General features: G+C 37.3%; 7 protein-coding genes across 13 annotated transcripts in view; 1 reads left to right on the top strand and 6 right to left on the bottom strand.

The window, feature by feature from the left end:
* Positions 1-556: 556 nt before the first annotated feature.
* LOC149009338 (protein ALTERED PHOSPHATE STARVATION RESPONSE 1-like) lies at positions 557-10726 on the bottom strand. 3 transcript variants are annotated; one of them, XM_089161754.1, is made up of 5 exons: positions 10371-10726; positions 8721-10099; positions 7549-7757; positions 4347-4570; positions 557-2121 (listed from the first exon to the last, which is right to left on the bottom strand). In XM_089161754.1, the coding sequence occupies exons 2-5, from the start codon at positions 10045-10047 to the stop codon at positions 1320-1322; spliced, it is 2562 nt and encodes an 853-aa protein (XP_089017880.1). In that variant the 5' UTR covers positions 10048-10099; positions 10371-10726; the 3' UTR covers positions 557-1319. The 3 variants fall into 3 exon arrangements, with proteins under 3 accessions (XP_089017880.1, XP_089017882.1, XP_089017881.1); XM_089161756.1 differs by having other exon boundaries at positions 8721-10199; XM_089161755.1 differs by having other exon boundaries at positions 8721-10726.
* A 9303-nt stretch (positions 10727-20029) lies between these two features.
* On the bottom strand, positions 20030-32426 carry LOC149009339 (putative methionine--tRNA ligase). 2 transcript variants are annotated; one of them, XM_089161900.1, is made up of 17 exons: positions 32187-32426; positions 31940-32084; positions 31533-31686; positions 31291-31446; positions 30887-31117; positions 30569-30712; positions 26482-26572; positions 26175-26281; positions 25950-26064; positions 25388-25506; positions 25209-25274; positions 24663-24791; positions 24400-24540; positions 24160-24277; positions 22354-22589; positions 22144-22245; positions 20030-20344 (listed from the first exon to the last, which is right to left on the bottom strand). In XM_089161900.1, the coding sequence occupies exons 1-17, from the start codon at positions 32293-32295 to the stop codon at positions 20114-20116; spliced, it is 2394 nt and encodes a 797-aa protein (XP_089018026.1). In that variant the 5' UTR covers positions 32296-32426; the 3' UTR covers positions 20030-20113. The 2 variants fall into 2 exon arrangements, with proteins under 2 accessions (XP_089018026.1, XP_089018025.1); XM_089161899.1 differs by having other exon boundaries at positions 22354-22592.
* A 1825-nt stretch (positions 32427-34251) lies between these two features.
* Positions 34252-42104, bottom strand: LOC149009340 (putative L-ascorbate peroxidase 7, chloroplastic). Of its 2 annotated transcripts, none has more exons than XM_089160397.1 (11): positions 41342-42104; positions 40519-40668; positions 40052-40172; positions 39881-39981; positions 39701-39788; positions 38739-38806; positions 38550-38636; positions 36775-36849; positions 36609-36686; positions 36407-36511; positions 34252-34833 (listed from the first exon to the last, which is right to left on the bottom strand). In XM_089160397.1, the coding sequence occupies exons 2-11, from the start codon at positions 40615-40617 to the stop codon at positions 34816-34818; spliced, it is 840 nt and encodes a 279-aa protein (XP_089016523.1). In that variant the 5' UTR covers positions 40618-40668; positions 41342-42104; the 3' UTR covers positions 34252-34815. The 2 variants fall into 2 exon arrangements, with proteins under 2 accessions (XP_089016523.1, XP_089016522.1); XM_089160396.1 differs by lacking the exon at positions 41342-42104 and adding an exon at positions 40744-41335.
* A 1010-nt stretch (positions 42105-43114) lies between these two features.
* On the bottom strand, positions 43115-52082 carry LOC149009341 (putative L-ascorbate peroxidase 6, chloroplastic/mitochondrial). The gene is made up of 12 exons (XM_089160398.1): positions 51426-52082; positions 51195-51344; positions 49571-49691; positions 49400-49500; positions 49220-49307; positions 48478-48545; positions 48293-48379; positions 45661-45735; positions 45495-45572; positions 45293-45397; positions 43565-43627; positions 43115-43442 (listed from the first exon to the last, which is right to left on the bottom strand). Exons 1-11 carry the CDS (start codon positions 51594-51596, stop codon positions 43610-43612), a joined length of 1062 nt encoding a protein of 353 aa, XP_089016524.1. The 5' UTR covers positions 51597-52082; the 3' UTR covers positions 43115-43442; positions 43565-43609.
* A 1733-nt stretch (positions 52083-53815) lies between these two features.
* On the bottom strand, positions 53816-57343 carry LOC149009342 (NADH dehydrogenase [ubiquinone] 1 beta subcomplex subunit 10-B-like). The gene is made up of 3 exons (XM_089163940.1): positions 57000-57343; positions 56839-56878; positions 53816-53911 (listed from the first exon to the last, which is right to left on the bottom strand). The coding sequence occupies exons 1-2, from the start codon at positions 57283-57285 to the stop codon at positions 56856-56858; spliced, it is 309 nt and encodes a 102-aa protein (XP_089020066.1). The 5' UTR covers positions 57286-57343; the 3' UTR covers positions 53816-53911; positions 56839-56855.
* A 1053-nt stretch (positions 57344-58396) lies between these two features.
* On the bottom strand, positions 58397-63186 carry LOC149009343 (topoisomerase I damage affected-like protein). Of its 2 annotated transcripts, none has more exons than XM_089164323.1 (2): positions 62097-63186; positions 58397-59156 (listed from the first exon to the last, which is right to left on the bottom strand). In XM_089164323.1, exon 1 carries the CDS (start codon positions 63025-63027, stop codon positions 62101-62103), a length of 927 nt encoding a protein of 308 aa, XP_089020449.1. In that variant the 5' UTR covers positions 63028-63186; the 3' UTR covers positions 58397-59156; positions 62097-62100. The 2 variants fall into 2 exon arrangements, with proteins under 2 accessions (XP_089020449.1, XP_089020448.1); XM_089164322.1 differs by having other exon boundaries at positions 58398-59160.
* A 2992-nt stretch (positions 63187-66178) lies between these two features.
* The window catches only part of LOC149009344 (aldehyde dehydrogenase family 3 member H1-like), a 7775-nt gene continuing 4389 nt past the window's right edge, over positions 66179-69564 (top strand). The window contains exons 1-4 of one of the 2 annotated variants that reach the window (XM_089161860.1): positions 66179-66397; positions 67770-67898; positions 68067-68337; positions 69508-69564. The exon at positions 69508-69564 is cut by the window's right edge and continues 12 nt beyond it. In XM_089161860.1, coding sequence (XP_089017986.1) covers positions 66354-66397; positions 67770-67898; positions 68067-68337; positions 69508-69564 — 501 coding nt within the window. In that variant the 5' untranslated portion in view covers positions 66179-66353. The remainder of the gene's footprint in view (positions 66398-67769; positions 67899-68066; positions 68338-69507) is intronic. The other variant, XM_089161859.1, reaches the window with a different exon arrangement.

The raw sequence follows: 69564 nt of genomic DNA on the forward strand, positions 1-69564 counted from the left end.
CCGGTCCACATCGAGGTTAGAATTCCAATCTAATTTGGCTTGAATCGGTTCAGGAATTGAGAATGTATATACCCCAAGGAAAATTGGATTCAAGAAGAAAAGCAACCCAACTCAAGACGGATCAGACAAATGGGAGTTTCAACTTCAGTGATATGCATGCGAACTGTGCTGCAAAAGGTCGAGATCTCGATCTCAAACCGAGATTTCATTATTGACCATCCGTTTTTTCAAAATGCACTTTTCGAAAAATCTCGCTGCAAGTGCTGCACACTAAGAGATTGCTTGAAACTTGGGCTCTTATTGGATTTTGGTAAAAAAAAACTCAGGCTCTCATGGAAGTGTGAATCATCTCCCTTGATGGAGAGTGCTTTCCTGACAACTTTACAAACACAAACTATGCCAAGCCACAAGTAAAAAATAATAAAATATTTTTTTTGAAAAAAAAATCCATCACCTTAATCTTGTGGACCTCTAAAATTTGCGTTCAGTAGCAATCGAAAGAAATGATTCAGACTCAAAGGAACCATAAAGGGTTCCTTTTCCCGTTGATTTTTGGAGAAGGGTTATAGCAGAGTAGGAAGGAGAGAGGCTGAATTATTTAGCTAGTGGTTATCCTAATCAAATAAAGTACCTCTTAACCTTGAAAGCAAGTTTGATTTCTACTAAAGATAGAAGTAACATTTAGAAAGAAATGCACAGCCTAACGGTTAAAAGACTAAGGCTTCAGAATGAAGAGAATTATCAAACAGATTCCAAGAAAATAAACTAATAAATAATTCAGCAAATCAAATTATGCAGTTTTAATTTCTTTTTCTCTGTTATCTAACAATGCTATTTCTGGACAAGCACCAAACTAGACAGATAATTCAAAATTTCTGAACTCTACATTCTGTATATCAATCATTTTCTCCTACTCTATTCAAGAACCACCACATTATCTGACTAAATCAGGGCCAATCAACCAATAAATGAATTTCTGTACAAGTCTCGCCAAATCACTCATCCTGACATGCGGGAGCAAAAAGTGCAAACGAAGAGGTTTTCATGCCTCTAGATGCAACACATTATTTGCTGCCTTCTCTTTGTCAGCCACTCTGTTCCATGGCTAGCAGATGAGAATTATCTGGAACCACAACAATGGGGTGATTTCTATGTATAATTGTCTAATGGTCCCAAGATCTCTAGCATTGACTGGTTTAAATCTTCCATGAGGAACCATTCTTTACAGTGTGGCCACGTCATGCAAGCAGGGGGTTCCATTCTCCAAGAACCTCACTCATGGCATTTAGAGTTAGAAACCAGAAGTGATAGTCCCATTGTCATGTACCATCTCCAGCATTTTCGGTTCTGATTTGTTCATAACCCTTCAATGACTCTGCAACAAAGTTCCCCAAAGCCTCAAAGATCGGAATAAGACCTGCTTGTAAACTACTTGAAGCAGCAACATGGACTTCTTTAATGGTTTCCTCATGCCTAGCCCTCTCTTCTTCCAATCGTTTTCTCATGGAATCAAGATCCACCTTTAGATCATCAAATGGTAAAACTCCACTCTCAGTGGGTACCACAGATACATTAGTCTTCTCTGACAATGCAGCACCTTGACTCTGACGCAGTCTTATTTCCTCCTTGCGTAGTGTTCTCAGTCGTTTCTCAAAATCCTTGGTGAGATACTCAGCTTTGAGTCTCTGGCGTTGCTCCTCGTCTTGTCGTTCCCAAAGCCTGTGCAGGCTCAAAGCAAAACCATGTATGGCATCTGCTACCCCTGCCTCTGAAACCCTCTCCATTGTATGGAACCAATCATTGCCGGTAATGAAAGCAAGAGGAGCTCCTGCCCTGCCTGGGGAGAATGGAATGACTCCATCTACGGTTTCTTCTGGTTTATGGTCCAGGCTATTCATAAGCCATCCATTAAAGGACTCAACATATGCTTTCTGAGTGTTGACCCATGTATTAAAATGAGTGCACCAATTCAGAAGCTGCAGTTCCAGTTCCATAGTAGCCCTCAAGCTCGAATCTCTTCGTACACTTGTGTTTGCAGTAAGGTTACGACTTTTGCTCTCTATGATGGCTTGAAACTGCTTCTGGTGGCACGTAAGCATGGATCTCCACATTCCAGTCAACCTGCACAAATAATAATGACCTCCTGAGAATGGGAACTCCAAATCAGCATTTATGGACTGCTTATTCAGGACAATGTAACAAGCATAATAGAGAAAGAGAGAAATTGCCAGGTGAAAAGAGACCCAGAGGCCCATCATTCATGATAGTTTCCATGCCTTTAAAAGAACATAACAAGTAAATGTAAATCATCGACATGCCATAAACATATTAACATCATGTATTAAGCACATTATCATAAAGCAATATAAATTACCTGAAGCCAAAGGATATGTGAATGCATAAAAATGATTAGAAATATCAAGGATTGAGACAACTCTTGAGGAATATTAGACCAGCAAGAGCAATGGCTACCAAAGGCAGTCTCAAAGCAAACTTCCAATTCCAGCATTGAGTAATTACTCTAAAGCAACTTTTGGACAAGAGTACCTAGTTTTCAGAAATGACTAAGGAACTAATGTTGGACTGAAGAAAGAGAAATGTGTACTAAGGATAGGCTTTCCAATCTGACTGCAAAGATACAGGTTCGAAGAAATGGAACTGTATAAAAGAAGAAACATGCTCAAGAGAGAATAAAAGTCCATGGGAATGGAAAAGATTATGAAAGTCATTATCTTTTGCTATTAGATTACAAATTAGACATAGATATCACAAACTATTAGCAACCAAGGTCAAAACCCAGTACGGGTGTTAAAAATGGTGACTTAATACCTAAGAGAGACAAAAGCCCTACCCAGGAATCTAGCACAGAAGCATCAGAAGAGACCCAATTTAAGTAAAAGAAGACCTAGGGTATGGAAGGAGGATGACAACATCAGTATTCTAAGGATTATTGATTAACTCAAATACTGATAAATGATAAGCATTACTATTCATAGTTCCAGTCGCATAATTAATAAAGTTGAACCAGGCTAGTACCACATAGGATAAGAGGGTGGAAAGGCATCCCAAAATGATTACTTGCATTTGAAATGCCATTTTTTTTTTTTGGGGGGGGGGGTGTTGTTGTTCACTTGTTCTATTAATGCATCAATATTTTCTAATCTTCATCCTAATAAGTTTGCATGTATATGTGCTATGTTATATAGCTTGTCTATTTCATATTGTAGGTCACTTAACCACCTCAGTCGAAAAGATACAGGCAAGCCACGGAGCAATGGTTAAGTTGTGGTATTGCAACCTGTTTGTTGCAGGTTCAAACTTGGAAGAGCCTCCACTACAAAAACAGGGGTGAGGCTGCATACATTTGTCCCTCCCAGATCCTGCAGTAGCAGGAAGCCTCATTTACTAGGGCACACCTCTCCTCTTTTTTTTCATTTTTTCAATGGGGTAATTAAGATGCAGCATTGCACACCACAAGTGAGTGCACACTCCCATGCCTCATCCCTTGGACCTAGCACGTGACTCAGGCCTACATCTATCCTACTGCTTTATAATACACACCAATGCACAGCTGTGGTGGGGTTACTCCATGCAAGCAAAGCAAGCATTTTAGGCTAGCATTATAGGGCTCTGGTAAATAAAGCATGCTCTATAAAAAGGTGAAACCAAAGCCCCCCCCCCCAAGTTTTCTACACGGTCTTACCCCCCAACAATTTTTACTGATAGGCTGTTTCAATGCCTTTACCTCATGCTACAACTGTGGTCCACCAACCATTGCGCCTAAGCTCGCCCCTAAGTGAAAAAAACATGCTCTATAACATCATAAACTGATTTGGTTATAGTCCATGGCCTTGTTACATTACACAACTATAAGCCAAAGAATATAGGATTTGTTTGGTTAAGCAATTGTTTTTGGTTACTTGTAATCTTGTCTCAAGGCATGATGTTATGTTCATACTGTGTAAATTGTTATAACTTATTTTGTGAATTTGCTAAATTCACATTCATGTGCATTCTGTGTCTTTGCTTGGTGCCTATAACGTGTAACTTTTAAATTCATGGTTCACATCAGTGTTTGTCTGCATCTCACATGGCATCTCGATTTCAGTGAGGGTAACTGATGTGCAAACCAATTGTGCATCCAGAAACCGAAATTCAAGTAAACTACAATAATGAGACCAAGTAATGATCTACAATTTATATACAAATGATATCAATTCAAAGGAAATATATAAATGAGTTTAAGGAACAAACTCAGCCATTCTCACTCCAAGAGTCATATTAAGCTTTTGTGAATGCAAAAGATCTAAACATACAAGCATAGAACAAAACAGAAAGTTACATACCCATGAATCAATTGAGTGAGTTGGGGTTGCAACTCCTCATCTCTTAATTTGTGTATCCGGTAGGATATAGCATCAATAGCTCTAATAGCAACATCAATTTTGGTGAGCAACTTTCTAATTGAAGCCTGAGTGGCATTAATTTTATGGGTCTCTGCACCACTCTCGTCCAAGACTTTCAATCTCTTACACTTCTTTTCGTATATAACTCGAAGCCTTTCTTCATCCTAAAATCATTCCAACCAGACTGAAACAAATTAAGCAAGAGTTCGACCAGAACTGGAGTAAAATCAGAGCACCTGAATCATAAACAAAACAACGTAAAAAGGAGAAAGAAATTGCAAATTTCAAGCTCATTTGAGCATTACCATATCTGCAATCAGTAACCACAACTGATATCCCCAAAGAAAACAAAACAAAGGAATGGAGTGCATGCAACTGCAAAAAGAGCTCAAGCTTATCAAGTTTTGGCCATGACCTGATTTGGGTTCCACTTTTGTTCCAACTTACAAGTTAGAACCCCTTGACATGTACAATTTCACTGATTGAATCAGTAGATCGTTAACAGTGTGTCTGCTTGTAGTAGTGACAGTTCAAAACTTCAAATAGAGCTAATTTGTGGTTTTCTAAACCTAAAAGATCATCTAGCATACTTATGTCCATGTTAGCGTGAAAGATGGAGAAGTGGAACAAACAATTCCCTCAGAAAACGAAGTTTTGGGGCACATGATGTACATGATCTAAGAAATCATTCACGTCTTACACCCAAGTGAATAGGTGGATAACATGACCAAAAGAAAAGGGTAACCAGATCAATGGCTAAGGCAAAAATTTAAAGTACCCAACTTACTTAAATGCATTACCATTATTAGGAATTGATCATGCTAACTTATTCAATTTTAAATATGTACAATGTGTTAACACATTGTCCAACAAAAAGATGGGAAAAGTAACTATTAATGCACAAAGACTTTCAGTTAGCACCATCAATTCCTAAGAGGACCACAACTCCCTTCAAGCATTTTAAGTCAACAACATGGTCTGAAATTTTGGTCAAAATGACCAATATTCCATGGAATCTTTCAGTTCCATGAAGAGTCAAAATGAAACCAGTGTCAAGTAATTCACTCAAAAAACAAGGTGTAAACTCGCTAAATATTGAAAGTTTTAACCAAGATTTCAGTATCAGTTGGGACATTTCTATACCAAGTAATATGAATTTAACAAGCCAACACAAAAATGGTCTGAAAAATTGACCTGTTTTTCCTTTTCTTGCATTTCAACAGTAAGAAGTGGAGGATCCATGAAAACTACAAGCCTTTATTTATTTACTTATTTAATTTGGGGTGGGGGAGGGACCAAATCACCTACATTTGTTGGTGGAAAGCAGTATTAGGCATCAATACAACACTTCTACATTGACAATTTTGCCAGATTTTTTCAAGATCCCAATTTGGAGGGTACAATAGATTTCTTCAAGATTCCTTGCACAAATAAATTCATAAATGCTTAACTGGGATTCCTCTGAAGCTTCTGGCCAGCTATATATGGCCACACCATTGAAACAATCAAAATGTGCAGCAGAAAAATGCAAAATTTTCAGTTGGAATGAAATCCAAAATATTTTGGTTAAAAATTCACCTAAAATGAAAACTCCTGAACTACAAACATATTATAGTCCAAAATTTTATATTTATATTATAATATTATCTTAAAAAATTCCTAGAAGCCATCTCCTTTTTTTCTCTACATTAGTCTTCAAGTGAGGACAAACTCTGGATTTTTTAAAATTATTTACTCCATGAATGGTGAATTTACAAAGTGATTTAAATCTTTCTTAGTTAACTCACAACCTAACATGTAATCAAAAAGGAGCAAATGAGAGAGGAGAATAGAGGCCAGTACATATTATGGTGCCTTGAGGGGGGAAAAACAACTAACTGAGATGAGCCTCTACAAATTACTGACCACCATCCCATTAAGGAACTAAAGAAATTTATGAAGGAAAAAAGGAGGTAAATAGTCAAACCAAGGATATGCCAATGAAAGCATGATGCCCCACATTAAACATAAACAACATGAAATACAGACCATAACACGATAAAACTTTAGAAAGAAGAAGAGAGGGAGGGAGCTTTCCAACTTAGTCAAACGATAAAGTTTTCTTAACCCATATAGCACAAAAGATATTAGGGAGGGGGGGGGGAAAGCATCGAAAACATGAATGAAGCTATTCGTTTCAAATGAGTGATATAAGTGAAAAACAAAAAATTAGTATTTTTGTTTTCATATAATTACAAAGACCAAATTGCATAATTCCCAATACAGTTTTTTAAAATAGGAAGTTGAAATACGAAGATATGATTCTCGAGTCTATAGTCACAAGTCATGCCATGATTATGAAATATTTGCAGCATTTCCTGGTTTAAAAGTGAATGCAAGAACAACGTAATAGAGAAACTCAATTTTTTTAGGTTCCGGAAATTGCCCAGATTCTGGGAGTAGGGCAAGTGTAATAAGGGAAAAAAGAAAACACAACTGCAAAGGATAACCATTGGTTCATCTATAAAGCCCTTCTTCTATAGAATATGGATATTACACCATACTTGGTTCATCATTGCTTACCCACTGCTTTATATTTAATCTCCTAAGCCTTTCCTATAAAACACTCCTAAAGTCAAATCCTTAGCAGGTCATTGTGCTTAAATAATGGGATCTCTTGCAACAACTCAACATTATCCTAGCTACATGGGTTCAGAATGCAATCTCATTTATAATTTCTAAATTAATGGCCTTCTTTTAAATAACTGGTTCCTCTTTTCTTTGAGAAAAATAAAAAGTTTCTTTAGACAAACATCAAATCATCAAATCAATAAACACTAAGACAACAGTACAGCACCACAAATGGCCAAAGAAAACTTGTCTGTAGACCTTTTCTGTCTTCAGAAAAATATTACTTGCTAACTTCAAACTTTTCTAAGAAACCAACTATATACAATAGAGTTTCATTTAAATACAGTAAAACATTATGGACCAGGTGAAGGCAAAGGCCCTTAACTTGAACCTGATGGGAGTATCTGTTTAGTGGACGTAAACAGTTCTATACAGTTCACATTCATTTATCATCAGATTCCAGATCCAATCAATTGCACAGTACAATAACTAAATTTTTGTTCTTTTTTTTAAAGTACAATCTATTACATACCTTAACTTCCTTGTAAAGTTTCTTCTCCCACACATAAAGTTGCTCCAAAGTTGATGAAAGCTTCATCATGCTATCAATCTCGAGATCCCCATTCAGAGCCGTTGGAATTTTTATTTTGCTATCTGCTGCCTGCCTTGACCGACGTGATGGAGGGTGTGAAATTGTGAACGTGGGAGTAGTTATGAAATCCAGAATCCTGGATGAGACCACTGCAAGAAGACAATAAGGTTCACAATGTGGTAATTAGACAGCTGAACAAAGAGAAGATTTTCTATCAACCATGTTCTAATCAGCAATTTAAAAAGAGCAATATTTTTTTATGATCAACCAGACTTCAGAGAAATGGAAATGTATGTGTTAGTTTTTGTTAGTTTTTGTTAGTTTTTGCTCCCCAGCTATTCTTATAAAGGACACAAAGTGGTGATCCCACAAATGGCTCTCTTTAAATACACCACAATAGCATTTCAATCATTTGCATGCACTACTTTTAGATCTTCTATTTTGCCTTTCATTTTATCTTCAAGACCTCATTACCTTTAATGCTAATATCTGGACTCCTTTTTATGTCCTTTATAATACCAAATATACAGCTGATATGCTGCCCTGTAGGACTACTGGGATCAGAAGGCCTTATGTTTTGTTTGGCTATCAAATGGTAGTCCAAGTTCATTTTAAGGCTAGAAACTGCGACGTTCTTCCTTGAGTGTCAAGCAGCAAGCAACGTCCTCCGGTAGTATCCAAGTATGCATGAAAACACAAACACTAACATTGGGATTTTCAGCTCCAGATATCAAAAGTGTCTAAGATGCTCTCTCTAAAATGGCTGTATTTTCCCTTTGAAAGATAACACTAAAAGGTAATCACAATAACAACATCAGATCCTCTCATGTGGTCATATAGACCGAGAGTCAAAGCAATAACAAAAACACTTCTAGTGGAACATCCTTCACAATCTCTAGAGAGAGTTGACTAATAGACCGATGGATAAGTAATTCGACTCCAGATCATGGATGTTTGGAATCCATATGACCAAAGGAGACATTGCTTTTATTAATTTCGAGGGTCATATCAAATCGGTCTAGTTTTGGCGTCATATACATAGTAAAACAGCAAAACACCGGACATATAGCAGGAAAGATGAGAGAACAATAACAGCGGTCTTCTGTTCTCACCTTTTAGTATGGTACGTCTTGATCGATAAGGCAGCTTGCCCACCTCAAGCAACAGCGCGACCTCTTTTCCATACTCAGACGCGTTCACAAACTCGTCCCTTATCTCCTTTACAACTTCCCGGAGGTCCCGTGCGCCATGAGAAGCCAATGTGGTCAAGCTACTCGCTTTGGAGGATTCAACATGTCCACCAAGCTCACCATCTTGAGTTGAAGCCTCATTTATCTCAAAGCTCACACCTTTCCTCTTGGGATTCTCTTCTTCTTCAATGCTTTTTGTAGCAACAGTTTCGGGGCTACTCCTGATTTCTTTCTCCTGAACTGGTGACAGACTATCGTCACTCTGCAATGGTGCTGCAGCCCGAGAAGTGCCCTCACCCGAGTCCCCTTTTACATATTCGTCCACTTTCTTACCCTTGCTATGTTCTGCTTGCTTTAATGGCTTCGGATCATTCTCATCTTCCAAATCTGGAATTCCTTCTCTTTCCCTCACTTCATTTGAATCAGGACTACCAGTGTTCGACCTAATTCCGTAACTCCCACGAGAATAATAACCGGGGAAACCACCGTCAGCAGAAGTGAAGGGATCCAGGAAGTCCCAAGCAGAGACCGCCGGAGGTGGCGGAGGCGGAGGAGTTGCCGGGGGAGGACTTGGTGGCCTATTATAGTAAGGATCACGAGGCGGCGAATGCATCGGAATTCCGAAATAACCCCCCATCCCATACTGTGAATTCGTGGAGTATGAATATTCCGGCCACTGAGCTGCAGCTCGAGACGTTCTTGGCTCCTCATAAACGACTGAAGGAACAGCCATCGACGACCTTTTCATGTAGTACGCCGAGTATGAGTAAGGATACGGAACCCCTCCTGAATCAATGGGCGGCCAAGACGCCGAAACTTCAGGTTGAGGGCCGCCAGGACTGCCGTGACCGTGAAGTTTTAACGATTCCGACGAATCCACCTCCGTATCCGACTCCGAGTCGATATGAATATGTGAGTCCTCTTCTGGTGAATGATGGTGCGAAAAAGAGAGGGAATGCGAGAGAGAAGTCGAAGAAGACGAATCCTTATTGTTTTTTTTCTTCTTTCCTTCGTCTGATGGCAGAGTGAGTACTGGAGAAGATGGAGGGGAAGATCCAACACCGATGATTAGTTCCTCTTCAACGAATCGACATAGAGCTTCACCAACGTCTTTCAGTGACCCGAAGTAGGAGACGTGACTTGAGGCGAGGGCGTAGCGCTGATCGGCGGCAGCTTTGATATACTCCTTCCTCTTTTTGCAGAGAGTCACCAGAGGCAAATCGTCTACTTTGGATCCTCCGCAGCCCATATCAAATCCAGAAAACCTAACCTGAACTCTTCTCCGGTTATCATCTCCATGCCTGAACGCACAAACGCAACACAGCAGCAGAAAACACGGCGAGAATAAGATCGCAGGGGACACCGGATCCGAAAATGATCTCCATTACACAAAAAGGAAAACTGAAAATGATGCCAAGATAATAAACAAGAGCAACAGAAACCCTAATAAAGAGACTGTGGAGACAGTATAAATGAGAGTGAAGAACAATGAATCAGAACCAAATTTGGTAACAAAGCGGAATTAAAAATTAGAAGATTTTATGGAATAATCGAATTAATTGAAAATCTGACCGTTGATATCTCTGAGCTCCGCTCGTTTCCGTCCATGCGACAGAAAGACAGACAGCAAACAGATTTTGGATTTCTTGAATCCGAAATTGAGAAATTTGGCCTCTGCTTGAGAATTGATGAAATTTTCGTTTCTGAGTCCAATTTTTTTATTGGACTGTTGAAATTTTTACTAATTTCATTCCTCAGGATGTATCATCGGGTTCCGTGTTCGTATAGAGAAAGCAAGAGACAGAAGAGCAGACGTACACAGAGCAGAGAGCTCGAAGTGTCCGTCTTTCGAAACGGACGCCATTATCATAGCATTAGCGACACTCATCTGTCATGAAGCTCTGTAATGTAATATACCCATTTCTCGCTCTCCAAATGTCAAAATTGAAAAGTTTTCAGTTTCAGACCTGCAAGATTTATCTGCAGCCACGCGGGAAGGTCCTACGTGGCATCCGGAATATTTAATTTAATATTACTTTTTCGTTGATATATTAAAAGACTAATTTAACCTTGCGGAAAAAGGCCTTTTAGAAGGATCGACGTGGGAAAGCGATGTTGTTTGTTGCTATTGGCGACTGTCGTCGTGGTGCAAGTGTGTAACGGAAGGGGGTAAAAGGTGGTGGGAGTCGTTAGAAAGTTACGTTTGAACCTGCTTTTTTGACCGTTTGATTGGCACCTGATCTTTTCAGATAGAAAATCTCGTACCTGATTTGATCTGTTACCTTGGAAAGGTAGCTTTTGGTGGGTTTGATGGAATCTGATAGAGGAATAGGTGGCCAATCTCAACCAACCAATTCCTTAACCCATGTTGGTATGGCCCACTTCACTTTCCTATTTCGTCACTCTTACAAATGTTTCATTTTTATTGTAAGATAGAAAAGTATTAAGGGAGCATAGATCTCTACTCTCGCAAGTAGAGAATCTAAACTCACCCTATGTATGCTTTTCGAGTGTTATTTTATTAAGAGATTCAAAATACAATTTATTTAAGTGATTGGACGGGCGGTAATATACAAAAGTCTACAAGCCCGGAAATGGATCACACTTCTTGTGACTGGTTTGATGATGACCGATAAAAAAATATTGCTCGTAACGGATTCGTTACAAAAAAATTGACATCAAATGACTTGTGGTCAAGTTTAAGTATGTTTTAAAATATAGTTAAATTTATATAATTACTTGTGAGGTAAGTTGATGGTTGAATCATGTATTTGTTATGAATGAATATAATGATACATTTATAACTTTTGTAACTTGTAGAAGACAAGTCATGCTTATAAGATTTCTAAATTGAGTAGTTTAGGGTTGGTGTCAGTTATCAACTTATCATTTACCTTTTCTAATATTTTTCATTTTTTTAATGCGTTTGGTATCATCACAGTTTTGTTTAGAATAATTAAAAGAAAAAAAAAAAAAACCTCTACAGTATATTATGAATTTTTAGTCAAAAATTTATTCTATCCAGTTTTGCTCATGTCACTTAAAATCTAGATGCTAAATATACATTATTTTTATGAGAACTTTATAATTTCTCTTTTTTTTCCATTCCTAAACATCTTAACAATATGTTCTCAATTTGTGTAATCATTTCTTATCTGGTTTTTTTTTCATTTTGACACACCAAGCTTCTTTTTTTCATTCTATAATTTATGCAGAATCAAACTTACTAAACTATTTTTTTCAAAAATAGGTTCTTACATTCATTCCTGGAGGCAAAATAAAGAATGAAAATTGACATCCAAAGGTCCCTTGATCACATATGTTTGTATTACTGAATGTGCTTGCAATGCTATAAGTGAATTCGATATTTAGCAAAATAAAACTAGCACGGAAACCAAATTTTATAAAATTCGTCAGAATATCGCCGGCAAAGTTCTAAATTTTATGACAAACCGACAAAATACTAGCGAATATTGTTGAAAGTTGGCGAATTCACTCAAACCCAAGGTGTGAAATCTGGTTTCAAAATGATTAGAAATTATGGTTTAAGAAGGTGTGAATTTTGGTTTCACAAATACTAGAATAAAGAGTTAAGGTTGAGGAGAAGCAGTATAAAAATGATGCCTTGAAATTGAAACCCTTCCAAGCATTTTATGATATTATTCTCTTAGCTCTAAATCTTTGTTCAACGGGCAGAGCCCATGGCCAGCGGTGCCCATGGTTAGACGAGGAGACCATCGCTAGCAAACTCCCCACACTAAACAATTCCACCAACAGAGACACCCACAACCAGAGACCTGACACCACCGCCTCTCCTAATATTTGTTCATCCTATTTTTACTCTTTTTTAAACCACATTGAGGAAGAGAATAAATTATATTTTCTTTTGAAAGTGGGGTTGCAGCCCTAGAAATGTCGGCAAAATCTTTGTTTCGACAACCAGCGAAAGGCGAAATCTCATATCTTGATCCCAAGTATTATTCACCTGCCTTTTGTTTTAATCAAAAGGAAGAGAAAAAAAGAGAGGTAGCAACAATTTGGATTTTCAATCATACTCTTGTAACTGATTAATGTTTCTATTTGCCAATAGCAATGAGAGAGAGACTGTAAATTACATAGAATTCAAGAAAAATAAAAAGTCTGGTGGACCTGTTGGTAGTGTAGATCGTCATCTTTACAACAAGCAAAATAATCTTCTCAAATGATCACGAAAAATTATAATTTTCTTAAATTGATATCATATTCAACGAAATGTCGCTGGAAAAGTACAAAAAGTTGGTTTTAATCAAACCCTAAATTGATTCAATACGAAAATAAAATAGTGAAACGATAGATTACATACCTCAATCTTTCATTTGTAGTTGATCCATACGATGTTTTGATGTGAATCTTGGAATCTTCCATAGCTTCTTACTCTCCTGGAACTCTTCTTTTGATTGTTGAAGAAAAAAAATTAGGTATAAATATAATATTTTATTTATAATATAAAACCCTAACCCTAATACTGGGAGTAAATATAAATTTAATAATAAACTGGTGTCAGTTAAACCTATAAACCAACACTTATATCTAAAAATAACTTTGAGAAATAAATGTAGTAGGGTATTTATACTTTCTTAGTTCTTAATAAAAAAGTTATTAATTGTTAAATAGGAGGCGTGAAGGGGAACAGAAAAAAAAAAAAAAAAAAACAATTTATAATTTTTGAACTTAATTGAATATTGATTTCAATTAAGCAAACTACTTCATGCTTGGCTTAACCAACTAATACCTCAATATTAAAATTAACCACAACCCCTTGGAAAAGAAGAAGAAAAAAATGGCAATAAAAGTTACAGCAGTGTGAACCATGCATGACAGTTTATGGCTTGTTTTGTCACATGAATCTAGGGATTTGAAATGAAATGAGATTTTAAATCTATGGATTCATGATTTTAAAAATTAATTGTTTGATTAATCTCAAATCTATTGAAGAATGTAGAGTTATGTCGAGTTACTCGCGTAAATCCACAAATTTCTTCCATTTTATAACAAATAATGGCTTAATTCAAGTTTTTAGGCAAAAAAAGTGTATTAATGACTAAAATGGTCATTTTATATCTTTCGGTCTTAATCCATGGTTGTACAATCCAACCAGGTTCGTTACCTGATAAGGTTCAACCAGGCGATTCATAGTAGGACCGACCATAACAACAAGCACATTCGCTTAACAAGTTTAGAGAACCTGACAAATGTAGACTCCTACCATCCATGAACTTGATGGAAAGATAAGTTAGGTAAAGAACTCTGTGTAGAGTTAATTTCCTAGAGCAACTCATCTTAGAGTTACATCCCAAGTATAACTCTATTAGCTTACACTATATAAACACCTCAGGTAAACATTATGGGGTAAGCATTCATATTTTTGTGCGATCAATTATTTGAATTATCTATTGAGTAGTTGAGATTATATCATTGGTATTGACTTGCTCGTCGGAGACGTATTTCGACCATACAAAGTTAAGCACGTATTTTGCAGGTTCGTGACAGGGAAGGACGAGCGAGATTCCGTATCAACAAAATAAAATTGAGATAATTCATAATCCACAGATGTGTTAGATTCAATTACTAATAAAACCCCAATTCATGAATCTATCTGTAGCCCCTTCCTTATAACGGTGTTAAGTTGCCGTTAAATTTGAATATGTAATGTCTAATTTGCCTTTCATTAAAATTAAGAAATCAAAAGACGATGCTACCTCATTTATAAAACTAAATTAAATGTCAATTTTACCCTAAACTTCATTTATTTTGAATTAATGAAATGGGCAAAATCCAAATACGATTTGATTTCCCACCCACTAAACTTCATTATTTTGAATTAAAGAAAGAATAAAATCAAACCAAGGTCCCACCTCACTAAACTTCATATTTAAAAATTTAGGTGATATTCGGTTTCCAATTTGAATGAATTTGATTTCCTCCCTCATTCTATTTGAGTTTTATTCAATCAACTCTTTATTTTTATCTTTGTTTTCTTTTTCTTTTTCTTTCTTTCTTTCTTTTTTTTTTATTATTTTTTTTAGAATAAAATGGATTATAGTTTTTGCCCAGTTAATTAAGGGACCAGAACGACAAAGAGGAACAAGTAAAGAGATAAGTATAAGGGTATTTTGGGGTTTTTGAGAAAATATAAAGATGCCACATCATCAGGTAACTAACGGAACTTAATGGTAGGGGGGCAATAGTAATTATAGACAAAGTTGAAGGTTGGATTAGTAATTTTGAAAAGTATAGGGGATACCGTAGTAATAAAATCAAAGTACAAGGGGTCAATAGTAATTATCCCAATAAAATTCCTATATTTCATAATCCATAGATGTTTTACAATCAAACAGGTATAAATCTCCAATTCATGAATCTATCTCTAGATTCAAATAACCAAACAAGTCCTTACAAAATCTAAGGTTTGTCTCATTTCTTATGATGTGTAATTAATAATAATATAACAATTAATTATCATCTCAATTTAATGGAGTTCTTTACAGGGAAATTTACACCGGCCCACCACATGAATTTTTACCATTCAATGTATTCTATTTGATGCATTGTGGTAACAAAATCTAAATTAGATGACATAATTCCCATAGCATTAACAAATTCAATTTGCATCTATTGCATAAAATATTATTTATAACGCTTATCACAATATATTTTAAATTACAATTATTGTATTTTTATGAAACATTTCTTAATGTTTGGGGTGTCATGATCCTCTCCGTTTTTTTTAAATTTGTTCACACTATATTTTCAAAATTTTGAACTTTTTTCTAAAATAGGTGATTTTATATATTGGGATGGAGGTATTACATTATATTCACTTTTCAACTGCAATATTAAACGAGACCTATAAATAAAAAATTTTAAAAAATTAAAAAAATTGAAACTTATAGTGATATACTATGGCCCATTGTGCAATCGTGGTCACTGTGACCCACAATGCAGTAATGGTCACTGTGGCCCACAATATAGTCGTGGTCAGCAAGTGGCCAGGGAGCATAAAGTACTACCCATCCACCAAGATAAAGAATTCAAACCTTGCCAGTGTCTTGGGTCACCAAGAGAAAGTCTTGGCCTCGAGAGTGACTGCAACTTATGGGGGTTGGTGTGAATTTTGGTAGTAAGCACAGAGAAGCTTCGTTCACAACCGAACAAAAAGTCATGGCCAACTTATAATTAAAAGTTGTAGTTAATTTTAAGGGTAATATTGGGCTTGACCCATCCATTACTCTGGATGACCCTGTCTATTGCATGTATGACAGTTTGATCACTTTTCGCTCCTTGGTTCGGTATTAACCTTGTGTTTTCATGCATCTGTGTGTCTGTATTTTTCTTTCTTTAATGAATAAAGTACTGTTTGTAAAAAAAAACAAAAAAATAATGAAGAGCACGATTCCTTTTGATCCTCTTATGGGACATGGGATGTGCCGCCCTATGAAATATACTATTAAATAAATGTAAGATGGGACGATGGGGGCTGGGGGGCGGGGTGCGCGCCCCGGGGGGGGGGAGCGGCCCCCCCCCCCCCCCCCCCCCCCCCCCCACCCCGCGCGCCCCCGAAAAAAAAAAATAAAAAAAAAAAAATTTTTGTGGTCTAGCCCATCTGCATGCAATTATTCCACGTGTCCAAAACAAGGGTAAGAGAGTCTAATAAATGTGGTCCCACCCATGAGGCCATGACCCAACTTCCCAATTTGAAAAGAAATTGAGGGAAAGCTGGAAGTTCCAAAGCTATGGTCTGTAATCGGGAAGGGTGTTTGACAAAAAAATGAAAAAATTTACGGGAGGGCTTCCAAAATTCCAAACTCCCAAACGGGTTCAAATTCCGAAGTCTTCCTGAGACCCAAACTACGAGCAACTCAAAACTTATCTGTTGTTGACGTATGAACCAAACAACCGAGGCACGTGGCCTTCTGAAAGCCGTTTCGTGTGTTTGGAATCAGAGAATATTGACAACGAAACTTAAACACAACGCTTCACCCTTGTACGGATACCTTCCAACTTCGAAGCATCTGGAGATTCTGGACAACAACTACGTTACGGCGAGTTAAGATACGGTGTATAACAGTTTACGCTTGTAGCCTGTAGATTTATCGCATCCACCGTTCGATCGAAGATTGAGAGTCCAGATCTATCGGTGCTCTCTTTATATTTCTCCAAGTAAGGTCCATATAAATACATTAAGATACCGCCCTTAAAGGGTCTATGTGGTTACATGAATCTGAAAATTTCAAATATTTAGAGATTTCAAATATATGTAATCATAATTCATAAAATTAAGTGTTACATTAAAATATGTGGAATGAAATCTACGTGATTTTTGTGAATGTATAAATATTTAGTGCTTTAATAGTAGGAGTGATCTACGTTTTTACTATAAAAAGATGAACTCCTAGATTTCCTGATTCCAAGAATTCACACAACCAAACAAACTGGTATAAAATTTTCATTTATGAATCCAAAATTTTTTGAAATTATTTAACCAAATAAATTGTTAGTTCTCATAGGTAGGTCCCACCCTTATTTTGAATCACACCATCGGGTCTTCATGTTTGAAAATGCCATTTTAGTTTTACTATTTTTGTTGTTGAATTACTATTTTCTGAAAATTCAAGATTGGAAGGAGAAAGAGGCGTAAATCCCCTTTACTTGTTTTATGAGTTGAAAAGTAAAAGTGGGTATGGGTTAGGTTTGTGATTCCCTAAACATGGTATGAAAGAGAGAATTTTCAAATCAAAATTGTGTAAAAAGGAAATACCAATGGAGATCAAAGAGTCAATGTAACAACCAACATGACCAATGATGTTTAATTTGAACGTTAGCTTATCTCTTTCAACTTCCATTTTTGAATTGAATTTGTCAAGAAAGTCAATTGCATGGAAGACCACATTTCCAGAACAGTTGAAGATGATCAAACTCTTGACCAGTTCCATTTCCAAAGTGGGAATGAGGAGGATTTTTAAAATTGTAATGTAGTTCTTATAAATTCTCTTCCACACTTGGAAAGATTCCCATAGAGAATGGATCATATTTCACTTTAAATGATGGCCCAAGATGCAAAATGAGTACTGAGTCATAGAGAAAGGTTCCTGCAAAAAGGAAGGAAATTGTCATAGAGAAAGGTTTGACAGGCATAAAGATAAACTTTAAACATAGAAGAAGGAGAAGAAAGTGCAGGGGTCATGAGAAGGGCTCTCATGTGTGTTCAGCCATGATTCCTCCACTTGAGTAACAAGCTTCCTTTTGTCTCCTTTTGGTCAATATCATTCAAACCCTCCCCAACCCACAACTTCATTTCAATGGAAATAGATAAAAGTCATGTAAGATCTGAGCCAAATTAGAGACCACCTTTAGGCACTGTATTCACAAAAACCACCTTGATAATGTTCTTGTGCTGTAAATGATGGATCTTCCTTCGGTTCTACGCATTGTGGTCTGTCCAAATTGATCTCGACTATTGAAATTCAATAGTCGAGATTGAAATCTCGATTGAGATTTTGGATCTGATTGATTGAAATCTCGCTTGACTGTCATGCGCATTAACTGAAGCAATATAGCCCATAAAGGTTTCTTTCTCAGTCAGGTCTGCCTCTAGTTAATGGGTTAAAAAAATTAAAGATCCAGTTTGCTGCTAGCCCTAAGGAAGTGTGTTAGGGTTTAGGCTTCCATAATGGAACCCTAGTTGATTTCACGACCTCATCTCCTCAATATTAGTTCTTTTAAATGCTGAGAAGAGTCATGGGACATGAAAATATTGTTATTGTATTAAAACTATAAACAACTCTAACAGTACTAGTCAAGCATAGGAAACCGAGATGGAATTCTTCAATCAATGACGAAAAGTAATTGGGTTTTGGAGACGCGCAAATGCAGTTCTCATTTGAGAAAACATGGAGGTCCACCCATTAAATTTAATTTGAATACATACAGGTTCTATTCAATTTTAACTTTGTTTAAAAAGTTAATAGGGATGAGATGAAGAGTGCAATAAAATAATGAAATGCAGGAACTGCAGAGGGTCATGCTATTAAATTATTTTAGTTGCAGGAACTGTGCTTTGATTTCACATGACAGAGATGGAAGCTCCTTTGTTTGTTGAAACTTGATTATCAGTACAGTGTACGTGGAGCTTGGGCAGAGCTTTAGAAGATGGAAACAGAAACAAGGGCATGTATGGTGGAAACCATTCATCATCTGGTTTCTTGATCATATCTGTCAGGGATCATCAACTAAGACCAAGGTTTTTCATGGAATCGAATAACTCCACAATGGAAACTGCAGCAAAGGTCTGGCCCATTACCAGTTTTGGTTGAAAAATCACTCTCGTTTGATGCAACTATGATTTTGAACTGGATCAGTAGGGTTGGCCAAGGCAGTAAGGTGGGGTGGGTGCAGCTATCTGCAGAAGAAGAAATCAGGAACTGGATACGATCTTTACAATGAAAGTAAAATATTGAAACTAGGAAACACAATGCTGTCATAGAATCCAAAACAGAAATCACCAATCTGATATTGGAAAAAGTATGTAGTTCGACCTAACAGATTTATCTGCACTTCCAAGTTCCAACAGTGGTAGCTGCATTCAAATCTTCTGCTTTTATTAGCCTCTGAAAGATCTCTCAGCTATTCAAATGAGAAAAAATATTGAATTTTATCCCCTTATGCATCACGTTTGACTTCCCAGTTTCAGTATTGGCTGCCAATTCATCTTCCTTAATCTTCCATCCAACTAACTATAAAGTCTCACAAGAATGACATTGCCTATAGCACATAGCATGCAATTATAAAGTAGGAATCCTCTATCTGTCAGGATAGAGATCTCTCCTCCCCTCACACCTCTCCCCCACAATTCTTTGAATTCTAACAAGATGAATCAGAGGTTTTATATGTAATAAACAATGTATATAGTTTTCCACATTCAGCAACGCGTGAAAGAGCACCATATAAATCAGCATTTCCTAGTAAATCAAAGCAAAAACCAGCAATGACTTACTAAGGACATGTTACCAAACAAGGACGAACTAAGGAACAAGGTTCACTATAGATGAATTAACGTGTAAAGGACACAGTATTGAAAAAAGGCTAGCAACATAAATTAATTTGGAAACACCATGCTTCAAATTGCCATTTACATAATTCCATTTTTGGGGGAGGAGGGGTATTCTTTAAATAACAGAACCCCCCCCCCCCCCCCCCCCAAAAAAAAAAAAAAAGTTTCTGATAATTAATTAAATTACTCTTCTTGAAAAATTTTGTAGCCTTCGAATACAAGGGCACTACCTAATGCTGCCTTCGGAGATGGATTTGACCTTACAAACACCTGCCGAAGTCATGAGGGGGATGTCCTTATAGCGGGCGACCAAAGCTGAATCTGTGTTGAGATCAACTTGCAGTGTTTCCCAAACCTTCTTCTTGGGATTCAGAACGCTGTCAGGCTCACCAACATATCCAGGAAATGTAACTCTCTCTCCAACAGGAGCAGACTCAGGTGGGTCAACCAATTCAACCTGAAGAAAACATAGCAGATAGGATCAGTTTTATCTGTCTTGCAGTGTGGAGGCAGCACAAACAACAATAGCAACAAAATTCTTCATTATGAGGTCTGCAACATGGACCCTTTCTAAGTATGAAAGGATTAGCACTAAACTTGACTGACTTGAGTGGAGAAGTGAACTATCCTTCATTCTTAGAACCACAACTAGTTTTGATGACATTCAGGATATAACTTCCAGTGATGCAGATCCAGAATAGAGAAGGTTTGATTATCCTTGCTCTGTTCTTTGGACTGTTTTTACATGAAAATAATACAAGTAATTCTTGCCAGCTAGTTCAGCTGGTAAGGTTGCTCGCTAGTCCTGGCAGTGATCAGCAAAGTTGTCACAGTGATTACATAATCAAAGGCTTAGAAGGAGTGCCTACGCGACAAGGAAACTGACTCGGTGTCCAATACATGATGATAAATATAGGCATATGGTAAAGATAATTTCAAATAAATATATGCTTATATGCAACAACACTGGAAGCCATATTGATGAGATAAATAACTATGTGAATACTGAGAGAATATGAGAAAACCAAACATAGTCAAGTATAAAACAGTAAACATAGATCAACATAAACTAGTGCAAGTGTCAACAAGGCCTGTTATTGCCTTGGTCACAAGAAAGAATTGGACATGTAGGAGACACCTAGACAACTACAATGAGTGGGTTTGAACATGCCTCCAACTGGTATTTGGGAGGAGCAGTGCTAATGTGATGTAAGGCTAATATTAAAAGGATTATAATTTAATTTTCAGTCTTCTTAACATTACTTTTCCATATCCAGGGTTAATATTTCATTAATTTAGCTAATATCAAAAGGATTATAATTTAATTTTCAGTCTTCTTAATGTTACTTTTCCATTGCCAGGGTTAATATTTCATTGATTTAATTTCTAATGCTTTCAATACAAAGCAAATATACATTTAAGTGACCTGGATGCACCACCTACTGTAAGTTCAGAAAATACAGTTGTAAGTTGTTGCAACTTGCAACTAGCAAATATGGTTATACCTTTTCTACTTTGAACCATTTAGAAATTTTAATAACCAGGAAGTTTTTAATCCTTCTAAGAATGAAACGTACATAATGCAATTATCATTTCTATTCCTTTCGCTCTATCTTGAAGGCACCATAGCTTAGAGCAGCAGCAAGAGGTTCAGGTAGTCACTTGTCAGGGCAAATGCTTGGTTTGAATCATGAGGTCTGCAAATTTGCACAAAAATGACAGGCTAGAACCAACTTCAAACTCACCCCTCCCAGCAGCTCACATAGGCAAGACCATCTCTGGGTAGTGTCCCTTTCTCTAATTGCCTGCTTGGTCTGCTTTCTATTGTTCTTAATTTATGCTACTGTAAAACTGTTCTCTACTAAATTTGAATTCCTAAAATCTCCTGAACCATTAACTGTTTTTTGCATTTCCAAATCTATAGCCAATTAACTTTCATTAAATCCAAGAATTACCACCAAGTGACCTTCCAAATAACACCAATGAACTTTTTGCCATCCCTTCTTAGTAGTTCAGCCTCAAAGCCTTCAATATTTAGCTTGTCTCACATCCCAGAGAGTAGGAGACACAAATTGCTTTATAAAAGGATACGAAGAAAATTAGATTAAAATATTTAAATTATATTTACCCCTACATCAAATGCATTCACTACTAAGAGATAAGAGCCATTGCTTAAAATTAGCTTACAAATATTTAAATTATTTTTACCAGTACATCAAATCCATTCACTACTAATAGATAGCAGCCGTTGCTTACTTTTGTGTGGCCTCCATTAGAAGCTGCAAGAACCATGGCGTGTGATTTGACACCCCGCATGGTTGCCGGCTTCAGGTTGCAGAGGACACAAACCTTCCGATTCTGTTCGTGGATAAACGAATAGATCAATATGACCACTGATTAGAAAAATAACCGAAGACGATACCCAAAAGAATAAAAAGGAAAAGAAAGCCTGAAATAATATTGAACCTGCATTTCTTCAAGAGGAATAAACTTGACAAGGCCACTGACAACAGTCCTTGGCGTTCCTTCACCCACGTCTATCTCTTCAATGTAAAGGGAATCAGCATCCGGATGCTTCTGAACTTTTGTGATAAGGCCAACACGTACATCAAGTCTTGAAATGGAGATTTCTGCTTCAACAGCTGCCTTGGATTTTCCATCAGCAGTAGATCTACTAGGCTTTTTATTTTTCCCATCTCCATCTGCTGAAAATTGAGTCTCAGAAGCAGCAACAAGAAACTTCTATCCATTCATAAATATGTGACTCTTCACAAACAAACCATTTAAAAAAACAGAAAAACAAAATTCATCTACAAAGTGAAGAAAACCAATTGGAAGTAAACATCCCTGAAACATGCAAATTCCTTAGTAACAAGACCCCAATCAAGCTTTTGAGAGCCAAAATAATGTGGATCCAGATCAACCAAGGATTAGGTTTCGAATTCCAGCATGAAATCCAGAATCCTAGTGATAGTTGAGGAACCAGAATCAGAACAACTCTGAAAGAGTCCCATTCCAGAATTGATGAGGGTGTACTTCTCCTAGTAGAAGGTATTGTTTATAGGGCAGAATAGAATTCCAATGCCAACTCCTGAGATTCTAAAGAGCAGTATCATTGATTCTGATAACAGAACTTCCTACTGATGCTAGGATTCTAAAGAGCAGTATCACAGCATCAGAATTGATCTCAGAGGCTATGCAATCAGAATAACTCAATTGGCAGGCTCAATTGAATAATAAGAATAGTATTAAAAACAATAATCAAAACCAGACTTCAGAACTTCCGTTCAAGAATTCATAATTAAAAAATGAGGTTAAACAAGGATTCTAGGAAAGTGAATATGGTGATCACTAAAAAATCCAAATGGTCAAATCAGCAACCACAATTAAAATTGAGCTCGGGTTTGTAATATTTCAGAAATCCCAGTTCAAGTATTCCTTTACCCAAATCAGGAAATTGAGGTTATTTTGTTACTTTTCTAATTCTTTTTAATAGAAATTGTTAGATAAATACGTAACAGAGTTTGATTTCCTTATTATATGGTTAGTTTCCTACCTGAGTTCCTTAAGGTAATTAAGAAATTTAATCCTTAAATTTGCAAATAACTCATTGTGAAAGATCAGAGCTGAGTATCAAAAGTTGAAATTGTTTATTCAGGGCGTAAGTATTGTATGCTATCAGCTGGAACCAGAGTCTTCTTCCATCAGGTCAGACTGTCAGTATCCTCTATTCTTTTCTAGCTGCCGAGTTATGTTTTTGGAAAGAACCCAAAATCCAGTGAAGCCAATATATGTTATTTTTCTCAATCTTTGTCTCATTCTTCCATCCATTCCTCTCTTTCTAACTCCAATCTACAGCAAACTATCCTGATCCCCCAAACCCATTGTTGTTTACTGCATCATATTTTGTGTAAAATCCATTTTCATTTCCTACGAGCATTCCATATGTTCTTCAAACACAGCCCGTAAGCCCCAGTTAATCATATACTTGCAGGTTGTGACTAAAATAAGGCTGGTTTGTGCTTTGATGTGGATTCCCAAACCCATCCAACACCACTCTTAAGTTTTCAAAAACAATACATGTTCTCCCAAGAACAGAATAAATATTCCCTAGCCAAAAAAATCCAAAATAGAAGACTAATCAAATAATTGTCAATCCATAGAAGATTTATCAGATAATTGTCAATCCACGTAACATCTGCTATCAGAAATTAACTAAATCACATGCAGGCAACCAAGTTATTATTTTTTTAAAGTATAACTTAGCATTACCTGAAATTTTTGTTTTCATCAGCTGCTCAGCAGCCTTTTTCGCAGCATCTGCCTTCTCTATCCTATCTGCTTGACTTCCAGCAAATTTTTCCCTGTAGAACTCTACCTCTTCATCTTTCTGTATAACATAATGAATGTCAAACAAAACTTGTCTGGAAAGGGGTAAATGAACCATCAGAAAATAAAGCACCATAAAATATGCAGAAAAAAATATTTTGGACTAACAGAAAGTAAGTATACCAGTTCCTTAAATAAAGGTTCAGGCTTGCCAATTTTATGACCAGAAGGTAGAAACTCCCAAGGTCTTCGTGCCCTGTCAATATCTCCTTTTTCTTGACACAGTGATAGATGTTGTCTCAGCAAATTTAACTGGCTTAACACCTTAAATGTCAAAGAAAATAAGGCCTCAGGATGCAAAATCTAGGAAACCATAACATTGAGAAAGCATATAAGCATAAAATACTTCCTAATTCACAATGTAAATAAGCTGGAAAAAGTATAACCTCAACGGAGAAGGATGGCATGAAAGGTTCCAACAAAGCTGCCAGTAGATATACGAGTCCAGCCGCAGTCCTCATAATGATGTTGCAGGTAGGTAGATCTTCTTTAAAGAGCTTCCAGAATTGGCTGTCCTGCACACATAAGAATATTTATTGATGGTGTGAAAAATCAAACCTTACAAATACAAACAGAAAAGGTAAACACATATCACCATGGCCAATAGGACTACGAAAATCAATCCATCAGGCATGTGACACTCGGTTGGGTACCTTGATTCCATCCTCCTAATAGACAACAAGAAGCCTTGTCCCAACTAAATGGGATCGGCTACTTGGATCCTTGTCCAATCAGGCTCTATTTGAGACCATACTAGATACAAGGCCTAAGCTATGCATATCCTTTCTCACCACTTCTTAACCTTATCTTAGGTTTGTCCATAGTTCTTCGCACAGGGGCATTTAAGGGTCTCCATTGGACGTGGCCTTACCACCTCAATCGATAACAATATCAAATTGAAAAGAGAGGAAAAAAAAATTAAGCAAGCTTACTTGCAAATATGCATTCCCCTCACTAGAAACTGCCATTGCACTCCTCAATCCTTGCTTTAATTTAACCTATTTAAGGTCAGATAATAGAATAAGAAAATAATAATTTCATTTGCTGCCTCATTAAACGCCAAAAAAGTAAAAATATAAGAGGTTGTGTCTTCATCCAATAAGGCAATAACCTTCTCCATTGAGTCAATGTATTGATCGACAAGTTCACTAACTTTTTCTGCTAATTTCTTCGTCAGGGGGTGTGACTCTGCACCTGGAGAATCAGGAATGATAGAGGCATACCCTTGGCCTACATTTAAAAAAAAAAAAAAGAAGGGCAGGGGCTATCTGTAAGCACTGAGTGCAAATACAAATAATACAAAAAGAAGTGATACAGCCAATTTTAGGTCTACAACTTGTAATGGGTAACACTCACAAAAAAGAAAAGAAAAAAAAAAAGGAAAAAAAAAGAGCAAACAAACATAAAGAACAAACTTGATTCAAAACAAATGCACAAAAAATGCAAAAAAGAAAGGAATATTGCACTAATGCCATTGCTTTTCCCATATTTCATTCAAGCAATATAAATAGAGAACTATTATTAAAACAGAAGAGAGTCTGACTAGCTAATATTACAGTCTGATTTGGTAATATTCTCTCCAGAAGCTTTGTACTTTGATTTTTATGTAGGGGAATGGGGGGGGGGGTGCATTTGCTTAGCAATTTTTTTCCACGTGTAAAATACTTACTAACCTTCAGGTTTTGCAATAAAGCTCAACACTCTGTTAACAAAATTTCCCAAGTTATTGAGCAATTCAGAGTTCAGTTTTGCTTGCAGATCAGCCCATGTGAATAACGTGTCTGACACCTAAACTCATACATAGATACAAAAGTTGGTCAAGCTATAAATATAGAGAATAATAAATACAACTGAGTGCATACGACTGAACCAGAAGAGAAGGTAGCAACACAGCTCACCTCGGGCCTATTTGTTAGCAAGTAATATCGCCATACTTCAACAGGGATGTTTGTATCCTTTGCATCATTACCAAAGACTCCAACTCCCTTACTTTTGGAGAATTTACCTGCACATGCAGAAAAACCAAGCTAACAATTCCGATATAATATTAAACAACTACAGCGTCAGGTGACTTTCCCTTTATTTCCTCACTCCAAGTCATCTTATGGGATTATGGGAGGAGGTAATCATTAACGGGACTGATTAAGCATATGCATGGTAAGGCTTGCATTTAGCAAAGCAACTAGCATGGGGCCATATATATACCTGCTTCATAGTTTAGGTACTCAGTCACACTGATAGTCTTCATCAATGTCCAGTTTTCTCCAGTCCCAAGAAGTGTAGAAGGAAACATTACCTGAAAATAGAAAAAGAAAAATATCTTGATGAATACATGAATTTTGAAGAAATATAACAAAAAAAAAAAAAAAAAAGGGCAAGAAATTATGACTGGACAAAAATTAAAGTTTATTTGCTATGACTGCGCACAATGAATCCCAACAGAGAAACATGAGTAATCATAAAAAACACTGAGGACACAGAAGTGTTATACAGTATACCAACTAAGAATTGACAAACAGACAAATAGATACGAGTGAAAAAAGGCCTAGAACTGCATAAATACAGAACCAAGTTAGTGCATACCTGGTTTGCATGGTGACAAACCAAATTAAATGTAGTCTAAAGAATCAGAATATCTAGGCCTAATCACTCGCGAATGCTTAGATAGACCTATAACGATAAACATCTCCAAAAACTAAACATGATTAGTAAATCACAACTATTAATGCTGTGCTATCTCTGAACGTGAGAACATGGTTCACTCAACGGATATTTGGCATCTTCTAATTCAGCCTAAAATCAATAGAAAGCTGTTCTCACACACTCGAAAGTTCCAACCACCGATTGCCAGACCCAATTTAACCAACTCCTCAAACCATTAGGTAGAGTCGAATGGTCTCCCAAACACCAACTCCCTAACAACATTCCTAACCAAGAAAATGAACAATAAGTAGAAAAGATATCGCCAAAATGCCAACCACATTTTTATTCTCTTCCTTTTTTGTCAAAAAAAAAAAAAAAAGAAGAAGAAAGGAATTTCATGAGAGGGGGAAAATGACATCTGAACTGATTTTTTCCTTTTTTCTCTTTTATAAAAGGATAATGCAATGAGCCACAAAATTGACAAAATAAGTTGGCATTAAGGGCAAACCCAGTACCAAAGGCTTCCGCAAAAGCACAAAATAATTTGGCATTGAAGATATTAATTGCAATTTTATTTTCTTTCAATTATTTTTCACCTTTGATCTACAACTGGGGACCTAGACTTCATCACCCACAATGTTTGCCAATGAAAAGCCCTTGCAAATCCAAAGAATGCAATGGTTTCCCTTTCTACCAAATAAAATCCCTGTAGTCTGGATGAAACACAACATAGAGAGATGAAGGAATGGTAATCCAAAAACAAAGGGAGGACAGAAGCAGTGAAGAGGGGGGAAAAAGGAAAGGAAAAATATGCAGCAGAAAAGATGGGTTCAGTGGCTCAGCACCATTGATGTGAACAAGGTTGACCCCCCGGCTGAAACCCTAAAGTAGGCCCATCTAGGGCTGGCAGAACCCTAAAAGGGGTAATTTGGTCAATTTCAGCACGAATTATCTGCTTGAATTCAATTCAGAATTTTGGATTTAATTTTAGGAGTCCAATCTTATCTAAAGGTCTTAGTTGATTTGTTAGTTGAGTTTTCGAGTCCTTAGGAGACTTTCTTTAAGGTCGGACTCTTATGGATGAGTTAGTCTTTTTGTTCAAGAGGTGTGAGTCTTAGGGCTCTTCTTTTAAGATAAGACTCATAATAGTCTTTAATTACAACAAGAGTTTCTTTAGCTTTTAAGCCTTAAGGGGAATCTATTTTCAAGGAGATTCCATTACATCACTTATTATTTATTTGGACGAGTGATTAACTGTAATGGGATCCTAATCTATAAAGAATCCCACTTAAAAGTAATGGTCTTTTAGTAGGTTCTTTCTTTGTATTCATTAAGTCTGGATTAATAAAATTTGTCCAAGAATTGCAGCCAAGGAAGGTACAACAGGGTCCTTTTCGGGTGGGACCTTGCAGTTATCTAGAAATCCTTATTTTCATCAATTCAGTCCTGCGATACCAGCAATCATCCATCCACTAATTCAGCAGTCAAGTATCAGCAGCCTCCCCACCCTTTCTCCTTCATTCATAGCAACCCCAGCCCCTCCCCAACCCTGTGCAAGCCTCCCTTCCCCTCCTCTGTTCTCAGGTGTTCCCACCCCATTCCCCTGCTGCAGGCAGCTTGGCAATAGCCATCCCCGGCCCTACGATCGTCCCACCCCCCTCCCCCACCCCCTATGACTACTCTATCCCATTCCCCTACCCCCTCCCAACCCTACGGTACCCATCCCCTCCCTCCCTACACCTCTGGCCCTCTATCTCTGCCATTTCTTCATTGTGGCAACGGAAAAAAACAAAAAAACAAAAAAAAAAACAAAAAAACAAAAAAACAAAAAACAAAAACAAAAACAAAAAAAAAAAAAACAAAAAAAAGAAGGAAGAAGAAGAAGAAAAGAAAGACAGGAAAAAAAAGAAAGGAACAAAGAAAAGAGAAGAGAAAGGAAAAGATCCACGGAGGATTTCTCAAGATCCAGCCCATATTGATCAATCCCTAATTTTTCCCTTTTCAAAATTATCCCATCCTATTTAGATTCCCATCTCTATCTAACAATATTATCCATCCCCCATTATTTTGTTACGTCCCATAATATTTTCTATTTTATTTGCTGGAAGATTATGGGCAAACCCCAAATTTTAGGGAATTCATCTTAGAAACCCTAAGCCTAGAATCGGGTTCACATCACACCCACCAGAGATGAAAAAAGGGGCACGATTTAGCAATAAATGAGTCCTAATTTCACCTTTTGAGATATTTTTCTACTAAGTGTAACACATAATAGCATTTGAAAGAAAATTAGACATAAGAAGTTTATTTTTGGAAAATTAGAAAACACAAGCACTCATTATAGTCATCGAATAGAACCAGTAGAATACTTTCCGATGACAGCAAAGAATTATATCACTCTCAAATGGGGGTTGAAGTCACCAATGCACACAGCTACACAGGCTCATAAACACAAGCAACTCAATTAATCTTTTCAATCTAGCTCCAGTAATGGAGATTACACACTGTGTAAAGAGAATAAAAGACCCCTAAAAGTAAAGACTAATTCTCCAAGACTCAAGCAGGAAAACTTATTCAAATTAAGAATACTTTCCGATGACAGCAAAGAATTATATCACTCTCAAATGGGGGTTGAAGTCACCAATGCACAAAGCTACACAGGCTCATAAACACAAGCAACTCAATTAATCTTTTCAATCTAGCTCCAGTAATGGAGATTACACATTGTGTAAAGAGAACAAAAGACCCCTAAAAGTAAAGACTAATTCTCCAAGACTCGAGCAGGAAAACTTATTCAAATTAAGAAACTAAGGGAACTCGGAAACCAAATATTCTATGCATCTGAATTCTAAAATAAACAGAATAAAAGAAAATCAAAAGAAAATTTCCCCAGACAACGTAAGTCCCTAAAATTGTACTAGATCCAAGATCTAAAACTGAAACTAGACACCATCCATCTTTGTCTAGGTACCAAAGGGGTTTGGGTCAACCCAAGGTAGTACAGCTCACCACATTATGCCATGGGTGGCTACGCATTCTCCATTCCTGCCTGCTGGCGTTGTGGGCACCATTTCGTCCCTTGGTTCTTCACAACAAGTAAAGAAAGATAAAATTGTTTATTTTGCATCGAGATCCCACATTGGTATTAGGAATTCAATTGTATGAAGGGAAGAGAAGCAAGAAAAGATTGCATATCCCTGGTCTGCACTTACAATTGACCATGGCTACCACCTCAACATCCCAAAGTGAATTGCCAAATAAAAAAATTAAAAAAAAGCTATTAGAGTGGCAGCATATTCTCCATGCCCATAAACTAACACCATGGTCCAAAGAATCAACATGTCTAACAAGACTGACATACATCCATGAGGTAGGATATGCCAAGCTTTGAACACCTTTATGTGAACTAACATCGAACACATCAGTAAATCAAGCTCCCTATCACAATCCAGAACAGGATTTTCCAGGAAAACCTGGTCCCCGACCTTGGAAATGATGTCTGACACAGCTCAAGAGAAAGAAAAAGTACCTTTAAAAAGAAGCAGATCCTAGTGTGCCCTCATCACGCAAGCTTTTCAGATGTAACCTCCTAAACTTAAGACCAAAAGCGATCATGGCATATTTATGGTACAAGAAATTTATCACTTACAGTATGGAATGGCACATTATCCTTGCCCATAAACTGATATAGTTCCACATTTGAAGGATTCTTCCACCATTTGCTCCAATCATTAGTATAGCAAGCGGTAATTGAAACATAACCAATTGGCGCATCAAACCACACATAGAAAACCTAAAATCAAGTATAGTGCAAGCAATCAGTTAGTGAACTGTCACCATAAATCATAAGATGAGGAGAAGGGAGGTCCATCAGGTTTTCAAACAGTAAAATCAATATATGCATTAAGCAGAATAGATGGAACACTGAAGAGAAAAAATGCAAACTACATCATTATTATTTATTTACCTTCTCTTTAAATTTCTCATGAGGAACAGGGACTCCCCATTTGAGGTCCCTGGTAATACATCGTTGTTTTAATCCTTCTTTTAGCCATGCATTTGTGGCTTGAATAGCATTCTGACTCCATGATCCAGCCACCGACATTTTGTTAATATACTGCTCTAGCTTATCTTTCAGCAACGGGAGTTCCAGAAACAAATGCTCTGTATCCCGTATACGTGGAGTTGTTTTACATACCTGGAAAACAGACAAGCATCAATACAAATGGCGATAATGCAGTTACACAAATAGTATGCAATACTATAATTGTACTTCTAGGTATCTCAGTTACATTAATATCATGTGGATTCTGGAAAACTGGCTGAGCAAAAACAACCTAACCTCAGCAAATAAACAGCAAAATGATGTACCTTGCATTTAGGATCCTTTAGTTCTGTTGGATTCAACATATTCCCACATTTTTCACATTGATCCCCTCGTGCAGAATCGTAATTACAATTTGGCGTGGGACAGGTTCCCTCCACAAAACGATCAGCCAAGAAACGTTTGCAAGTGTCACAATAAAGCTGCAATTGCAGTGGAAAGAACGTCAAAAATTGCTTCTGAAGCAATACTGGTAAAAATTCAAGCTAACAGTCTATGAAAAAGAAACCTGCTGCATAGAGTTTTCAGAAAGCCAATTATTCTCCAACAACTTCAGGAAAATAGCTTGACAAATCTCAGTCTGCTGAGGAGTAGATGTGCGCCCAAACTCATCAAAACTAATGTCAAACCATTTATATACGTCTCTGTGAATTGCATGGTACCTACAGAGCCCATAAACACGAATTTTGTAGATATCATTTCTGTCATACAGCCGAATTGGTGATTTCAACTCTTCATTCCAATCCCATTAACTTTCTAAAGTATTTTTCCAACTGGGTTCCTTTGATATATCATATATCAAGTAATTAATAACATGCTTATCAGAAAATAGTCAATTTGAAATCTCTACCATAATGTGTGAATTAGATAAAAAAAACATATGTGACCATAATTGCAGCAAGTAATCCCACATACTTATCACAAATTTGCTTGGGCGTGCAATTCTCTTCCATGGCTTTAGTCTCTGTGGCAGTTCCATACTCGTCAGTCCCGCAGATGTAAATAGCGTTGTAACCTCTAAGACGACAGTAGCGGGCGAAAACATCAGCACTTAAAACACCTAAGGAAAAAGAAACCCAAAAGAGAAAATCAATATCATAAGGAAAGAACAGATTAAAAATCAGAGGAACAGAAAGAAACAGAGAGAGAGAGAGATTAATACATCCGATAATGTTGCCAAGATGAGGGACATTATTGACGTATGGCAAGGCACTCGTAATCAATATGTTCCTACGGCCTTCGATCGGAACCTTGGGAGTGGCGTTCTCCATCTGCAACTTGTGGGTTTTGGTTTAAGGGAAGCGCCCACCAGGGACGCTGCGAGCCTGCGAGAGCTTCAGGACTTAAACAGACAGTGAAGAAGAATACTGTCTGTTTCCTCGAGTAAGGGGTTTTCGTAGAATTCTACCAAATAAATATATAAAAAATACATAAAAATATAAAAGGTTAGGGTTTTCGTAGAAGAATGTGTATACCAGTATCGATCATTTTATGAGTCGGATGATGTAAGTATGTAACTGTGAGTTATTATCATTTTACCGGTAATTTTCTCTTTTAGTAAGCAGGATAAGAGTAATTTAGGGAATATAAAACGACATGATCATAATTTAGAAGTGTGTATGCTAATTTGACTTGTTCTTGAAGAATTTATGTGTTTTGCCATAAATCTTGGGGTGTTTATGATATTTTCATTTCTTTTTATTTTTGGGAATTGAGTTCATCCGTGCCAGCTTTCGAGTACCTTGACTACGTCTTTGTAGGGGGAGGAGCTATTATATATAATTTAAATATAGGTGGGACTTGGCCTCTAGGCTTGAGAGGGTTTAAACTCGACCTTCTACATGAAAGTACTGGTTTTAAATTATGAATCCGGATTGTCTCCCTTGAAGGGGAGCACAAAACCACATACGTAGGGGTAGCCCATAGGAAAAAATTGTAAAAAAGATTGTAGAGAGTGAGACCTACAGTGTGGTCCCTGTGGCCCCCCATTTTAATGGCATCTTGTGCTCTTTGGTAGAGGAGGTGATCCAAAATCTTGAATTACACCCCTAGCCATGTAGGAATTCACTTTTTTTTTAAAACTCAGGGGTTACATTTTTTTTTTTGGGGTGAGGGTAAATAACTCATAGTTTGCACACAAAAAATATTTAATAATAATAATAATAACTCACAGTTACATCGTTCAACTTATAAAATGATTGATACCGTTATCCCCATCCGCCGGTTTAATAAAGCCCCTTTATACAATAAATAATAAAAATGATTGATACTGAACCCTAATCTTTTTTTGGAGTAGAATTCTAGGAAAACCCCCTAACTCAAGGAAATAGACAATATTCTTCATTGTCCATTAAGTCCTGAAGCTCTTGCAGGCTCGTTGTGTCCCTGGTGGGCACTTTCCTTGAGTAGATGACCAGAGACAAAAACCCACAAGTTGCAAATGGAAAACGCCACTCCCAAGGAACTTGAAAGAGAGCTTCAATTAGAACCACTTAGGGCTTCCCAGTGTAAGATGTCAATTGTAACTGTGCTTAGATTGCACATGCAAGAAATGGAAGCTCTTTTGATTATTTAAGGGTCAGTTTTGTTATCTAAATCCAAGGTGATCTGTGCTTTGATTGCACATCTGAGAGATAGAAGTTCTTTTGATTATTTAAGGGTCTGTTTTGTTATCTAAATCCAAGGTGATCTGTGGTTTGATTGCACATCTGAGAGATAGAAGCTCTTTTGATTGTTTAAGAGCCTGTTTGTTTTTTTGAAACCAAAGATTTCACTTTTCCCCCTAAAAGCGTGAATAAAGACATTCTTGAGTATTGGATGAAATCCATAGATTCCACCCTAAGTATAAAAGAGATAAAATTTGCAGATTCACAGCGAAGTAACTCGACAAAACTCTACAAACTTCAATAGATCTGAAGCTAACCAAACAATTAATTTTTTGAACCATGAATTCAAAGATTCAAAATTCCTGGATTCATGTAATCAAACAGGCCCTAAACTCAATACAGTGTACCTAAAGCTTGGCAGACCTTTTGAAGACTAGTGTTTGAGGAAGCAGAAATCTAAGGGCGTAAGTGCGTGTTTGGTGGATCATTATCTTGTTTCTTGATCGTATCAATCCGGGAACACTACGGTAAGATCAGGGTTTTTCTGCAGCAATGGTCTGGCCCATTACCGGTTTTCGTTGAAAAATCACTCTTTTCTGATGCAACGATGATTTTGAGCTGCAGAACTCAACTTAGGCGTTCAGTGGGGGTTGGCTAAGGCAGTAAGGTGGGGGTGGGTGCAGCTAATTGCAAAAGATGAAATCAGGAACTGAATATCATCATTACAATGAAAGTAAAATATTGAAACTAGCAAACGCATTGATGTCAAGGAATCCAAAACAAGAATCACCAATATGATATTGAAAAAAACCTAACAGATTTATCTGCAATTCCACCAAAAGTGGTAGCTGCATCCAAATCTTCTGCTTTTATTAAACTCAGAAATATCTATCAGCTATTCAAATGTGCAAACGAATTGAATTTTATCCTCGAATGCATTACGTTTGAATCCCCAGTTTTTAAGTGTGTTCACATTGTGCTGGTAATACAACAAACAAGGTTCTTGATTCTAAAGCCTCAAAAAACAGTAGCAGTAAATATTGAAAAGCATTATTATGTAGGGAGGGCTTATTTGTTAATGCAAGCTATGTTTAATAACTAAACGATGGAGCAACGATATAGGTTTTCCTCCAGTACAACCTTCCCAGATGAGTATTTGATGCCACTTCAACCTTGACTGAGCCATCAATCCAATGAGAATCCCTGAAAAAGTAACCACACACACACAATCAAAGAATCCAATTGTTAACACCAATACAAGGCTGAAAAGCATGGGTTTTTCAAGGTGGACAAAAAGCAGGCATTAGATGGTCACTGACTAGTCTTATAGGAATTGTTAACAGAATATTATGTAAAGAAACAGAGCAAAGCAGCTTGGTAAAAGAACAATTAAAAGGATGTAAAAGAAACTAAAAAAAATAATTGAAAGAATACACAACACATAAAGCCTGCCATTTTGTAGGGTTATCAGAAAGAAAAGAAAGCCATAAAAAAGGCATCAAATGTGGTATTTAACTATCATCGAATTTTGGGAAAGACCATTTAGGTATCAACCTGCAGCTAAGTGCAAAATAACAGCCCAATCAGTCCTGTCCTTGTACCATTTGTGGTTCCCTATTACTGTTGAATTTCACAACAGTAATGAATACATGCTTTCTGCTATAGTAATTGGGTGCAGAACCATTTTTGTTTCCCTTTCACTGTATGTTTTTACATTTGGATCAAAGATTTCACACTGCTGAATTCAAGTTCCAATACCTGCCCAAAGATTTAACCAAATCCACTGACCTTCAGACCTGAATTCTGTCTTCAAGTCAACTGCATAACTCATGACTTGAAATCGATTCCAAAAGTATTGAAGATTGCTGATAAAGATCTATAATGGTTCAAGGCTGGATTTCAATTAGTTGAGATTGGTTTGGCAGAGTCATACAACTCCCACCTAGTTTCCAACTTCTTTATAATTCCATCGTTTTCTTTTTTTTGGGAGGGGGGGGTTGAGGTGGGTGAGTTCAGGGGTCCAAGTACTGTTGCAATACAATTTTTTATTTTAGAAATTCTGGATCTAAGAACTGAACTTAGGTAAAAATGTGCTACTTCAACACGGGTACTCCCTCAATGACTTGGAAGGTTCCCTGCTATATGCCTCCTCCAGCAACCTGGGTTCACAAACGCTGGAAACTACCTAAATATTGTTTAAGCTAAGGATTCTACAGTTCTATGGGCTTTTCAGTCAATATCAAAATAGTAAGCTCTTTCTCTGATTAATGATCATTAGGCATCTATAAACCAAGGAAGAGCTTCCAGCAACGGCTTTTGAGAAAATCGATTGAGGTGGTACAACCGCGTTCAATTGAGGCCTTTAAATGCCTCTATGCAGAGAAGCAATTTAATCCCCAAGGGAGAGACATAAGATAACCTTAGGAGTGGTGAGAAAGGATACACATAGCTTGGCCTTGTATCTAATATGGCCTCAAATAGAGCTGATTGGAATGCAAAGATCCCCATTTTAATGGAAAAGGGCTTGTTATTGTTGTTATTCCACCAGCTGTTCTACACCAAAATGCCTAAAATGTAGGACCATGATATTTAATTAACTCTAGTGCAAGTTCCTGCATGTTCAAGGAACCAGTTGACCAAGGAAGAAAAGATGGTGGTGCCTATTGAAAAAAATATATATACTGTTGAAACTAAGCATACAGTTGAAATATCCAAAGATTAAATTTTAGATGTTAAAATGTTAAGAATGATGCCAGAAAAATGCAAATCAACAAACCTCAGGAGGGGCAAATTTGGCACCAAGATTGCTGAGTTTATAGTGAGACTCAGCATAGTCCTTGAAAAATGCTTCTTGATCTTCTGCATATTTCTCAGCATATATCTGCATCATAAATTTCATCCAAAGAAGGAAAGGCAACATTTAAATCTTGCCTCAGCTTTTTCAAAATAGCTTAACAGATAAATACTCGTTTATGCACCTTGAACGACGGATCTTCAAAGAGAACAGCATCAGTAGGCAAAACCAGCAGATCTTCATCCTTTCTCTCTTTTATATCCTGGAATGGATCAACCATCATCAATCAGCAAATCAAAGAGCTGCATCTGCAATTAACTTCACAAATGGAGGGGACTATGATTTTATACTTTGAAGTAGGAGTTATCAAACTTTAACCACTGAACAGTCCATGAATGTCCTCCAGGTGCTCCAGGACCATCTTTCTGCCAACAAGCGATTAGATGATTAATAGTTTGAAAATGAAATACATCTTAATAAATGCAGTTAAATTGAATCTTCAGACAAAAGGTATCTGGGACAAATAACTAATGAGTGAAAAGCTTTTTGCAAATTTAGATTGAAAAACAAGAATGAATCTGCAAGAAACAAAGATGCTGATTTCGAACATTGCATCTTGCCCAAACACAAAAACAAAGCATCTAAACATGAACTGATTAATATAAGAGGAAGAAACATTAAGAAGTTAACAAAGAATACCAGAAATAGTGCAAGTCAATAAGTACATAAATCATTCTAGTGCGCTTCAGAATGTTATATCACTATTCCGATTGAAAACCTTGGGCTGAGCAAGGCTAAGTCATGGACTCATGGTAGGTAAGCAGTTTCAAGTGTAATTTTACTAGTAAAATTGGCAATGCCAGCATTTTGCACCTGACTTGGTGCAGAACTCACATCCAACACATGACGTGTGTGGATACCAAATGATGTAGATAAGTCACTTGGGGCTTATTTGAGTGAAATAAGCTTTGAGTTGGGTGACACATGTACTCCCTTGGGTTTTTCAATGCATTAGGCCATTTTTATGGGCCTAAACTATGGGTAGTCAGTTTGCATACGAAATTAGCTTCTATACTTGATCAGTTTTTACTTTTTAGGTTTAAAGATTGAATTGGCTTTGCTGGTCTGTATCAGAGGGTTCAATTCAAGCCATTAGATAATTCCTTTGCTAGGCTAAGAGAACCATCTTAAATGTTTTATTTTAATTGTTTAGTGGGGCTAGATTAAGAATTCTTTTGAGTTGATTTTAGTTTCTTAGTCAGTCTACGTTACCTATGAGGTTCAGGATTGGGTTAGGGCCTTCATTTTAGGTAAGGAACATGTCCTCTCCCAGGATTTTTTTTTCCTTCCTAGGTTTCTTTATGTTGGTAAATCTCTGGCTGTTTACTAGTCTTTCTTTCGTGGCGTGTATGAAATTATGTATGATTCCATCCTTCCGTATCAAGATAGATTTTGTACTGTATATGCTGACCTTCTTTGCTGTAGTACACATTGATCATTGTAAGAGCTTCAGATATTTGTCTTCAGAAGTAGTAGTTTGAATTTCAAATTCTTGACTTTTTGAGTATTTCCTTTCAGGTCTACAGGCTTATACATCTTTATATTACATAAGTAAAACATCACGTATGAACATTCCCTTAACAGGGCAAACCGGATGCCTAACATCTCCCAACAGTAACTTGATCTCTACCTAACCTCAAGGATGGAATACTTCACATAAATTTATAATAATTCAGGATACATACATGGGTGTCCTAGACCCTAATCTAGGTAGCAACTTTGAGTCAAAAGGAATACTCAAAATCCCTAAGGAGGAGATAAATTGTTGGCAAAGACAATCCTCTTGGAATGTTTGACTTGTTCCTTTCTTGGGTCTCTAGCAAGACTCAAATTCACCTCCTAGAAGAGGGTCAAGACCCAAATACTAATTGCTCCTCTAAATTCTTAGTCACCATATGAACCCCGTTAGATCACATATGGGTCAGGCTATAATCCGAGGAAGATGTTAGGCATCCTAGTCCGCTCAGTCAAACTTGTACTCCATGCTTGTCTTTTCTAAGCTCAAACATACCAAAAGGTGAAATACCATTAGAGTTTCAAGTGGAAATTGTTGATCTGTACATACAGTATACTTTGTCACTGGCTTTCCCCAGCCACTGCGCTCTGGTCTAGACCTCCCCAATGTATGTGCTCCGGATAATGCAACTATATCCTGTGAAAAAGAAAAGCACAAAGTTGCATGAAGCCAGTAAAGATACAAATGACATGTATGTATGGAATGTAGCAATGGCAAATAAAGCATGACAAGACAAACCTTGTCATCTAACCCCATCCGGTAGAAGACATCACGCAGATGACCAGCAGGTGAAGGGGCCCCGGCATCTAATATCAAAATTAGATAAAACTTAAAATAACAGGAAATCTATGTAAGATTGAATCAGCAAGAAAAATCAACAATTAGGAAATGTGAGGTTATGTTCCAAAGTCCCCATAACAGGAAGATGCAAAGACAGCAGTTGAAGTATGCAATCTGGAAAACATTTGAATGCTACCAAAAATATCAAATAAATAATCACGAAATTCCTTTCCCAAAAGAAGCTCATTCTTCAAACATGGTCTCGAGGCAACATAAATCAACATAGTTTGATAGGAGTAGAATTAGCAAGATTGGATAAATGGTTTAGAGAAAAAAACTCTTTACAGTAAAAGAAATAATGCTCAACCACCGGGGGTTGGTCCAAGTGGTAAGCAGCTTGGTCCGCTTAAGCAAGGTTCTGGTATCGAAACCTTGTGGATGCAAAAAATCCCCGCTGGGAGACTCACCCACCACAGCCAGGTGTGTGACCCGGGTCAAACACCGGATTAGTCAGGGCAAAGCCTTGGAAACCAGGGTTGGCAACCAAAAAAAAAAAAAAAAAAGGAAAAGAAATAATGCTCAATGAGATTTGTCTTCAAGGTTCAAATCATACTTTGACAATATATTTTTTTAGGCTGTGGAGTGTGGAGACATAAATAGAATGTCCAGGCTTTATCCAGTCCAACAGGCTCCCCACCATTAATTGTTCCCCATCACCCATAAGTGTGCCATGTATTGTTAGAGAAGTTTATGTCAAGGCAAGTTTACAAGTTTATGACTTTCTTTTTTCTAATTCCATGCTAGCACCCAAATGCAGAAGCCTAGAGCCATATAAGCAATAAATATAGAAACAAAGAATGTCAGGTAAAATAGTTTTACCAACACTGTCATGCAAAATTCAGCGAGCATACTTATCTTACCAGGGAGCCTCCCTTCTGGTGGACATTGCTCAGGTCCATTTACATCAACTCGTCCATATTTCAGGGGAATTTTGGGGCCTCCAGCCTCCTGGAACTCATCAAGGATTATATGAAAACTTGTCATTGTCCAATAAATAACAATTCAATTCTTGATAAGTACCAAATTAAAGTAAAGAAGACCTCCACAGCTGTTGCACTGGCTAACTGGAACAGATCTGCATATGTCACGCTTGGATACTTGTCTTTGATAGGCTGCAGAAGTTTTAATGCATTTACAAGACCTGAAAATACCACCTATGAGGAGAAAGTACCATATACCAAACAAGATCATGTACAAAGAAGAATCTTTACCAGCATTAACTGGATGTTTCAGTTCGACTTCAAATCTTAAACTTCCATTGGCTCCACCTCGTTGTGGCCAGTCTTCAATGTTCTTGTCATAGGTTCCAGAATCATGCCATCCAAGTCGAACCTGTAGTCTCGAGTCCACAACAAAATGAGTTGGAAAGTCTTCCTAACTTTTGCTTATTAAATTTACACCACCTTAAATATATCAATCCAGGAATTCTGTCTCAGTAGTATCTTCCATCTCTCATCTCTCCACTTCGGATATTCCGGGAAGGAAGATACTTAAAAGTTCATATTACAGTCTACCATCTACTGTGACAAAGGGTAAATTTCAAGGCATTTTTTTACTTGATATTGGAAATAACTTGTATGGAAGCCAGAGGTTTACTATAACATTTTGGGGTTGCTCACACCATCAACCCCGAAGGCAAATGACAAAAACAAAAACTTTGCAAAGCTAATGACATTACCAAAATCGGATGGCAATATGTAGCTTTAAGAAGTTCCTTGATATCTTCTCTAGCACTTTTCAACTGTTCGGGGTCAGAAGCGAAGCAAGTTGGATTCATGATTGTGCTTCCGGAATTGGGTCTTTGAATCGATGACCTCCTATGGAGTTTCTGAAGTATTACAAAAGATTTATGTTAGATGATCAAAGGAGAGACAGAAAGAAAGAGAAAGTAAGTATCACCAACCTGGCGCAAAACCAAAGAAGGTAGTAGAAAAGATGATTGGGTACTTTTCAGAGAACAATGAAGAAGAGGAAAAGACGAAGCTTTGGCAGAGGAAGCCAATGGGAGAAGACGAGAAGGGCTACCCAAGGAATCCATGCTGATGATGATATAAATGACTGGGACTCTGCCATGACTTCTAAGGTTGGTGGGCAACTACAGTCTACAGGTTGCACTGTGTTCAAGTAGAATCATGTAGAATCAAGTAGAAACAGAAGCCCCAAGCTAAATCTTATTTGGCTTTTCACAGACAGAATGGCCAGGTGCAATTCCAGAAGTCTCTGTTGGATGGGCAAGAAACATTATTTATTTGAAGTGGGGGTGGTTTACTGGGGCCAGATGACGGCTTATTGTCTTTATTCATCATAAGTCACAGCAATGCAAGTCAATTGTGGTGGCTCGTGATGAAAACCTCCGAAAATTTCATTCAGAGTGGAAGAAAGTGAGCCTGGGTTGTCTGGATGCGATGCTTTCAAGGGTGGTACAGCCGGCGTATGTGTTCTACTTCTAGTTCTATCATGGAAGTATGAATGTATGATACTGTTTAGTTCTTGACACTTACAGATCATGAGGTAAAACCATTGTCAATGAAGACCCGCACATTCAAAACCATCACAATCAAAAGATTTGGGGTTTGACTGGTTTCCAAGAAGAATATTTCTAAGAGTGTCCAGTGAGCTCTGAAAAACCGTCATGTGGACAACACCGATCTGAGGACTAAGATTAAACACATATTTTTTAAGCAAGTAAAACCTTAAAACCCGACTTCGAAGAAAAGGGGTTTCATCTTGTTCATCATCAAACCTGCAAAGTAAAGAATGAAAGTGAAATCCCATCTTTTCCATTTGAAGGAAAAAATAATAATAATAAGTTATTCTTCTTTGTTGCGAAATCTGCAAGGGTGAAACCAAAATCGGAAGCATTGTCAGTAGCGTCAGCTCTAACATCGCAGAGATCGTCGTCAGTGGGTTTGCAGATTAGAAACTGCAAACATGAAGAGGGATTGCGCTATGGATCCTCATGCATTGGCTCAGACATACTGGTATTCGCATGTACAGGATCGAGTTGGTTGGACTCTAGAGATTGATCTTCGATCTTCTTACCAGAGATTTTTCTAAATTTCACTTTTCTTTTATATATTCTACAACCCAAATTGTTCTACAAAAATCCCAGTGAAGCAAATTCCTGTTCTCTCTCAAACCCTACATGAGGTTGTGCTTAGATTAAAGGGTTTTACTTTTTTCTTCACTTCGCACTTTGGCAACGAAGAAGATGAAGCCATCTTTTTCAAAGTCGGGTTTCAGTTCAAGTCAGGTTTTGGAGTTTTTTTTTTTCAACATGTTTATTTTTCAGTTCAACATGTTTTTTCTTCAACATGTGATCCGGACTCAATTCGAATCCGGAGAAGATCCGGATTCGAATTCATATGCTTCATTATATTATTGAAGGATAATTTTGTAAAATGATTCCCTCAAACTTTACAGGTTTTAAAAATAATAATGATAATAACTCCCAGTTACATCGTCCGACTCATAAAATGATCAATACTGCTATACACATTCTTCTACGAAAATCCTAACTTTTTTATTTTTATTTTTTTTTTTTGGTAGAATTCTACGAAGACCCCCTTACTTGAGGAAACAGACAGCATTCTTCATTGTCCGTTAAGTCTTATTGCTCTCGCAAGCTCGCAGCGTCCCTAGTGGGTGCTTTCCCTGAGTAGATGACTAGAAACACAAAACCCACAAGTTGCAGATGGAGAACTCCACTCTCAAGGAACTTGAAAGAGAGCTTCGATTAGAACCCCTTAGGGCTTCCAACTGTAAGGTGTCAATTGTAACTGTGCTTAGATTGCACATGCAAAAGATAGATGAAATTTGCATATTCATAGTGGAATAACTGGACAAAACTCTACGAACTTCAATAGATTTTGAAGCTAACCAAACAATTAATTTTTTGAACCATGAATCCATAGATTCAAAATTCCTGGATTCATGTAAACCAAACAGGCACTAAACTCAATACAGTGCACCTGAAGCTTGGGCAGACCTTTTGAAGACTAGCGTTTGAGGAAACAGAAATCTGAGGGCATGAGGGTGTGTTTGGTGGATCATTATCTTGTTTATTGATCATATCAATCCGGGAACATTAAGCTAGGATCAGGGTTTTTCTGAAGAATGGTCTGGCCCATTACCGGCTTTGGTTGAAAAATAACTCTTTTCTGATGCAACTATGATTTTGAGCTGCAGAACTCAACTTAGGCGTTCAGTGGGGGTTGGCTAAGGCAGTAAGGTGAAGGTGTGGGGGGGTGGGTGCAGCTAATTGCAAAAGATGAAACCAGGAACTGGATACCATCATTACAATGAAAGGTAAAATATTGAAACTAGGAAATGCATTGATGTCAAAGAATCCAAAACAAGAATCACCAACTTGATATTGAAAAAAGTATGTAGTTCGACCTAACAGATTTATCCAGACTTCCACCAACAGTAGTAGCTGCATCCAAATCGTCTGCTTTTATTAGCCTCTGAAAGATCTATCAGCTATTCAAATGTGCAAACGCATTCAATTTTATCCTCCAATGCATCACGTTTGACTTCCCAGGTTTAAATGTGTTCACATTGTGCTGGTAATACAACAAACGAGGTTCTTGGTTCTCAAGCCTGCAAAAAACAGTAGCAGTAAATATTGAAAAGCACTATGTAGGGAGAGCTTATTTGTCAATGCAAGCTATGTTTCAAAACTAAATGATGGAGCAACGATAAAGGTTTTCCTTCAGTACAACCTTCCCAGATGAGTATTTAATGCCAGTTCAACCTTGACTGAGCCATCAATCTATTGAGAATCCCTGAAAAAGGAAAACACACACACAATCAAAGAATCCAATTGTTAACACCAATACAAACCTGAAAAGCATGGGATTTTCCAAGGTGGACAAAAAGCAGGCATTAGATGGCCACTGACTAGTCTTAGAGGAACAGTTAACAGAATATTATGCAAAGAAACAGAGAAAAGCAGCTTGGTAAAAGAACAATTAAAAGGATGTAAAAGAAACAAAAAAAAAATTGAAAGAATACACAACAGATAAAGCCTGCCATTTTGTAGGGTTAACAGAAAGAAAAGAAAGCCATAAACAAGGCATCAAATGTGGTATTTAACTATCATCGAATTTTGGGAAAGTTTCTTTACCAAAAAAAAAAAAGAATTTTGGGAAAGACCATTGAGGTATCAACCTGCAGTCAAAGTGCAAAATGACAGCCCAATCAGTCCAGTCCTTTCCTTATACCATGTGTGGTTCCCTATTACAGTTGAATTTCACAACAGTAATGAACACATGCTTTCTGCCACAGTAATTGGATGCAGAACCAATTTATTTTCCCTTTCACTCTATGTTTTTTATGTTTGAATCAAAGATTTCACATTGCTGAATTCAAGTTCCAATTCCTGCCAAAAGGTTTAACCAAATCCACTGATCTTCAGACCTGAATTCTGTCTTCAAGTTAACCACATGACTCTATACAAAAAAAAACATGATAAAGAACTACAATGGTCAAGGCTGGGTTTCAATTAGTAAGTTGGTTGGGAGAGTCCAACCCACAGTTCAAGCTCTTTAGCCTGTTTTTCCCAGTGGGTTCTTTTATTTTGGGGGGGGGGGGGGGGTCAGCGGTCCAAGTAACGTTGCAATACAATTTTGATTTTAGAAATTCTGGATCGAAGAAATGAACCTTTAGGTAAAAATGTGCTACTTCAACAAGGGTACCGCCTCAATGACTTGGAAGGTTCTCTACTATATGCCTCCAGCAACCTGGGTTCACAAAAGCTGGAAACTACATTATTATTGTTTAAGCTAAGTATTCTACAGTTCTTTGGGCTTTTCAAGTAGTATCCAAATAGAAGCTATTTCTTTGATTAATGATCATTAGGCATCCAAAAACCAAGGAAGAGTTTCTAGCAACAGCTTTTGAGAAAGTCGACTGAGGTGGCACAACCACATTCAATGGAGGCCTTTAAATGCCTCTGTGCAGAGAAGCAATTTAATGCAAAAGGGAGAGACCTAAGAGTAACCTTAGGAGGAGTGGTGAAAAAGGATATGCATAGCTTGGGCCGTGTATCTAGTGTGGCCTCAAATAGAGCTGACTGGAATGCAAAGATCCCCATTTTAATGGAAAAGGGCTTGTTATTGTTGTTATTCCACCTGCTGTTCTACGCCAAAATGCCTAAAATGTAGGACCATGATATTTAATTAGCTCTAGTGCAAGTTCCTGCAAGTTCAAGGAACCAGTTGACAAGGAAGAAAAGATGGTGGTGCCTATTGAAAGAAAAAAAAAACATACTGTTGAATATCTTAAATTTTAGCATTACAGTTGAATTATCCAAAGAATAAAAGGGCCAGGCAAGCCCCCCCCCGGGGGGGGGGGGGGGGGGGTGGTTCTTAAAGCCCCCCCCCCCCTTTGCAGAGGCGATCCCTAAAATGTTACATAGAATGATGCCAGAAAAATGCAACTCAACAAACCTCAGGAGGGTCAAATTTGGCACCAAGATTGCTGAGTTTGTAGTGAGACTCAGCATAGTCCTTGAAAAATGCTTCTTGATCTTCTGCATATTTCTCAGCATATACCTGCATCATAAATTTCATCCAAAGAAGGAAAGGCAACATTTAAATCTTGCCTCAGCTTTTTCAAAATGGCTTAACAGATAAATACTCATTTATGCACCTTGAACGACAGATCTTCAAAAAGAACAGCATCAGTAGGCAAAACCAGCAGATCTTCATCTTTTCTCTCTTTTATATCCTGGAATGGATCAACCATCATCAATCAGCAAATCAAAAGGCTGCATCTGCAATTAACTTCACAAATGGAGGGGACTATGATTTTATACTTTGAAGTAGGAGTTATCAAACTTTAACCACTGAACAGTCCAAGAATGTCCTCCAGGTGCTCCAGGACCATCTTTCTGCCATCAAGCGATTAGATGATTAATAGTTTGAATATGAAATACATCTTAATAAATGCAGTTAAATTGAATCTTCAGACAAAAGGTATCTGGGACAAATAATTAGTGAGTGAAAAGATTTTTGCAAATTTAGATTGAAAAACAAGAATGAATCCGCTGAAGCAAACATGCCGATTTTGAACAATGTATCTTGCCCATACACAAAAACAAAGCATCTAAACTGTGAACTGATTAATATAAGAGGAAGAAACATTAAGAAGTTAACAAAGAATACCAGAAATAGTGCAAGTCAAGAAGTACATAAATCATTCTAGTGCGCTCCAGAATGCTATATCACTATTCCAATTGAAAACCTTGGGCTTAGCAGGGCTAAGTCATGGGCTCATGGTAGGTAAGCAGTTATATGAGTGTCATTTTACTAGTAAAATTGGCAATGCCAGCATTTTGCACCAGACTTGGTGCAGAACTCACATCCAACACATGACGTATGTGGATACCAAATGATGTAGATAAGTCATTTGGGGCTTATTTGAGTGAAAATAAGCTTTGAGTTGGGTGACACATGTACTCCCTTGGGTTTTTCAATGTATTAGGCCATTTTTATGGGCCTAAACTACGGGTAGTTAGTTAGCATACGAAATTAGCTTTTATACTTTATCTGTTTTGATGTTTAAAGATTGAATTGGCTTTACTGGTCTGTATCACTGGGTTCAATTCAAGCCATTAGAATAATTCCTTTGCTAGGCTGAGAACCATCTTATATGTTTTATTTTAATTGTTTACTGGGGCTAGATTAAGAATTCTTTTGAGTTTATTTTAGTTTCTTAGTAAATACTTGCCTTTTTGAGTATTTCCTTTCAGGTCTACAGGCTCATATATCTTTATATTACATAAATAAAACATCACGTATGAACATTGCCTAAACAGGGCAAACCGGGTGCCTAACATCTCCCAACAGTAACTTGATCTCTACCTAACCTCAAGGATGGAATACTTCACATAAAGTTACAATAATTCAGGATACATACATGGGTGTCCTAGTAGACCCTAATCTAGGTAGCAACTTTGAGTCAAAAGGAATACTCAAAATCCCAAAGGAGGATTTGTTCTTCTGGGAATGTTTGACTTGTTCCTTTCTTGGGTCTCTAGCAAGACTCAAATTCACCTCCTAGAAGAGGGTCCAGGACCCAAATACTAATTGGTCCTCTAAATTCTAAGTCACCATATGAACCATGTTGGATCACATATGGGAAAGGTTATGATCCAAGGAAGATGTTAGGCGTTCTAGTCTGCTCAGTCAAACTCATACTCCATAGTCCATACTTGTCTTTTCTAAGCTCAAACATACCAAAAGGTGAAATACCATAAGAGCTGAGAATAGAACATGCAATTGTTCTGCCTAAAAGGGAAAACGAGATATCTTACAAAGATCCCGCTGCACAGTAAACAGAAAATGAACATAGTACGAAAAAATCTGCCCACACAGAAAATGGATAGTCTTATACAAAATCCAGTTGTGCTAAATAAGATCAATAGGCAGCCAAAAATGTCCAAATGCTGAAAAGTAAAGAAGCACTAACAAAGATCTCATGGTCAGACGTGTGCAAATGGAGTCAACCTGCTGGGAGAAAAGGTATGAAGTGGATCTTAGACCCAAAATCAGGTGGCCTTTCCAAGTCAAGAGAAAGGGCATATTCACCATTCCTTCTAAAGAAGACAGACCATCTTACAACTGGTCTTTGCTCTTGCATGCTTGAATCAGTCAAGAACTATACACTTACCCAATCCCAACCAAGCCTAGAGAGAAACATTGTTGATACTCACCATCAAAAAATTGAGTAAAAGATCCAAATCAAACAAGGGTCAATGTCGACAGTTCTTATCTAAAAACTGAGTAATATATGAATTCCTACAGTAGTGGAAATGGCAAGGAGCAGTAATGTCGACAGTTCCTATCTAAAAACTGAGTAATATATGAATTCCTATAGTAGTGGAAATGGCAAGGAGCAGTACTAGTGTACCACTTCAGTTGAAGAGAGACCACATCATAAAATGGACAACAGGAGTACAGGACAGTTCTATATGGTCTTGTACCTCCCATATAATAAGACAAGCAACCGTGCCTAATAGGAATTCTGAGAAATAGAACACAAAGTCCAAATGGATGAGATATACGGAGGCATGAACCAAATAATTACGGAGGAAATTTTCCCCATGCCACAATCTTCAACCATGTAAAGATTTTAGCCATGATTCAACCAAGGTTATTCTATTTTTCTATGAACACAAACAAAGCAAGAATAATTAGTCATCTCTATGGGTCAGGTTTTGATGCATAATTGCATATTCAAATATATATCCATTGTTGACCAAGTAATGAGCTCATGTCTATTTCCTAACTAGTCCACATGCAAGTAGACGTGAAACCACAGGTTAATTCACAGTCCCTGAAGTATTATATATTAAAAAGAAAAAGAGAATAAACTGTTTGCCATGAAATGTTTGATTTGCATTCTAATACTACAGTTTCAAGTGGAAATTGTTGATCTGTACATACTGTATACTTTGTCACTGGCTTTCCCCAGCCACTGCGCTCTGGTCTAGACCTCCCCAATGTATGTGCTCCAGATAATGCAACTATATCCTGTGAAAAAGAAAAGCACAAAATTGCATGAAGCCAGTAAAGATACAAATGACATGTATGTAACGTAGCAATGGCACATAAAGCATGACAAGACAAACCTTGTCATCTAACCCCATCCGGTAGAAGACATCACGCAGATGACCAGCAGGTGAAGGGGGCCCGGCATCTAATATCAAAATTAGATAAAGCTTAAAATAATAGGAAATTTATGTAAGAATGAATCAGCAAGAAAAATCAACAATTAGGAAATGTGAGGTTATGTTCCAAAGTCCCCATAACAGGAAGATGCAAAGACAGCAGTTGAAGTATGCAATCTGGAAAATATTTGTATCCTACCAAATTAAGTATCAAATAAATTATCACAACCTTCCTTTCCCAAGAGAAGCTCACACTTCAAACATGGTCTTGTCGCGACATAAATCAACACAGTTTGATAGAAGTAGATTTAGCAAGATTGGATAAATGGTTTTGAGAAAAAACTCTTTAACAGTAAAAGAAATAATGCTCAATGAGATTTGTCTTCAAGGTTCAAATCATACTTTGACAATATATTTTTTTTAGGCTGTGAAGTGTGGAGACATAATTAGAATGGCCAGGCTTTATCCACTCCAACAGGCTCCCCACCATTAATTGTTCCCCATAAGTGTGCCATGTAGACTGAGAAGTTTATGTCAAGGCAAGTATACAAGTTTATGACTTTCTTTTTTTCTAATTCCCTGATAGCACCCAAATGTGGAAGCCAAGAGCCATATAAGCAATAAAGATAGAAAACAAAGAATGTCAGGTAAAATAGTTTTACCAACACTGTCAGGCAAAATTCAGTGAGCATGCCTATCTTACCAGGGAGCTTCCCTTCTGGTGGACATTGCTCAGGTCCACTTATATCGACTCGTCCATATTTCATGGGAATTTTGGGGCCTCCAGCCTCCTGGAACTCATCAAGGATTATATGAAAACTTGTCATTATCCAATAAATAACAACTCAATTCTTGATAAGTACCAAATTAAAGTAAGGAAGACCTCCACAGCAGTTGCACTGGCTAACTGGAACAAATCTGCATATGTCACGCTTGGATACTTGTCTTTGATAGGCTGAATAAGTTTTAATGCATTTACAAGACCTGAAAACACCACCTATGAGGAGAAAGTATCATATACCAGATAAGATCATGTACAAAGAAGAATCTTTACCAGCATTAGCTGCATGTTTCAGTTCAACTTCAAATCTTAAACTTCCATCGGCTCCACCTCGTTGTGGCCAGTCTTCAATGTTCTTGTCATAGGTTCCAGAATCATGCCATCCAAGTCGAACCTGTAGTCTCGAGTCCACAACAAAATGAGTTGGAAAGTCTTCCTAACTTTTGCTAATTCAAATTTACACCACCTTAAATATATCAATCCAGGAATTCTGTCTCAGTAGTATCTTCCATCTCTCCACTTTGGATATGATGTTTAATAGTAGTGACCTGGCAATAGTTTTGTTATCCGGCTACACTTTCCCAAGGCTTCACAATTAATTTTTGACATTGTGTAGAAAAGTGCTGCTGGATCAACAAATTAACAATACACCTACCCCAATCTCTTTCATTCCCTTACAAGAACTTTCCAAATTGACTTATTTGCATCAACCATTGAATACCTAAATACTGCTAGCTGCTTGGAGGAAACTCAAAATCAAAGTCATGACGAGAACAGCATTGACCTGATCACATTCAAGTTGCATGAATCAACAACCATAACTACAAGGTACTGAAAGGTTGCTGTTTGGTCAGTTCAAACTCAGTTCTAAAGCCCCCCCCCCCAACCCCCGTGTGAGGAGAGGTTCTCCTTTCAAGCATTTGCTGGGTTCGACATGACTAAAGTTTAACCCAGTCTAGCTTAGTCTTTTGGCCTTTTTTTTGCTCTTTTGCTGTTTGCCCTTTTAGCTTTGTTGCATGGCTTGGTGCATGTCTTGAGCCTCTAATTCTTCTTTGTTTCTGGATGGGCTTTGTTAAAATATACACCACGAAATAGCGAATAAAAAATAAAGAAAAACGAAAACACATAAAGATTTAACGTGGTTCACAAACTGATGTGGTATACTACGTTCACAGGCGAAGAAGAAGAGTTTTCCCACTATGTAAAAGAAGAACAAAAGAAGATCTCACAACCAATCGCTAAGAACGGCATTACAAGAATTCTCACCCAAAACCCTAATCGAAAATCTCAAATCTCACAATAATGTGGTAGGCAAACATAAGATACATACATACATACATACATATATATATATATATAGACTTCAATCAGGTAAACGGCGATCCATCCGGTCGGGTCGTACCGTGCACCCCCTCCGCAGATCTCTGCAAACGGGTCATTCTGATCGCCTACCAAAATATGTCGGTGCTACAAGAATTCGAATCAAAACATTACAGGCTTTGCCCTCGGTTTGCTAAGCAGCTGCTTCCCCTGGAAACCCTGCACTTTCTAGTGTAGAAAGTACTTCAGAGATTGGAGAAGGGATTCTTCACCTATACTCTGCTCCAATTGGAGACTTCACATCAATGAGAAAAGGATGTATGCCTTCTCCAAATTGTTCTAGTGTTACAAATCTCAACTTCTACATGCTGTATTCCGGGAAGGAGGATAATCAAGAACATATTACAGTCTACCATATACTGTGACAAAAGGTAAATTTCAAGTCATTTTTTGACTCTATATTGAAAATAACTTGTATGGAAGCCAGAGGTTTACTATAACATTTTGGGGTCGATCACACCATTAATCCCAAAGGCAAATGACAGAAACAAAAACTTTGCAAAACTAATGACATTACCAAAATCGGATGGCTATATGTAGTTTTAAGAAGTTCCTTGATATCTTCTCTAGCACTTCTCAACTGTTCGGGGTCAGAAGCGAAGCAAGTTGGGGTCATGATTGTGCTTCCGGAATTGGGTCTTGCAACCGATGACCTCCTCTGGAGTTTCTGAAGTATTACAAAAGATTAGGTTAGTTGATCAAAGGAGAGACAGCAAGAAAGAGAAAGTAAGTATCAACAACCACCAACCTGGCGCAGAACCAAAGAAGGTAGTAGAAAACATGATTGGGTACTTTTCAGAGAAGAATGAAGAAGTGGAAAAGACGAAGCTTTGGCAGAGGAAGCCAATGGTAGAAGACGAGAAGCGCTACCCAAGGAAGCCATCGCTGATGATGATGTTAATGACAGGGACTGTGCCATGACTTCTAAGGTTGGTGGGCAACTAGGGGTTGCACTGGGTTCAAGTAGAATCAAGTAGAAACAGAAGCCCTTTGCTAAATCTTATTTGGCTTTTCACAGAGCGAATGGCCAAAGTGCAATTATAAAACTCCACTTTGGATAGCCAAGAAACATTATTTAGTTTGAGTGGGGGTGGTTTGTCGGGGCCAGATGACGGTTCGTTGTCTCTTTTCATCATAGTCAAAGCAATGGAAGTCAATTGTGGTGGCGCGCGATGGAAACCTCTGGAAATTTCGTTCGGGGTTTATGATTTTGATGTCGATAACCAGTATTGAAGTGGAACTGTGGAACTGTGGAAGAAAGCGAGCCTAGGTTGTGTGGGTGCAATGATGCTTTCAGGTTCATCATGGAAGTATGATACGATTTAGTTCTTGACAGATCACAATCAGATAAAGTTGCAGACGAGTGAGCACGGTGGATGGATTTCATTTCATCGAGTTTAGCAAAACTGGCTTGGAATTGTAAATTAGAAATATCAAAAAGTCTCATAAAATAATATAGAAATTAGTAGTAACATTCATACTCTCAAAATTTCTTTATTTACTGTGATTTATGGACACATGACATTCTCTCAACGCATAAGATCTATATAAGTTTTATCAAAAAAAAATTCTAAATAAGTTGACGAAAGAATATCAAGAAGTATGAAGACATTTTAATTAAAAAATATTTATAGATCCTTCATTGGTCTTTTTAAATACCATAGGCATTTTTTAGTTAAAAATACCAAACCTCAGGTGTTCATCATCCTCTTCCACAACAATCGAAATTGAAGATTTTGTTTAATTTTGATGTTTCACGTTAAGCACTAATCATTTTCTAATACATAATATAGCTAAAACCATTGTCAATGAAGATCTCATCTCAACATTCAAAATTCATCCAAATCTGAGGCCGGTTCCTCTTCAGGAAGAATATTCTCAGGGAGTGCCAGTGAGCTTTGAAAAACCGTCACATGGACAATACTGATCTAAGGAGTAAGATTAAACACCTATTTTTTTAACCAAATAAAACCCTAAAACCCAACTTTGAAGAAAAGGGGTTTCATCTTGGTCGTTGTCAAAGCTGTCGAGTGGGGAATGAAATTGAAATCCCATCTTTTTCTTTCTGAAAGAAAACCTGCAAGGGTGTAAAAAAATCAGAAGCATTGTCAATAGCATCAACGCTAACATCGCAGAGATCGTCCTTGGTGGGCTTGTAGATTCAAAACTGCAAACCGGGAGAGGAGATTGCTCCATGGATCCTAATGCATTGGCTCAGACATACTGGTATTTGCACGTATAGGATCGAGCTGTTGGACTCTACAGATTGATCTTAGATCTTCTTACCAAAGATTTTTCTGAATTTCACTTATCTATAATATATTTACAACCGAAGTTGTTCTCCAAAAACCCCAGTGAATCTCAAACCCTATATGAGGTTGTGTTATATCAAAGGGAAAAGATGGAATTTCACTTTTTTCTTCACTTCGCAGTTTGGCAACGAAGAAGAGGAAGCCATTTTTATCGAAGTTGGGTTTCAGTTCAAGTCGAGTTTTAGGGTTTTAGGGTTTTACCTAGTTAAAAAATAGGTATTTAATATTAGCCTTCAGATCGGTGTTGTCCACTTGGCTGTTTCTCAGAGCTCACTGGAGCCGTCCCTGGAGATATTCGAGCCCAACCCCAAGATTTTGGCCCCTTGGTGGTAGATATGTGTCAGCAAACATCAAACTTATAACCCCTACCAATTCTACCTCTGAAGCTGCCCCGACTTGCATCTGGTGGGTTCGAAATTGAATAATCAAGTCTAGCTTTAAATTGGATTAGTAACTCGAGCAAGTAAATCTGAGGTCTCTAAAAAGAAAGCAAGTGATGCCAGCAAAAAGGTTATACTAACATGTATAGACTCACAGGCAAAGCTAATCAAAATGCAAACAAACAAAGCAAAAAACAAATTGAATGAAATTTAGAATTTAAAATAAAAACCTATTCAAGAAGAGTTCTACAGTGTTATAGTGAGGCAGAAGAAATTTATTCCATCATCTTTAAGTTTCTGTCACCCACTTTTTCAATCCACAAAGGTGGAGTCCTGGAAGCCAACAAGTGACAAGCTACACGTTGGAAACCAAAATAACAAGCTATGCATGTAATAGGAAAGAAAAGGGAAAATATGGAACCAAACAGTTTTAACAGGGTAACAGGATATCAATGTGTATTTAATCAAATTTGGCATAGCAACCACATGGAGACTGGAGTTCTCATCTCAGACTTGAATAATTCCCTCATGATTCCAATCACCTGTAAGAAGAGAAAATCCTGTCAATATTATTCTTTCTTTATCACATCTCATCCTTTAGACCACAGTGTTCAGGCGTGCGCAGGATGAAAGTTAACCAGACTATACAACAACAAAAAAGAAAAAAAGAAAAAGTTAGAAGATATACATAGTAAACAAAAATATGTTTGAAGAAAATCTCAGGGGCAACACGGATAATATATGTAGCAGATAACTTGGGAATGAAAGGGGGGGGGGTGTCGATTGATGTTCATGCACATAAAACCCTAACAACAGATGTTACTACTCTTTCTTTCTTCTTTCTCTCCACCCTTTTTTAGCAGTGTGGGGAAGGGTTACAGAATTCACCTTCATGGTTCCTACATTACCATCCAGTGCAGTCTATAATTTGTTAAAAACAATTTTAGTTTCATCAGTCAAGGATAGAGAAGTCAACCAACAGACGAGGATCAAAAGAATGGCAAAATTTCCAGAACTCAGAAAAGTTTTCACCAGGCAAAATCCAGAGCTCAAAAAGCTGGATAATCTATGTCGAGTGGTCCTTTTAAGAGTCTGTAATAATGCTGAAAAGATCAATAAGACCCAAGGGAAGGATCTGCAGGATCTTTAATTTCCTCCTTGGATTAAGAAACCTCGAGCTTGGCTAGGCAACTGATATTTTTTAAGATAAGGTTCCAAGATTTGTATCACTATGATCAAACATGTAACCGCCACTTAATCAAGCTCAACACAATTCTAAAACATAGTTTGATGACTATCCACCAACACAGCAAGTGAAGGTCAAGGTACTGATCGTATGAGAATTATTAGGTCACATAGTAGATCAGAACTTTATTGCCTCAATTTCCAGCAAACCTGATGTCACTACTGAAAAAGAGTTTACTAATGCACAAATTGAACTTGAATCTCAACTGCAGGCTAGAATGAAATAGCTTTCGATGATCTTCAAGAATGAATTAAAGAAATAAGATTGCAGAATTTGGACTACTCACTGCAAGGATTTGATTGTGCTCACTACAATCGCTTGCCTTGAATCATCATTCATCACAAGGGAAGATGCAAACTCACCACTAGCCAAGCAACTTCAACAATGGAAATTTGGATCTCAATTGCCCCACCCCTTATTTATAACAACAAAATAACAGCTTTAACAAGACAAGGAAACCCCCAAACTATGTCCCCTTCCATCCATTATCATAACTCTTAAAGGAAAAACAAGATCATGTATACCTGAACCATTGAACCACCAGTTCAGCCAGTAATAAAAAGAAAAGAAAAACAAGCAAAACTAAAAAAATTGGGACCTGGAAAACATTAAGCCTATCTAGAATAGCACTAGGCCATGCTAGGCCTAGTTCTTCTAGGACTTCCTATGCTGATAAGTCTTCATTACAGCACCAGGTGCATATCCATCAACATAAATCTGAACGAATCTTACCATTGTTTTAACTGCACAAGGGCAAACATCTTTTTTTTTAAAGTAATTATTTTCATTAATAAACCTAAATGACACAAGAGAGGCCCCATGCAGCATTCATTTGAATCCATCCATCTATTATCCAATATGTTAGAAAACCTTCCAATGGGTACTTGAACACTGACCTCTCAACTTTTCCACATGGTACATACCATGTGGCAAAGCAAAAAAGAAAGAAGCAAACCAGTAGTACAAGGATCACAGGTGGGAATTATTCCACTAAAATTAGACAGCAAATAAAAGCTAAATGAACCTTTAGCCAACTTATATGGTCTGGTTATCATTGAACCTTTTAAGGAAGTGATGGCATTACATAGCTGAGTGATCAAGGTTGAAGGGTAAAATGAGTTTACGCTGAATACAGCAACTGACTTTGGAATGAACATTAAAAAGGTAGCAATGTCATTTCTTGCAGTAGGCACAGCCAGACACCAAGGTGGCTCAAAGGTGACAAGCATATAATGTGAAATTCAGTTACTGGATTGGTTGAATAGATTGGGCTAGTCACCCAGGTTTGTTTTTCAACAGATGCTTGAGTTGTTGTAAGGTAGAAAACTAACTCATGATGGTTTACTTGTTTTGTGATAGATGGTTGAGAAGCACACTTTTCTTTGAAGGGTAGATCAATAGCAAGTGAATTATCCTTCTTGCACTTGAAGAGTCCAGGTGCAGTGTTCTTTCAAGTCAGTCCAACTGATAACCTTATCACAAAGGAAGAAACCCGGTTTTATGGAATCACAAGAACATGTCATGTCCCTGAGTCTCATGCAGCTTGAGTGTTTGACCATAAGGAATGTGGAGAAATGTTTCTGGTTGAAAGATAATTCATTTCTCATTAAGAGCATTATGGAAATTAGGGCAGTCAACAGAACAAGAGGTAACTACTTGCCAGCATAAGATCATGGAGGACAACAAGATTTTGGGGGCTAAGACAGCAGATTGTTTGATACTTCCGCTCAGAATATCCACTATGGTAAGCCATTTTCTTCTTTCACAACAAAGCCCATTGATCCACAAGAATATTGCCCTCCCCCCCCCCTTCTTTTTGTTGTTGGGAGGATAGCCCCATATCTCCAAACAGCGGGAAAATGAGGAAAATTGATTTCGGTCATCATTCAGACGAACGAACGGTAGAATAAGGTGAGGGAAAAGATTTAGAAATTATCTAGACACAAAACAAACGAAACCAAAGTTCATCTCCTATACAGTCAGAAAATCACTAGCCTTGATCACAGAGCCACGAATAGTTTCAAATTCGAGTTCGCATTACCGCAGTTGGAGAAGCAAAAAGCAGGATATACAAAAGGTCCAATCAAGAAAGTATACTCTACGGAGTCAACGTCAATAAGCTCATTAAAGCATCAAATTTTCAGAATAAATCCCTAATTCCTTGTAGAAACAAAGTTACTGAAACCATTTGCACAGAACTAACAAAATTTATGCAGAACTTACCTCAAATACAACTAGAATCAATCAAACAAATCCTTGGGACCTGAAAACAAAAATAAAGCCCATCCAATAAATGGATTAGATTTGATTCTATAATTAAGAAGAAGCAAGAAAAAGAACCCCAAAATGAAGGAAAGATGAAAATTTGTTGAAAGAATTGATACCGTGAAGGTTAGGTGGGCGACCGTCTTTACCCCAACCAATGCCACGGGTGGACTCAAGGTACTGGGTAACGAGGTGACGGCATTTCTGGAGATGGTTGATGCCTTCGACGCGATAGCACCACTTCACCTTCTCACGCAAAATCTTTGCTGTCTCGATATCGATCCACTTCTCTCTGACCAGATGCTCCCTCATCTCGAGCATCGCCACCGGATCCTTGTATGGATTCGCTGGGTCGAAGTCATCTGGAGGACTTTCGTCGAACACTACTCCTCCCTTCCGAACCATTTTTTCTCTCTGTGCTTTCCCTGCGCCCTTCACTTTCCCAGAGTAAATAACTGGTTCGTGGACTTTCTCAGACTATCATATATGATATAGCATAGATTGGCTCATAGACCCTAGTTCAAGTATACAACCTCGTCCCAACAACTTACGGTCTAGAAAGAACAATTATGAGAAAAATAAAATTTCAAAAAGATCCAAAACTAATTGGCAAAAAATACAAGCACAGTGCTAAAAATAAATTGAATTTATAAAAATAAACCCGAAATGTTTTTTAATTTTTACAACGGTTAGCAAATTTTATTAATTACGGGTAAATAATTTCATAATTTCTATATTGCCCTTTAACATCTTATAACTTTAGAACGATAGAATTCTAAGTTTCATCCTTTTCCATGAGTGTTCTCTTCTTTTATTTGTCATTTTATATCATAATAAGATATAGTATGACACAACTAAAGTATATTTGTCGTTTCTTTTAACTAATTAATGTTTCTAATAGAAAAAAATTTAATAGTGACTTGAGGGTGAAAACATGTAACCTAGGATAGTAAAATTTGATAACATAGAAAAATATTTTTTTTTCTTCTTTTTGGAATTGAAGTTCACCCATGCCAACTTATGTGTTCCTTAACTACATCCTCAAGGGATAATTGTACATATAATTCAAATATAAGGCATAACTTCACCTATAACCTCAAGAGGAGAAACCATCAATCCTTCGAGATTGGTGGAAATAGGTTCAACATGGAAAGAATGTCATGAAAACATTGGGATCCAATTGTCCAATCACCTCCAACTTGTTTATCTCCTACCCTAAATGGACATAAAGGACAACAGAGATGCAGAAGCTTGAGCTGAGCAGGCTCAAGTTGAAATAGAAAGGCAATGGAGATGTCACAGTTTAAGAGGAAATGTTAATATGTTCAAGTTCAGTGCTTTGAACGGCTCAACCTAAACTCAAGTAATGAATATTGGAGAAGGCAGGAAAGATACAGAAAGGTTGTTATGCGAATATTGGGGCTTCTGTAATTTTTCCAGAGACACCCAACAGCTCTCAACATCAATTTTCTACCCATCAGGAAGAAATGGAAACCTATACAGACAATCTGATCCCACATTCCCATCAAAATAACCTCCTCAATTAGCAGTACATATTAAGTATTGCATGCTTCATCCATGAATTATTAATCCATTCCTGTTTGTCCCGAAAGAACCTGCTCAGCTGCAATCATTAAATATGTTAATCTACGAGTTTATGAGAAATAAATAGCTTCCAGTCCCAGCAAAGTGGTTCAATGGTGTTTACACAAGTCCAGGAATGCAAAGTATGCATGTGAACAAGGAGCCATCCATAGAAAATAAGAGCACTCACATAGAATAACATGTAGAATATCCTACAATGATGAATAATCTATAGCTCTGTTTGGGATCAATTCAACTTTGTTAATTTGATAATTCAGGAAAGTCAAGATGAAAGCCTCTCTACAGACGCATCATGCCTGTTAATATTGAACATCATACGCCAAATGTTGGGGCTAAACAACTGATTTGATGAACGTATTGAGTTACAGATGGAGTCCCCTATAGGAATGAAAAACAATGCTCTTCCTTCATGACTTCTTCAGCTAGTGAGCGTCCCTTCAACTTTGCCATGGTTGAAAGCACTCTGACCTCCATTCCTTGGACGGGGATCTGAAGGTCACTGCTCATTTAGAGATGATCAGCCATGGCATTCAAATTCCAATCTTACTTCATTTGACAAGTTAGTAAGGTCTCAAAAGATCACCATCAAATCCTTTCTGGATTGCCAAGTGCCTGTTGGTTAGTTGTTGTATTCTAATAACATACTGTAACCATGAATTTCTTGAAGATGTCTGTCTGCACAAAGGAAGAAATGCACATGATGTGTAAGTAATGGACTGCTCAATGGCCTAAAAAGCAACACAAAACAGAAGATGCATAGAAAGCCAGAGTTCCACCAGCTCTAGAAGGACAAACAATAGAAACACACAAAATTTACTCAAGCCAAAGTTGATAGGAAAAATGAAAATAATTGTAAAAAACATTATTTTGAAGCAAGCCATATTATTATTATTATTATTATTATTATTATTTTACTATTCGTAGTATTTTCTATTTTGTTCTGAGTCCTACAGGGATCTTCCATGGTAGGCAAAGCTTAAGTTTGCTTTGGATTCGAAGTTTCCGATTCCTGACATCATTAAGTTGTACAACCTCGAACCTAAACCACCACCTGAAACCCCCCTCCCCCACACATCCCCCAGAAAAAGGCCATCCTCCACCAAATAGGGCCAATAATGATCAGTAGAGGTCTTTATTTTTGGTTGCTTGAAAGCCAGAAAGAAGTCTGGTGGTTTTTCTGCATATAAGATGGAATGTGAGATAGTAGTCTGCATAAACAATATGTACATCATCAGACAAAGATTGGCTCTCTTGATTTTTCCCTTGTCCTATGCTGTTTGTCCACTTTAAATAACACGAGGTTTTGTCATTTTCATAGTGCAATAGCATAAATACAAGCTATCTCTTTGCCAAGCTGTTTTACATTTAACAAGTTTGGATAGGTGACAATTTAATGCATTAAAAACAGCTATAAGATTGGCAGGTACTCTTTTTGGGTGGGGCCGGCGATCCTCTTAAGAGCTATAAGATGTGGTCTAGATTTTTATACATGTGAGTTTTGTGGGGGCCCAATGCAGGAGCATGATTATGACCATTCAGTCCTACTGCAGAGAGGTTCCTATTTCAACTCCTTGTACATTACTTCGATCCACAATCAGATTGAAAAGAAGAGGGAAGAGAGATATGAACACAACAAAGACGGACTGTTAGATATTGCTGAATGGGGAAAGAGTAGTATGAAATACCATCAAGGAAAGGAGAAAGAAAGGGATCATACCTGAGAGAGAAAGTAAGAATGGGAGAGAATGAACAAGAGAAAGTACACCCAACAGGAGGCTCATGCAACACCATACAGTAACTCAGCCAGATTTCGATTCATTCAATTATTTGAGAATGAACTTCATTGCCTGAGGTACTTGCAAGTTTAGAGAAGATAAAGCCTCCTACAAAAAGCAACTACTATCAAACTACGAGATTTACTCAACATGAAAACTACTCAAATAAGGAAACTAGAATAATGGTGTAATCTCTTAGTTGATCTACCTAAATTAAATTCCAAACTATCCCTAATGCAGAAATAAGTCTCCACCACTTCCTACTTGACTTGGACTTCCACAGAGAGTCATGCTGGTCCAACCACAACAGTGCTACTGCATCAACTATCCAATTTCCCTCCACCATAACTTGGTCTTATCCTCCCATTTAACAAACTTTAACCCATATGTAAGAGATTACAGTTCAACATAGAGCCTAATCTTCTTCCCATGGACTGAGAAGGCCCCAATAACAGACCCATCCCATATTTTACGAGTTCCAACCATTTTCTGAACAAACAGGATTTCCAAAGAATATTCATCAAAATTCAGTTCAGCTATTTCTTCCAAGAGAACTGCCATAGAGTTCCAACTATGTCCATCCATGTGTCACTAGAATAGAACAAGGATCTCCAGCACTTGTACAAAGAAAGTAATTAAGTAGGGAACCCCTCATCTCTTTTTGAGTTGGTGGAGAATAACACAATTAGTTTCTTGGATTAGAAAATAAGCACATAAATGTATACCTTAACCCTTCCCTGAGATTTTATAAATCTATATATTTGTTTGATATTCGAGAATGTGGGTAAAGAGTATAACAGATGAATGCAAATGGACACCCAGATTATGTGATGGGGGAATTCATGGATCCCATAGATGCCAAACAAGTAACATGTCACCACTCACTAAAAGAATTAAAACCGCTTATTAAAATCTTTGAGAGAACTCCAAATCTGGGAGTTTAGGATCAATTAGTAGGATCCCACAAGTGTGAGAACAGGCCCTTAAAGGCTACGTTATATGATCAACCTCTATCCTGAGGGAGCTCACTGAATACCTTGTCACAGTCAGTACCAGAGTAGGAAAATGCAGGCGGATGATTTTATCCAAGTATCGTCTGTCTTCAGGGATGACTTCCACATTGTGCGATTCATGTAATTCCCCCTCTTCCCGTTATGTTCCTATACTGCCTTCAATTAAAACAAAGGGTAGGATAGCTTGACAGGAGCAGATAATGGGAACTGAAGTTTCCATCAGCTGCCTTAAAACTTCATATGGGTTTTCTGTAACAGTTTTTGAATTTGAGAAAATTAGCACAACATTTATATCCACACCGAGCATATCAGAACTGATCTAGAAGTAGCTCTAATGCATGACAAACAAAGGGAAAATTGTTTGAGGTGGCATTGTCATGGTTAAAAAGGCCTTCAGATGCTCCACCATAGGAGTGATTTGATACAGATCTATGCAACTAAAAGAACAAGCAGCAGATCCAGGTAACAGGTGAGTTTGAAGAATACTTGATCTCTCTTTTGCTTTGGACACCCCAGACCAACAACCCGCATACACCCTGTCCCCTCAACTCGACTACAACTCTGCCCAATTCTAAAGAAATCTCAACCATAGTCATAATCCTGACTAGATCTGAAAAATATGTTTTTTTATTGCTTCTCACTTGACTGACTAATTCTATGAATCAACAAAAGGGTCAAGCAAACAGGGAAAAGATTTTCCTACACATCCTGCTCTCGCAGAAATATTTAACAAAATCAAAAGTTTCTGAGTAAGTTTAGTAACATTCCAAGAAAACACAAAATTTCCCAAACCCATCAGGAAGGAAATCAACAAGGAACTCACCCGTTCACGCAAGATAGAAGAGGTCATCAGTCATCAGAATTATGTACTGCAAAATCCTTAAAGGAGCATTCCTGAAATCTAACGAAGGCAACCTCAGCTCTCTAATTCTGAACTCCCCAGGTAAAGGTTCACCACCTCCATTCGACTGCGATGCCCTGAACTTATTAGAATCAATCTTTCTGAAGAGATAAACGGACTTGACACCACTAAAGATTCCATCACCGGAAACTAGAGATGGTTTGTTCTTGGTCTTGAACAGAGTCCAACCCATTCCAGTTATGGCTTTGCAAAACCCATCCATGCTGTCTATACGATCACCACTCAGTCGGGAATACAAAGAAAGCGAAGAACAGTCCCAGTGACTGGTACTATCGACTTCAGCGTTGCTATTACTGTTAAAGCTGCAAAAAGCGAGCTTAAAGAGGCCTTTGGAGAGGCCAACAAAACTGCGAAGCTGAGCAGTTGAAGCAGTTGTTAGGGAAGGAAAAGGGAGAGGAATGGCATCTCCTGAGAACGGCCAAGATGAAGATGATGATGACCATAAAGATGGTATAGATGGTGATGATGAAGAAGATGAAGACGACGAGGAGGACCCAGATGATGGCCATGAAAAAATGACATGAGACAGAGATGGGCTAGGGTATAAATCCATGCCCATGTCTCTAGCAATGGTGGCTAATCTGTATGTGTCCCTGACAACCTCTCTGGTTGGGAGGAAGATGAGTAAAGGGGTTTTTGTTTTGTTTCCACCATTAATGGTGCTACTCTCTCTTCTTCTGCTGTTGCTTCTTTGACGACGATGGGTAGGAATTTCATGGTTCTGAACATCTACATCATCGTCCGAATGATCACGAAGATTTGGGTTCACTAAAAGAGGATTGTTAATGGTTTCCCCTAAAACCAGAGAGCGTAACAGCTTTAGTGGGAGCATCTTTGCTTTACCCTGTCTCTTTCTCTTTCTCTTTCTCTTTCTCTTTCTCTCTGAGTCTCTCTTCTATCAAATCAAAGCGATTCTGTTCAATCGGTATCGGTAGATACTCTGGGCAAATAGTGGATTTCTGCAAACTGTTAAAAGAAGAAAAGGATTAAGATTAGGTTCAGCACTTCAAAGTTCATCTGAATCCCTGAAACTGAAGGCATGTTTCAAAGGTCGAACCATTAGATGGTGGAGCCCAACGGTCCAGACCGGTACGAACCGGACAATAAACCACATTCGTACTTGAATAATAAATTAGGATTGGTCAAAAGGATAGAGTAAAATCTTCACTTTTGTTTTTTTTAACGGAAGATGTTGTATTTAACTTTTGACCATGGACAACATAGAAAAGCTTGTTCAAGAAATTACAGGAGGAAGCTTGACTTGATAATAAAAGGGTAAACCTGATACCCAAGGTTACTCCTATTTTTATATTTTTAGACAGTAAATCATTTTTGTGCTGTTTTTATGTATTTTCACTATTTTTAGGTGGTGAAATAACCCAAGTTTGACCAAACCTTGTTAAATTAATTTTATTAAAAAAATTAGAGTATTTTTCATCTGGACCCCTGAGGTTTGGTTTATGTCATTTTTAGTCCAAAAAAATTGAAACTTTGCATCTGCCTCCCCTGTAGTATAGAAGAAGTTAATTTAAGGACAAATTATCACTTTTATAACGAATTTGTCCTTTTTCATTTTTTTTCATTTTTTATTTTTTTACATTTGAAGGGTTTAAAGTTTATTAATTTACAAAATCAGACCCTCTTTCATTACCTGATTCCCAAATCCCTGGTTCTACGGCTTCTAAATCTTTATTTTCCAAATCTTAGTTGAAGATTAGGAAATGAAAATTAATGGTGGAACGTAATCTCCAACTAGTTGAGAGCGAGAGAGAGAGGGGAAGAGAGGGGAACCAGAACATAGAAGAGTGTAACCAATAGGATAGTTTGAAATCGACTGAGAAAAGCATCTACAACGAAAGCTCCAAACAGAAGAAGCATGTGAGACACCCCTGTCCAGCGTATTAACGTTTACTGCCGCCGTCACCATCGACTCTTGAAGCGGTCCCGTGAGGTAAGTAATCTGGTTGGAACTAATTCCATTACAAGAAAACCTCTATGCGATCTCAACTCTTAAGAAATCTATAAAATAAATTTTCATTAATCGAAGATTCCTAATCACTCGATTGATCGAAACGAAACAAAGAAATAGAAAGAAAGATAAAGGAAGTGAAATTAATTAACACTTACCGATGATGAAAAGGGTAGATCTCCATTGGCCTGTTTCAGATCTAATAGCCGATTGACCTCTGTAATCGACTGAACCTTTACCGGTTTATGATAAATCAAAAGAATGATCCATTGCTGATGAACTAAGTTAAATCTGTTTCCAAGGAGAAAAAAAAAACCTTATTAATCATTTTTCAATTGATCGAAACAAAACAAAGAAAGAGAAGGAAAGAGAAACGAAACAAAGAAAGAGAAAGAAAGAGAAAGGAAATGAAATGAATCAACACTTATGATGATGAAAACGGCAAATACCCATCGGCCTGTTTCGGATGCAATCGCCGGTTGACCTCTGTAATCGATTGAACATTTAACCACTTCTGATGACAGAGAAGAACCAGAGATTTGGGAATCGGGTAATAGAGGAAGGTCTGATTTTGTAAATTAATAACTTTTAATCCCGTAAAATGTAAAAACAAAAAATTTAAATTAAGAAAAAAAAAAGGGGCAAATTCGTCATAGAAGTGATAATTTATCCTTAAATTGACTTTTACCATACTACAGGGGAGGTAGATGCAAAGTTTCAGGTTTTTTGGACTAAAAATGACATACACTAAACCTCAGGGGTCCAGATGAAAATTACCAAAAAAATTAAATTAAACTAACATAGGGTTGGAGTTGGATTGACGGAAGGGCCAAATCCTATTAGCACCCATATTTTGTAACCCAAGCCTGCCTTTTTGGTCGAAAAAATCGAACTAGGATTACACCAAACTAAGGACAGGTTTGGGTCGAGTTGGGTTAACAAGGTTTTACTGATACTCCCACAACCCCCACCCCCACCCAAAAAAAAAAAAAAAAAAATGTACTAAAACCCCCAATTTATAATTTAATATATAGTTTTTTATTTTTCCTTAATCTTTTTTCATGGGTGAAATATAAACATTTGCCCCCAACTCTCTTTTGTTAATACCATTAATTGGGCACTTGATTGAAGAAAATGTTCAATAAGAAAGATAATGGATAGAAAATTCATTATGTTCTATCATTTTTTGTTTGTTTTAGTGTCCGAGGTTCATCTGAGCCAGCTTGCATACTTGATTACATCAATAAAGTGAGCTTTATCATTTGCAATGTCGAATCCATGGCCTCTCGACTGAAGAAGTATGAACTTACCACTCTACCAACCTGCATTGGCTATTATATTATATCATTCTGTGTGAAATGTCAACACTTAGCTCCTCCCAATATTAAAATCTTGACTCTACCTAACATGTAGGATTATACAAGAGAACAAAATGAATGATACGTGAAATAAACTTTGAGTTTTTATAATTTTAAAATAAAAATTTATGTTTTAATGTAAAAAAAGACAAGAATGCCATCTTCTCTAAGAGAAGTTTTTTTTTTTCTTTTGTGTTTCTTAAAATGTGCCAAACTGTTAGGTGGTTTAAAAACTACAGAAAGAGACAAGAACAAGGCCAAAGCCCAAATATATACGAGATTTTTATCCAACCCATTTTCTTATGTATATGTATCACATATTCATAAGTCATATCGAAAAATTGTAATTAAATTTAAAAAAAAATCTGGTAAACGTAACCTCAACTTTTGTTATGGTTCATTTTATTGTCAAAACTGTATTGGATAAGATTCCAATATACATGCATGTTTTTGGCTTTTTTATGTTCTAATAAATCTTTGGGAAAAAAAAACAAAAAAAAAAAAAACAAAACAGAAATACATCGTTGATTGATTGGGTTATGTTTGGGAACTAATCTATTTGCATACCAAACCGATTCAAACCGAGTCGGAATCAGATCGAAGGAAGGATAGACCGTACCGTGTAGTCACGCAGTTCACTCCTTTTTTGTCATGTGGATTTTAAGCACAGACGCGTTTCTATGTCTTCTATCTACTTTTCTCTTCTCTTCTCGTTGGGCAAGAAAAGTTGTTTAATCATTCTTTTCCTCTTTTTCTCACTGTTTCATCCTCTCGGTTCGCCATCGCAATCTCTCTTCGACGGAGCTTTCTCAACTAAAAATTTCCAAGGCCATGAGCTGCGCAGCAGGTATTAAGCTTGTTCGTGATTGCAGCAGGTACATCATCATCATCATCTCATCTCATATCTTCTCTTCTTATCTGTTCCATTGAAGACTTCAATTAATGTCTCTTCGTCCTTTTACATTTCTACTCTCTCATAAAGATAAAGATAAAGAAAATCATGGAGTTTCAGAAACTAGTGTCTCTGCAGCAGGCCCTACTCTTCCTTCCTTTTTAATCATTAACGAGTTTCCCAGCCGTTCATATGCTTCATTTATGATTTATCTGATCTGAAAACTGGTTCTTGAAATCCCCTCTATGATTTTTCCTTTTTTGGTAAAATTTTATATTTGAAAAATCTGGGTATCTTTTATCAACAAATGGGCTGAAATGAATCAGGCCCATTACTTCTAAATACATAATGGGCTTCATGATGGCTCCAAGTTGGGAAGAGAAAACTTGATCTGGGTCTACATTTATTCATATAGCATGGGTAGTGTATCTTTATTTCCTCCATCACTTTAGTATTAATTGAATTTATTTGTCCTGTCCCTGAATTTATATTCAAATTATTATTATTTGATGCATCGACACTAATTGCTAGATCTGAATTCATTGACAAGTGGGTCAGAAGATCATTTGATGGGCTTGTAGTGGTGGATTAAATAAAATTTTTTTTCCTTGCGATTTGAAGTCCTGGCTTTCCATGGTGAAATCAATTCATAAGTTGCGTTGAAATTAAATGTGGTGATGGGTTTAATTGGGAGTTCTGGTTGAGCAACTTAATGCACTATAGTGTGAATGGCCTCTCACCAGTGTCAGATCAATAGGAGGTTGCGAGCAATACCACATGGGATGGGTCGGTGGGTGGATTTGAATGGAACGAAGTGGTTATTTCATCTTTCAATGCCTTAGTGTAGGGTCATTCAACTTATAATCAATCACTCGACACTTATCGTACTTTGTGGATGGGTTTCTGGCACTCTTGTTATGTAAATTGTAAACATAGTAAGTCCAAGAAAGTATCGGGTTTGAACTTATATCCCCTCTTATATAGGGTTCCTAAAGAATGGATACCCACGAATGGATTGAAAGTGATAGACATAAACATAGTCAATGAACAAGTTGTGTCAGGACTTGTTTGTATTTATAATATTTACTCAAAAAAAATATAAGATTTCTGATAAGAGATCTAAGAGTTCAAATTTCTTCAAAACTACTCCTGTAAATTATAAATTATAACTCTTCAGTTTTTTATTTTTTTATTTTCTTATCCTTTTTATTTTGCTCAAGAACGGAATCTACAATTTATTTATTTTTTGTTAAGATAATTTGTTTGTTTTCATGTTATATCACTATATGACTATATGTGATGTTTGGCTTTCTTACTTCTTACCCCTTTAAAAAAATGTTATGTGGTGTTTAAAGCCTCGGCTTCGCACATGGTGGTGGATGGGCAAGTGATGGAAACCGCCAAAATAAGAAATCAATCCAAACGTTCCCTCCACAAAAGCTTCTTTCATTCGGGCGCACCGCGACGAAATCTTCATTTTTGAGGTCCGTTTCCAACACTAACCACTCTTTCTATTTTATTTCCTTTTTTGTCCCTTACCTCTACAAAATGAAATCACTGTTCACCACGAATGCTTACATGTTCTCTCTCTGTTTCTAACCTCTCTGCTTCGTTGCCAATTGCATCTTCTTCTTCTTCTTCTGCATCTCCAGATACTCAGCTAGAGCTCAAGCCCAATCTCTTTCTCTCATGGCGGACGAGAAGCTGTTTAGTAAGAATGAGGAGAAGTTTGATAGAGATGCAGCTGCATCATTAGTGAAACAACTCAGAGGTACGTTCTACTCTGGTAAGACGAAGAGCTACGAGTGGAGAGTTGCACAGATAAAGAGTATCTTGAGAATGCTAGTCGAAAAGGAGCGAGACATCATCGATGCTCTCCACAAGGATCTCTCCAAGCCTGAGTCCGAAGCTTATGTCGCCGAGGTCGTAATACTTGCATTTCTCTGTTTTAAATCAATGATTTCAATTTCTACTCTTTTTCCGTATAGGTGTTGCTTGCTTCTCTTCATGTTTCATTGTTCCATGCATGGTGTTGAGTTGAAATTCAGTTTTTTTCAGTTCTTTTGTTGCTCTAATAATAATTATGATTAGTGATAATAAGTTTAACGCTGTGGCAGAGCATTGGTTTCAACTCGACTTTATGGAATAATGCTGGAGAGAAGAGATCGTATAGAGTTTTGATATTTTCTCAGATTTCAGGAAACTCATCATTTGATGTCAACAAATAAAAGATAAGTGATCCGGTCATGATCACTTTACATCCGTATATGAAAAACTAGGAGTTGATATATACAACAAATTCTGAAGTTGTTTTGAAAACGTTTAGATATGCAGAGTGAGAAATTTAGTAGGTGTGATTGTTGATGTTAGTGTGTTTGGCGGAGAAGTCATTAACTATAGAATGCTGTTTAATGCATGCTTGGATTTAATCTATTCCAATTTTGATTGCACGAATTGTTGTTACCGAGTATTGACTGTTCAAATGGAAAAATAGGTGTACTGAAATCCCCTGTGTGCCAGAATGTTGGACAAGAGCAGTCACTATAGAGGATAAGGCGTAGTTGCTATGATAATTTGTTGACTCCTCAGAATGAGGAACAAAATTAGCTTTTGCAATTTTGATTGGTTGTTAGACATTGTGATTTACTTTCTACCATCAATAATGGAGGGGATTTCAACTTTTTGAGTGCTTCAAGTGCCATTTTTCAAAATAAAAAAATAAAAAAATAAATGGTATCTTGGATTAAGCATTTAGCAAGATTCTTCTAATACATTTCCCTCCCCCATCTGTGGGACAATTTACTGGTTAATTACCTAGTTCTGAATCAAAATTTGCAGTATTTCCTGGTGAACTTTTCTGCCCAATCAGGATTTAATCCAGATTTGCAATATCATGCTTCGATACTAATAGATGGGTATACAAAACAGGAGGTTCTGGGGTTCTGAAGTTTTAGTCATGGGGCCTTCTTTAACAGACATCCATCACTGATTCACATCTATAGGCTTGCTTCTCTTATCTTTGTCTCTTAGTGGTTTTTATGTTGCTAATTTTCATTTATTTTTTCTGTCTATCCCTCATTGGTTGCTTTACAGGTTTCTCTATTAAAGTCCTCGTGTAATCATATACTTGAAGAATTAAAACATTGGATG

Source organism: Hakea prostrata, chromosome 7 (assembly GCF_041222555.1).
Source record: "Hakea prostrata isolate BN-2017 chromosome 7, UWA_Hpros_2, whole genome shotgun sequence".
Classification (NCBI taxonomy): Eukaryota; Viridiplantae; Streptophyta; class Magnoliopsida; order Proteales; family Proteaceae; genus Hakea; species Hakea prostrata.

Excerpts from the sequence above, each read along its gene's own strand:
- LOC149009338 (XM_089161754.1), bottom strand. The coding sequence starts at position 10,047 with ATGGGCTGCGGAGGATCCAAAGTAGACGATTTGCCTCTGGTGACTCTC. Across the intron at positions 7,758-8,720 it reads AAGACGTACCATACTAAAAG|TGGTCTCATCCAGGATTCTG; the intron begins GTGAGAACAGAA and ends GTCTTCTTGCAG. Across the intron at positions 4,571-7,548 it reads AACTTTACAAGGAAGTTAAG|GATGAAGAAAGGCTTCGAGT; the intron begins GTATGTAATAGA and ends GAATGATTTTAG.
- LOC149009339 (XM_089161899.1), bottom strand. The coding sequence starts at position 32,295 with ATGGAGAACGCCACTCCCAAGGTTCCGATCGAAGGCCGTAGGAACATA. Across the intron at positions 24,541-24,662 it reads TGCCATCCTTCTCCGTTGAG|GTGTTAAGCCAGTTAAATTT; the intron begins GTTATACTTTTT and ends TTGACATTTAAG. Across the intron at positions 22,246-22,353 it reads TTCCTCTTGAAGAAATGCAG|AATCGGAAGGTTTGTGTCCT; the intron begins GTTCAATATTAT and ends ATCCACGAACAG.
- LOC149009340 (XM_089160396.1), bottom strand. The coding sequence starts at position 40,878 with ATGGATTCCTTGGGTAGCCCTTCTCGTCTTCTCCCATTGGCTTCCTCT. Across the intron at positions 38,807-39,700 it reads ACCAGAAGGGAGGCTCCCTG|ATGCCGGGGCCCCTTCACCT; the intron begins GTAAGATAAGTA and ends TTTTGATATTAG. Across the intron at positions 36,512-36,608 it reads TTGAAGATCCGTCGTTCAAG|ATATATGCTGAGAAATATGC; the intron begins GTGCATAAACGA and ends TTTATGATGCAG.
- LOC149009341 (XM_089160398.1), bottom strand. The coding sequence starts at position 51,596 with ATGGCACAGTCCCTGTCATTAACATCATCATCAGCGATGGCTTCCTTG. Across the intron at positions 48,546-49,219 it reads ACCAGAAGGGAAGCTCCCTG|ATGCCGGGCCCCCTTCACCT; the intron begins GTAAGATAGGCA and ends TTTTGATATTAG. Across the intron at positions 45,736-48,292 it reads AGCCAGTGACAAAGTATACA|AAAGATGGTCCTGGAGCACC; the intron begins GTATGTACAGAT and ends GCTTGATGGCAG.
- LOC149009342 (XM_089163940.1), bottom strand. The coding sequence starts at position 57,285 with ATGGTTCGGAAGGGAGGAGTAGTGTTCGACGAAAGTCCTCCAGATGAC. Across the intron at positions 56,879-56,999 it reads TCGCCCACCTAACCTTCACG|GTCCCAAGGATTTGTTTGAT; the intron begins GTATCAATTCTT and ends TTTTGTTTTCAG.
- LOC149009343 (XM_089164323.1), bottom strand. The coding sequence starts at position 63,027 with ATGCTCCCACTAAAGCTGTTACGCTCTCTGGTTTTAGGGGAAACCATT.